At 44.6% G+C, this 64651-nt stretch overlaps 4 protein-coding genes and 1 non-coding gene across 9 annotated transcripts in view; 4 read left to right on the top strand and 1 right to left on the bottom strand.

Annotated features, from left to right (window-relative positions):
• Positions 1–11904: 11904 nt before the first annotated feature.
• On the top strand, positions 11905–12011 carry LOC120701618. Its single transcript, XR_005686183.1, has one exon. It is a non-coding gene; the product is annotated as a small nucleolar RNA R71 (small nucleolar RNA).
• A 9359-nt stretch (positions 12012–21370) lies between these two features.
• On the top strand, positions 21371–28880 carry LOC120699307 (ABC transporter G family member 1-like). Its single transcript, XM_039983265.1, has 8 exons — positions 21371–21953; positions 25492–25571; positions 25798–26262; positions 26904–26990; positions 27061–27189; positions 27328–27519; positions 27608–27694; positions 28046–28880. Exons 1-8 carry the CDS (start codon positions 21467–21469, stop codon positions 28673–28675), a joined length of 2157 nt encoding a protein of 718 aa, XP_039839199.1. The 5' UTR covers positions 21371–21466; the 3' UTR covers positions 28676–28880.
• A 14931-nt stretch (positions 28881–43811) lies between these two features.
• Positions 43812–45416, bottom strand: LOC120701492. The gene is made up of 2 exons (XM_039985514.1): positions 44936–45416; positions 43812–44385 (listed from the first exon to the last, which is right to left on the bottom strand). Exons 1-2 carry the CDS (start codon positions 45283–45285, stop codon positions 44037–44039), a joined length of 699 nt encoding a protein of 232 aa, XP_039841448.1. The 5' UTR covers positions 45286–45416; the 3' UTR covers positions 43812–44036.
• Positions 45417–50376: 4960 nt separating this feature from the next.
• Positions 50377–55405, top strand: LOC120699308. The gene is made up of 2 exons (XM_039983266.1): positions 50377–50712; positions 53533–55405. The coding sequence occupies exon 2, from the start codon at positions 53541–53543 to the stop codon at positions 55122–55124; it is 1584 nt and encodes a 527-aa protein (XP_039839200.1). The 5' UTR covers positions 50377–50712; positions 53533–53540; the 3' UTR covers positions 55125–55405.
• Positions 55406–57352: 1947 nt separating this feature from the next.
• The window catches only part of LOC120699309 (zinc finger CCCH domain-containing protein 55-like), an 11316-nt gene continuing 4017 nt past the window's right edge, over positions 57353–64651 (top strand). Inside the window, exons 1-4 of one of the 5 annotated variants that reach the window (XM_039983272.1) lie at positions 57353–57687; positions 60495–60594; positions 62853–63020; positions 63200–63380. In XM_039983272.1, the coding sequence (XP_039839206.1) occupies positions 63298–63380 (83 nt within the window). In that variant the 5' untranslated portion in view covers positions 57353–57687; positions 60495–60594; positions 62853–63020; positions 63200–63297. The remainder of the gene's footprint in view (positions 57688–60494; positions 60595–62852; positions 63021–63199; positions 63381–64651) is intronic. The other 4 variants (XM_039983269.1, XM_039983270.1, XM_039983267.1 and 1 more) reach the window with 4 other exon arrangements.

Below are 64651 nucleotides of genomic sequence, written 5' to 3' on the forward strand. Positions count from 1 at the left end.
ACCTCTCTAGTCACTCGCATTGCGAGATATATCGGTGTGATGGAAAATGCTGAAGTCACCTTCTTTCTCGAGATGGAGGCGTACAGATACGAGGTCAGTCTCAAGCATTTTGTGCAAGGGCACATGATGCAAGAGGGGCCCAGGAACTCTATCTTTATGTGTTACCCCGGGTATGATAGGGAGATCGAGCTGCCATGCCAGAGACTCTCTCTCCACATGGTGAAAAAGCCAAACCTTGCAGATGGAGAAAAGAGAACCCACACGGCAGAGTGTTGCAGGGCCACAGACAAGTAGCAAGACTTGGCGCGAACAGTAGCAAGCCGGAGAAGGACCATCACGACAGGCACCCCCGGGATACACCACAGCACAGACAGGGCCTTCCACATAGAACATGAGTTAGAAAGAGGCATATGATATGTTGGCGCTCCTTAAGTACCCATTTTATCCCTTGTTTATCCTTGATAATGCCATGAATTTAATATCAAAATCACTAACCGTCCTAACCCCGGCCTAATTATTGGTCATTTTCATATTTGCACATATATTTTGGAGGAACTTCGTTTTTGCAGGTTTTTGGCCTATTTTGGAGCATGAAATGACGAGGCCCGTGATCGAGCGCCAACACGAAGAAAGACGAAGGCCAAAGCCCAAAGGAAGGACCAAAGCCCATGTTAATTCTAAGCCCATTCATGCACATCCATCCTCCAAGAGAGCCCAAAGGACCAAGCCCACAAAGATGAGATCAAGATACTTCGGGATTAAGCAAAGCAAATGAAGATTTAAGGAAGGATTCCCTATCCTATCCTTTCCTCGAAGATATCTCCAAGATAACTACGTCCAAAGGGGTGCAATCGTGAAGGACATAAACTCTAGAAGATACGAGGAGTCTACACGCGAAAGATGAGACCGAGGCGGGCCCGAAAGAGGGTAGGCGGGCCGGCCTAGGCCCATGAGCCGGCCGGCCTATCCCATTTCCGAGGCGGTTCGGCCTCCCCTTCGACTGGTGGCTTCCTCGGCTTATAAATAGCTCGCACCTTATTCAACTCGTGGCATCCATCCACCCAGAACTCGACGAAAACCTAGGGCCAAGACCGGATGGAGACGACGGCCGCCGCAAGTCTTTGAAATTGTCTAGGAGATGGATTAGGCCACCCCTTGCCACCATGGCCTCCCTGCATGGTTGTGCCATGGTGGAGTTCATGAGCTAGTTGGAGTCGTCAATGGTATGTACTCGGTGGTGACGATCCAAACGAATCTATTATGTGAGTAATGATAATCATGTCTTCCGAATCTTTTAGCGACCATGTTCTCTCTTTCGATTTTGTTCTTTTCTATGGGTTTGCTTCATCCTAGATCCATTATCGAGATAGATCGCTTAGCATGATCTTGTAGTCATGGTGGCTAGAGGTTCATGGCGGAACTACCAAAGGGGGTTCGACTTGCTTCAGGGTGCTTTCGTCCAAAGGGGGGCGTCGTGACAGGGCGTTGCTTTAAGTAGATGGGGTATCGAAGGATCGGATTGGAGATTTTGGGTTTAAAGATGCCATTGATTGAGATGCATGATTTATTTGCTCGTTAGCTTGAACTACAACTGGATGACAATAGGCCTAGTCATGTCTTTGGTTTTGCTATGGTTATGCCTATGTTCATGGATGAGATCAACCTTTACACAACACTCATATCTATTAAAGGTTACTCTATATGTGCAATTCATGCTTCATGTTAGGATAGATCTGTTAGTTTAGATGGAAAACCTTGGGTAGTTCTTTGTCGATCCACGGATTGATAAACCTTGGGGGAATACTCTAAGGGAAAAGCTACACGATCACGTGTGCTTGCGGTATATAAATTGGGGCGCTAAGGAGCGTCAACAAGCTTTTCTGACGCCGTTGCCGGGGATCGGCAACTCGAACCCTAGTGCGATCTATCTAGTTTTTTTAGACTAACCCTAATTTTTATTATTGCATATACCCTTGTTTTCTTGTTTGTGTCCTTGAAAGCAGGTGGAAAAAGCTAGACACCAAACTTGGACTTTGAGAAGTCCATAATCCACTTCAACAAATTTCAACAATCGGCAACAAGATGATCGAGGAGCCTCGACATGGAACATCGACAACGTCCACATCGACATGACGGCAACAACATCAAGATTTGCTCTTTAGTGGTAGGTGCTAACTTTTGTTAGTGGCCCAGCATCCGCTATCGAGTCCCCACTCCCCAGAGCAAAAGATGATAAATAAGGTACGCCGTTGTGTCAATTAATTTTAAAGACTAATGTTTTGGGAAGAATTGTGTGTTCAAGCAATAGGTATGAAGCATGCCCGCGAAGAAAATTGTGCGATCATCATCATCTATGAAGTGTTACTGTTGTGATGAGTTTTTCATCCAAGATCAGAGAAGTACCATGAGAAAATAATAGATTGTTTTGAAGCTCCATCAAGTCTTCTTTCCAACAGATCAAGAACCATCAACTTTGGAGATCGGTGTAAAGAGTTATAGTAAAATCTTTCAACGTTGCGCGTTCTGAAATCCCACTGGACAGATTGCAGCGCCGTAATAAAACAAGCATAACTTCTTTATCCGGAGTCCGATTGGGGCGAATGACCACTTGTTGGAAAGATAATTTGATGCACCTTGCAATGGAGTAGAAGTTTGGTATATGTTCTGCACTGGATGAAGGGGAATTCAATGAGGACAGAGGCAGTAGCAACCGACAAAGAAGGTGATGACGATGTCAAAGGATGATTGGAAGGCTGGGTACGCAAAAGATGATAATTTGAAGTTGACCAAAGCTGGAGGCAACAAGATTAGAAGAACCACGACACCACCTATCTTCTCCAGTGGGATGCTCGATATACTTCTAATCGAGTGATGCTATCAAGGAAGGAAATCGTTCGGATCATCAACACGAAGCACAGGAGCATCTTCCAACCCCGACACCTTGGGTAGAGCAAGAACAATGGAGAAGACACATCATTGAAGCCATGATATTTGCTGGTAATCAATGGCGATGACCTTGAAGCCTAGGGACGCACGACACTACGTTCCAAAGACCACATGATCGAGATCATTGACATCTTCGGATGAATTCACAAGAAGGTATTGTTCTCATCAATGTACAGCTCGACCTCAGAAGCAAATAGCAGCATATTTTTGGATATTCAAAAGCTCCACGAAGTTCCCGTTCCAACGAATTAAGAACCAAGTCAATCGGAGATTCCTACAAGCGGTTATGGCCAAAACATTGAAGGGTGTGCACTCTGAAAATTTCTGGACAGCACGCAGCGCCAAAAGTGAAACGGGCATAACTCCCTCGTTTGGACTCGGTTTAAGATGAATGACCACTCGTTGTAAAGGTAATTTCATAAATATTTTAATAGATCTATATTTTAGTATATGTTCTGTTGAGTATACAGGAGATATTCCACGAAGAAGAGGCAGGAGCAACGGGATGAGAACAAGATAGAGAAGATGACGAAGACAACAATGAAGCGGAGCTTGGGCGATGCTTTCATCAAGCACACATGATAAAATTCAGAGGCTTGGAGCAGAGGAATAACCTCAATGACATTGGCAAATGAAGGCACAAGCGGTCGACCTTCGACAAAAGAAGATGTTGCAAATAAACCACGACAGATTACAAGAGCGCAACATTCAACACATGGAGACGTGAGAAGCAAACCACGACAGACCACGAAGAGTACATCAAGATGATATCTCGCACAAAGCACCATGACTCCAATGAGTATGAAAAAAGCTCCGAGGCCAAGGTATACATTGAATTCTCGAGCTTCTATTGGTTTTGTTGATAATCTTTAAAAATCTCATGCTCGAACTGATAGTCGGAATGAAAGTTTAAATTCTATGCCTTGTTCTTTTCATGATGATAGGCTAGAGTTTCTTGAGAATGTTTATTTCATGTTTAAAGAACCTCTGCCTAATAATGAGCTCTGCGCTATGCACGAAACACATGCTGCATTTAATTACACCATACTTTGTTGATGAAATTTAATTGAGGATGTGATTATGTTGCATATGTTTACAAATAATTGCAAATCTCGATTTTGCTTTGCGCTTGGTCAAGCTCATGACCCTAAAAGAGCACATGTCTGGAGAAGCCCCGAATTTCACTAACCTAGGGCCAAGACTGGAGGGAGACGACGGCCGTCGCAAGTCTTCGAAGTTGTCTAGGAGATGGCTTAGGCCGCCCCTAGCCGCCATGGCCTCCCTGCGTGGTTGTGCCATGGTGGAGTTCATGAGCTAGTTGGAGTCGTCAATGGTATGTACTCGGTGGTGACGATCCAAATGAATCTATTATATGAGTAATGATAATCATGTCTTCCGAATCTTTTAGCGACCATGTTCTCTCTTTCGATTTCATTTTTTTCTTTGGGTTTGCTTCATTCTAGATCTATTTTCGAGATAGATCGCTTAGCATGATCTTGTAGTCATGGTGGCTAGAGGTTCATGGTGGAACTACCAAAGGGGGTTCGACTTGCTTCAGGGTGCTTTCGTCCAAAGGGGGGCGTCGTGACAGGGCGTTGCTTTAAGTAGATGGGGTATCGAAGGATTGGATTGGAGATTTTGGGTTTAAAGATGCCATTGATTGAGATGCATGATTTATTTGCTCGTTAGCTTGAACTACAACTAGATGACAATAGGCCTAGTCATGTCTTTGGTTTTGCTATGGTTACGCCTATGTTCATGGATGAGATCAACCTTTACACAACACTCATATCTATTAAAGGTTACTCTATATGTGCAATTCATGCTTCATATTAGGATAGATCCGTTAGATTAGATGGAAAAACTTTGGGTAGTTCTTTGTCGATCCACGGATTGATAAACCTTGGGGGAATACTCTAAGGGAAAAGCTACATGATCCCGTGCGCTTACGGTATATAAATTTGGGCGCTAAGGAGCGTCAACATGATACTACACCCATACCATCCCGAACTCATATCAGGCCGGCAGTAGTGGGTACACCAGCAGACAAGGACCCTACTACCCTCCATGAATGCATCCTTCTTATGGTCCACAGGTGGGTCCTTTATCATCAGCACACTTTGACTATGAGGATCCGGTTCTGCGGAGCATCTCGGATCTCTCGACCCGCATCACCACCCTTGGCACACAGCAACAGCAGATGCAGGAGACAATGACACACAACACCCAGCTCACTCAGCAGAACTAGGGGTTGATAGCCGCCATGCAGTACGGCGTGTCCAACATCTTCATCCACCCTAGGGTTGGACTACCAGCAGTCCTAGCCATACCAGCAACCCGAACAAGACAATTCTGATGAGCAAGAAGAGGAGGAGAACCCATGTTGGCATTTCTTAGCGCGATCACTAGGAATGGTTAGTTCCTAGCAACGGCGCCAAGTAAACACCGGGATGGCCGCCCCATAGCAGTGACGCCATGGGACGACGTGCGGTATGTCTTAACGATTACAGAAGGGTCCGCAAGCGCACGGATATACCGTTGTAACATTTCACCCGGAAGTATTCATGGTATCGTTATTTATATTTTCCCAAGGGATGGCTATGGTGTCTAAAGATGTTTACTAGATACATAACCATAACAATTATGAGATAAGGTGTAAACTGCTGATCATACAGGGGTAAGTGATAATAAAGATAATCGAGGGTAATGTGACACACACAAGATCAGCCAACTCTCATGAATAAAGAATAAACAAATACACCTAAGGTTAGTGGGAGCATAGGCAAACAAGATCCTAGTATACTATTTATGTTAGCAGAGAAGTCACACCGTGGACCGACAGGGTTGTCACCACCTGCGGTCTACCCCAGTCACACCGTGGAGCACCATCATATCCGAGGGATCCCGCGTACCCGGGCACCATGCCCGCATACGAGGTCACTACCCTAGCGCCCCCGGGTCCCCCACCCTTCGAATGGACAGGTAAGACGCTAAGGCAAGCCCGAAAGCACAACGAACCGATATTCTTACTCAGATCATCTGGTCTAAGCAGGCAACTAATACAACTTGAATAAGAATAGAACTTGGCTAGGCAGACTAAGAACATAGCAAGATAACCAAGAACGAGCTCTTTATGAATAGCATAACGAGAGTCGGAATACAAAGCCATACCAGAGGCCGAGGATTGCTCGCCGACCTCGAGACGACTGGATTCGCTAAGGAATTGAAGTACTGGCCTAGCTCCACTACCCTAAGGTGTACAAGTCACAATGAGAGTGTGAGAGAGAGGCTTCTCCAAGTGGTGTGTGTTGAGTGTGTGGTGAGGGGCCCTTCTTATAGTGCTTGAGGTCGGCTCCCGCCATCTCCCCGTATGGAAACATATCAAACCGCCTTTAGGAGGATCAGATCAATCTTCCCACCAAAATGCACTTGGACAGGACTCGGGGGGGTTCTGCCAAACCAGGGGTTCGGCCAGCCCCACCTTGCCGCCTCTGGCCACCGTCCTTCTATGGGAGATTGCCTAGTGGGCCCTGATGTCAGATAGTCGGTGCCGGGGCTTGGTTGGTTGGTTTGGTCTGTCAGGTGGGTCTCTTTTGCTCTTGCTACGCAGGACGCGATATTCTATGACTTCGCCTGCATATTCTTCGTGTTTTATTTTTATTCTGGACTTGTGCTCTTGAAATCAATAATTCTCCAAAACAACTATGGAGATAGGTTAGTGATACAAATATGCGAGTAAGAGGCATGTTTTTTCTTCTCTTGTGAGTATAGTTGACGGTCATATTTTGCACTTGACGACCGTCAACAACACCCCTAAGCTAGCTTTTTGCTCGTCCCGAGAAAAACATGGCTGATGTTTGTTGATCAGGAGTTGCTGCAATGTTACATTTCTAACTTATACTTTAGGCACAATCGAATGCTTCTTACCTTAATTTTGAATAAGTTGGCTTTTTGTCCTTACCTCTTACCTTTACTCCTGTGGGGCTTTTAGCTTCATCTTATCTTTGGCGGTTGAGAGTCAGAATAGCATCATAGAGTGCTTGTATTTCTTCCCTTAGTTCAACTGTCAATCCGGAGTATTTGTTAAGTTTTTTTTTCAAAAGAATTTTATAAAGTTCCTCAGATGATCTCTCGGATCGCTCGATGTGTATAACTCCTTACCAAGGCTTTTTTTTATTGAGCCTTTCTTCCTCACCCTATCTCTAATGATTATTTTTGGTGGAGCTGTAGGTATGGAGGATTTGAAGGCATACTTGCTTATCATATTTTGCTATGTCAAAGACTGGATCCGAAGGAAAAACAAGTCATAAACCTTGATCAAGATGTGCAAGTGTGTGGATATTTTTGGTGGATGGTGTATAAACTCTTTAGTATGAAACATCTCTCTTTCTTTCTTTTGGATAGGGGCTATCTCTTCTTTTTTTTTGACATGCCGAAGCATGTGGCATACCTTCTTTGGGTATGCTTCTTTTATTTTCTTATCTTTTTTTTGACATGCCGAGGCATGTGCCATACCTTCTTTGGATATGCATCTTTTATTTCTTTTCTTTTTGCATAGCCCCATATCCTTGATGCAATTTTTTTAGAGATAGGTGTCATACATAAGCATGGAGTTTTTATTTTGTGGATGGATAAGTGGAGTCCTTGCTCCAAGTGTAGAAGCATAGCATATGGTGTGCACGTGTATGTGATCTTGATCATGGGAGTATAAAATGAATCTCACTAAGGGTCACAACAATTTGACAAAGCTCAATGAGATAGCAAGTTACATATGTGGATGGTTTGCAATGAGATCAACATATGGCTTTGGATAGAAATTTCAAATCATCGAGGAACTTTATTATATTTTTGTGTTTTCAAAATGAAATACTCCGGATATCAAGCATCACATAAGAAAAGATCATAGCAACTCTATTTAACCATATCATAGCACACAACAACTTAGATTTGGTTCATGCTTTTGCTACCCACAAGTTTCAAGTTTTAAGGTTTGAACTTATAGCCAACAAACCCAAAACTAGGTAGAGCACAAAGTTGTAACTAAGCATATGAAGGAAATTAACAGAGCAACTATTCATCATTTCAACAAAGAAAACTCACATCATGCTTACTACACATATTAAAGCAAGGAAAATATTTTTGATTTTTCTAACTTTTTGTAGATTTTTATTTGGTTTTAGTTATGCAAGTTTTTATGAATTTTTAGAATTTTGCAAATTTTAGTTTGGTTTTATGCAGGGTTTTGAAAGCGGTAAAGGATAGAGTTTGATACAAGTTACCTCTCGTGGGGTTCCTCCCCCCAAGCTAACTTCAGGCTCACTGCTGTTGGTTGGGGTTAAACCCAGCCTAACGGTAGTAGGCCCTCCACTCCTCCTGAGTCTGCTGCTGTTGTCGCTCCAAGTTGTGGATCCTCTCTCCAGTGTGTCGCTGCCAGTTCTGAGTTGACTCGATGTGCTGGCCCAGCAACTCGTCGATGTTGGTGGTGCGCACGTTCAGCTCGCCCATCTGTCGAGTCATAGTGGCAACTAGTGAACCACTGGAGCTGGAACTAGTGAACCGGCGCCCTGGGGCCTGCCGTGCCCACTCCTCTATACTTGTGTTGTGCCATGACGAACCACCCGCCTCATGGTGGTATGAGGTCTGAGTATGCTGAGGCGGTGATGTCGTTTCTTCCCTTCTGGTCCTGCTCCTTGTCATCCTGACAGGTAAACTAGAAACACTATGCCTATGGCCCCCTTCTTGTCGAATGAGAGGGATAGTTAGTGAACAGCAATTATACAAATGGAATTTTGCATTGGGCAGCGAAATCTCATTTGTATAGCCCATGAAGAAGACAATCAAAGAGTCATCCGGGCCTCTCTTGAGTGTGTGACCTTGAATCAAATAACACTCATCGATATACGCGCGGTCACCCTCAATGAAGGGAATGGAATTCCCTTCTAAGGCACCGACAAGTGTAGTGATATGAGTAATCAATGAAGTACACTCGATAGGACACATCATCTTGAAATTCGAAAGCCATTGCTTAACCAAAGCTTGCACGGGGGAGATTTTGATCTTGTTGACCATGACATACAAAATGAGCAACTCATCGTTGCGCACGGATCGGACATCATCTCTTGAAAAGAGAGTGATGGCTAACCACTTGTGAATCAAGCGAAGAGTTGGATTATGAATGTCATTGCACTGAGGTGCAAATCTGCCATGGACAACTTGACCCGAAATCTGCTTCCAAAATTCATGACGATTAAAACCGCGGCAAGCTTGCTCAAGAGAAATTGGCCAGCGTTTGTTGAAATCGAGGTGGCTAGCAAAAGTTTTCCAAGAAAGCAAATAATCCTTCCCGAAAAGTCGAAAATAAACCCCATTTTCCACCTCCCGAAGAGTGCAAAGAAATTGGATGGTGAGAAGCCGAGAACCATACTCCTCAATGGGAATGAAGTTGTCCTATCCGATTGCGTGCCAAACATTAGCGAAATCTTCGTACATACCCATTTTCATGAGGAGTTCTGGATCGAAGGCTCGGGTGTGGACAAAGCTTCAGTTCTTGCGCGTAGCCTTGTCGTTCATGAGCATCGCGCAAGTCGAGGTAGGGAGCGTCATCTTCATCAATTTCCATGGCCTCGGCTTGCGGTTCGGCTTGCACCTCTTCGTATTGTTCTTCTTGTTCGTCTTGTTCATAGTCCATTGTGGTCGGTGTTGGTGTAGGTTCGGGGGAATGACAAGAGCTCGACTCACCCCGTGAAGGGACAAGCCTAACCTCGTCATCTTCTTGATAGCTCCGGATATCTTCTGTCCTGCACCCTTCATGCTTGCAACAAGAGCGAACAAGAACGAATGAGAACAACTCAATTCGGGTTACGTTAGTGAAATGAAAATGAAACTCTTACCTGAATGTTGTTCCTCCAAGTGTGTAGACAATCTTGCAGCAAAGAAATGAGAGAGAGAGTTTTCTTGCAATCAAACTTGAGCCAAAATCCAATGAAAACCTGAGAGCAAAGTTTGAGAGAGTTCGAGAGGGTGTGAGTGAATGAGAGTTGAGTGTGAGAGCTCAACACCCACCCCTCGGCCTCTATTTAAAGGGAGAATGACCGGGTACCGTTGGGAGGAGCTGGGCACAACGGCTAAGGCTGACAGCGAGCCGTTGGAAGGTTGGGTCGGCCGACCCAAGGGTTCGGCCGGCCCCACCCTGGGTCCACTGGCTGACAGCCAGGGCCCAAGTGCTCCCCAATGGTAATAAGCTTTGAACATTTGGGTGCCGGGCCAAACTTTGCCTTGAAAGATTTTCAAAAGTATTTTTCAAAGGATTGGAATTCTCAGAAAATATTTTTGCATCCTTATAAAAATAGAAAAGGTGCTAGAAAAGATTCTAGCATGCAATGGTGTTTTGAAAATTCAAAAATGCAGTGGAAAAATTTCAAAAGTCAAGAAAAGCAAATTTGGCGGAAAATTAAATATGAGATAAGTAACGATTTACCTTCGGCAAGGGCTCGTCGTTTTGAGTCTGACGAGCGGGACCTTTCTCCTGCACTGACTTACCATTGGTCGGCTCCTCCTGGAGAGCTGGACGAGGCCGAACTCTCAACCTTACGCCACACCTTCTTTGATCGTCTTCTTTTGGTTCGGGTGGTCATAGGTACTTCAGGCTGGGGTTCGGGTGAACCCCAGAGTGCTTGCCCTTCACTATCTTGTTGTATCATGAAGCGCTGCTATTCCCTTTGCTTGAACCTGAAAAACGTATCCTCCTTTCCGACGCGGAAATGGATTTCTCCCCTTCCTACATCGATCCTTGCCTTGGCGGATCTTAGGAAAGGTCTCCCAAGTACGAGGTCGACTCCAAGGTCGCCCTCCATATCTATTACCACAAAATCGGCAAGGATGAAGGAGTCTTGTACTCATACGAAGACATGTTCGGCTATCCCTTCGGGATACCAAACTGTCGAATCTGCAAGTTGTACGAGCATAGTTGTGGGGGAAAGAGCAGGATAATCAAGTTCTTCATATATTACCTTGGGCATTATGTTCACGCTTGCCCCCAGATAGCATAGACATTGCTCAAAGTGTTTGACGTAGATCGAGCAGTTGATCATGGGGACCCCTGGATCCTTTTGCACTGCTGCCACCATGCCATCCCAAACGTCGTTCCTGGGGGGATTGTACCTTCCTGCATGGTTAGTGCGTGGGGCCTGCCGGGGAAGGTTGCCCCACCCAGTAGACACCATGTTTGCGGTTTCAACGGGAGATTCGGGTTGCCCCGGGATCTTCCCAGACTCAGCAGTAGGTACGACGGCGACAATTTGAGCCAGTTGTATTTCTATCATTTTGTTGAAACTTAATTGATTTTTCAAAGCAGAAGAAAGAGTTTTAACTTTTGTATTTATATTTTCTAAAACTTTATCATTGGTAGCAAGCTTTTTATTTAAAGATTCATTAATTTTAGCTTGGCCAAAGACAAGATCTCTCAAGGAGGGTTGGTTCGAATTGAAATTTGAGTTGAAATTATTACCTCTTCCTTGGAATGGTGGGCGTGCTTGACCCCACCCTTGGCCTCCTTGTGGACGGAACCCGTTGTTGTTGATGTAGGCCGCATCGTCACGGGTCTCGGGGCAGTCATTCCCCGAGTGTCCACCATTACCACAAACCTTGCATGTCAAGTACGAGTTCATGGCTTGGACAGGAACGGACATTTGTTGTTTGTTCCCTTCGTCGAGTTTCTTCAGTAGGAGGTCCATTTTGGCGACAAGCATATCCGTCTCCTTGACGGTATGCATTCCACCCTTGGTTCGGGGCTAGGAACGCGCCTCATTCCAGCCCTGGTTGGAGACCATCTTCTCGATCAATGCCTTGGCCTTGGCAATGGTGAGATCAAGATAGGCTCCTCCAGCAACAGCGTCCAAGTGGGATCTTGATGTAGTCGTTAGCCCGTTGTAGAAGCTTTGGAGTACGAGCCACTCGTCCATCCCATGATGAGGATAGGCGAGTATGTACTCTTGGAGTCTCTCCCAAGCTTCTGGGATGGATACCATCCCTGTCTGCTGGAAACTTGAAATTCTTCCCCGCAAGGTATTTGTTTTGCCCAGCGAGAAAAATTTGGCGAGGAACGCCGCGGAACATTTGTCCCACGTGCTGACAGTTTCCTTGTTCTGATAAAACCATTGTTTCGCCTTCCCCAAGAGGGAGAAAGGAAACAAGGAAAGCCTAATGATGTCAGTCGTAACACCCCGTATGGTTACGGTCTTGCAGAGCTCCAGAAAGTTCTAGAGCTGGGCGTTGGCGTCCTCATTTGGCTTGCCACAGAATGGGCTAGCCTGCACCATGTTTGTGAGGCCGGACTTCAGCTCGATGTTCATGTCCCTAACATCAGCGTTGGGTCCAGTCGCCACATTGGCGGCTGAAAGGACAGAAAAGTCACGGAGAGTCTTCTCAGCCATGGGTTCGGTTGTTGTTGCTGGTGCCTGGAAAGCTGGCTCGCTTGTCGACAACGAGAGCTGAGGAAGGACGACGTGAGGTCGGACCCTTCTCATGTGCTTCTCGGGATTTTGAACAAAGTTTGTCGGCAAAGAAAAACTAGTCATACACTACCCTATTTTTATCCAATTAGGAGAAAACAAAAGATAATATTAGCCTCTATAAGCAGTAGCTACCTCTTATTCACAATGCCATGTTTATGCATTAGCAAAATCTTTACACCTAGTGCCATCCCCGGCAACGGCACCAAAAATGCTTGTTGGCATTTCTTAGCGCAATCACTAGGAATGGTTAGTTCCCAGCAACGGTGCCAAGTAAACACCGGGACAGCCGCCCCATAGCGGTGATGCCATGGGATGGCGTGCGGTATGTCTTAACGATTACAGAAGGATCCGCAAGCGCACGGATATACCGTTATAGCATTTCACCCAGAAGTATTCAGGGTATCATTATTTACATTTTCCCAAGGGATGGCTATGGTGTGTAAAGATGTTTACTAGATACATAACCATAACAATTATGAGATAAGGTGTAAACTGCTAATCATACAAGGGTAAGTGATAATAAAGATAATCGAGGGTAATGTGACACACACAAGATCAGCCAACTCTCATGAATAAAGAATAAACAAATACACCTAAGGTTAGTGGGAGCATAGGCAAACATGATCCTAGTATACTATTTATGTTAGCAGAGAAGTTATGTTAGTCACATGCTTAGAGATGCAGGTGCCGGGAAATTAGGGACATCGGGGAGAATGACCCGTACTAGAGAACATCCAGTCCATTTCATCTTTGCATGAACTCCTACACGATACCCGAACGTCGAGGAGTACGCTAACCGAGAAGAAGCTTCCCGGTGAACCGACAGGGTTGTCACCACCTGCGGTCTACCCCAGTCACACCGTGGAGCACCATCATATCCGAGGGATCCTGCGTACCCGGGCACCATGCCCGCATACGAGGTCACTACCCTAGTGCCCCTGGGTCCCCCACTCTTCTGATGGATAGGTAAAACGCTAAGGCAAGCCCAAAAGCACAACGAACCGATATCCTTACCCAGATCATCTGGTCTAAGCAGGCAACTAATACAACTTGAATAAGAATAGAACTTAGCTAGGCAGACTAAGAACATAGCAAGATAACCAAGAATGAGCTCTTTATGAATAGCATAACGAGAGTCGGAATATAAAGCCATACCAGAGGCCGAGGATTGCTCGCCGACCCCAAGACGACCGGATTCCCTAAGGAATTGAAGTACTAGCCTAGCTCCACTATGCTAAGGAGTACAAGTCACAATGAGAGTGTGAGAGAGAGGCTTCTCCAAGTGGTGTGTGTTGAGTGTGTGGTGAGAGGCCCTTCTTATATTGCTTGAGGTCGGTTCCCGCCATCTCCCCATTTGGAAACATGTCAAACCGCCTTTAGGAGGATCAGATCCATCTTCCCGCCAAAATGCACCTGGACAGGACTCGAGGGGGGGGGGCTTCGGCCAACTAGGGGTTCGGCCGGCCCCACCTTGCCGCCTCTGGCCACCGTCCTTCTCTGGGAGACTACCTGGTGGGCCCTGATGTCAGATAGTCAGTGCCGGGGCTTGGTTGGTCGGTTTGGTCTGTCAGGTGGGCCTCTTTAGCTCTTGCTACACAGGACGTGATATTCTGTGACTTCGCCTGCGCATTCTTCGTGTTTTCTTCTTATTCCGGACTTGTGCTCCTGAAATCAATAATTCTCCAAAACAACTATGGAGCTAGGTTAGTGATACAAATATGTGAATAAGAGGCATGGTTTTCCTTCTCTTGTGAGTATAGTTGACGGTCATATTTTGCACTTAACGACCGTCAACAACCCCGAGGAGGGAGAGTAGGACTCCAATGAGGAGGACTGAGCTTCATTGAAGCTTTTTGTTTTTTGAGCAAGAGCTTCATTGAAGCTTGGGCGGGGATCACACCACCAGGTAAGTCGTCACACCCGTCCGTCCTTCCAGCAGCCATACCAGTTCCAAATAAAGATTGAATAATAATAATAATAATAATAATAATAATAATAATAATAATAATTTAGTAACAAAAATTCCAAAAACCTTAAAAACATTTTCATGATTTCAATAAAATTAGTATGAATGGAAATCCGTGTAAGCTCTTGCTTTGGAAATGATAAATAGCTGCTCTATTCATGCCTCTTATGTGCTTCATATATAACTTTTTACTCTTCTAGTACCTGAACTAGTTGGCACATAATAGTTCCACTGAAATGTGGATGTATGGGAGCATGAGTTTAATTTTCAAAGTCTAAGTTGTTGCGGGATTCGAGATAGCCCAAACCGGATTTAAAACTGCTTGCTCTAGTAGGGAACCTCTCAGAACTCTTTTGAAAAATTTATCATGATAAAGGTTCCCCCCTTGGTTTAGATGACCTACCTAGAGCTTTACATGTTTCATGAACCTCTATGAGCTATCTTGTGTTACATTGAGATTTGTCGAATGGTGTGTCCGCTCAGGGAATGGTACTTGCCATCTACCGATCTTTTTCCTTTGCGCACCCATTGTTTGCTAGCCTCAAAATGTCTGGTATGTCAGTTACCTACTCCGGGTATTGACATCCACCTTCGCTAGACATAATGCCCCCACAATCACAAACCCAAAATCTCCACAGTGTGCCCATTCATCCCAAAAAGGTCTTACCATCCCAAAACTCCAAAGAAATTCAATGTCCTACCTGCAGAAGAGTATGGAGTTATCTTCTCTAAAAAAATGTTGAGAAAGAGAAAAAGAAATTACATACCGCATTCCTAAAAGAGTTGCAAAATATGGAGTTCAAATAAAAAGATCAAATTCCATCCATGTGTGAGTTCATTTTCTTCCTCTCCCCTGGACATTTTATTCCATAAGATCAGAATTTGGCTAAGTACTGAATCTCTACGGATCACTCTTCGGCTCAGCAATACAGATAACTAAGGTACCAAAGTTCTTCCTACCCATAAACTCCACATATCAGCCTTAGAATAGGAAGAAGATGGTCAAAAACTCCGACCATGAGTGAGGATCATACACCTTGAGTGACTTGAGAGTACCATTGGGGAATATGAATCGCTCTTGAAAGAAAAACTTGCAAAATTCCGAGCTAGGAACCTGAACATGCAACAGAAAATATTCTGGTGAAGGTTGTTCAGTCCTTCAACAGCTCAAGACCGAGGGATGAAAAATGAATACGCCCCATCCTCCAGAACCTTAGGTATGAGACAACATATTCACAGTACATATGGGAAGAGTAATATGTTGTGCACAAGGTACCTACAGAGTGCGAACATTGACGCAACTCCTGATCCACCGAGCCTCAGTTTAAGCTTTGCTCGAGGACGAGAAAAAGTTTAAGCTTGGGGGGGTGTTGACTGTTGGCGCCTACCAGCGTCACCACCGGGAAACAGCGATGACGCCCGCAAACGCCAATTGGGGTGGTAGGTATTTCATGAACCACGAATAAATCCACAAGCGTACGGAATACCGCTGTAGCATTTTACCCGGGAGTATACTGGGGTGTCATTTATATTTCCGCAGGGAAGGCGGTGAGTGAAGAGATATAGACTAGTTGATAAACTTTATCTAGATTGGATATTCGAATGCATAAATAGGGGTAAGATATATAACATGGTAGAGGCAGTGTGACACACACACAACTATACCCTCAAGGTAAATAAAAGAAAAGAAGATGCTATAGGCCGGGAGCAAGGTAGAAGTTAGAGCTCGAGTCAACTGTGCTAGGCTAGCTATATATACTATCTTATGGTTAGATCGTCAGAGATTAAACTACACAACAGGGAGACCGCTATCGATGTAACGAGAGAATCTCGTACACCCCGGTGGCTTTATGCACCTCCTACCGCCCCATACCGAACGTGGAGGATTACTAGGCCTCGAACAGGGCTGTCACCACCTGCCGGCTACCTCTACAAATTGTGGGTATAGTTGACATCCAGCAACTCTTAGCTAATCTAGACACCATGTCTACACTAATAAGCGATACTCTAGCATCCCGCGCGGAGCTCCCACCCTCCGGATGGACAGACATCACAGTAGAGCAAACATACGAATACTGGAGCAGTTGATAGAGTTCTAAGGCTGATATGTTAACCATCGCAAGCACAGGACGATCATGCAATGTAAGCATCGAATGATAACGCAACCTGATCAAGAAGTATATATATGATAACTCAGAACATACTTCGAGCAGATATCGGTAACCATAGTCTAATTCTATTACAAACAACCGAATATCACAAAAGAGAGATAGAGATGAACCTATACCAGAACTCTCGAGCAACTCCGGCGACTCGATGACTACTAAACTTCTCATAAACTCCACGAAGCCTATAGACTACACGAGATGGGCAAGAGAAGAGAGGTGAGTGTGGTGTGTGTGTGTGTGTGTGTGTGTGTGTGTGTGTGTGTGTGTGTGTGTGTGTGTGTGTGTGTGTGTGTGTGTGTGTGTGTGTGTGTGTGTGTGTGTCATTCTCTAACACCCCCTCCCCCTTGTATTTATAGCAGGGAGCCACGGGGTTTCTGCAGCTGGTCCTCGGTGAACCGCCGTTGGGAGCCAATGCCAAGCCTCCACGTGGCTGGTTGAGGCGGTGGGGCCCATTGGCCTGGTAGGCCGACCAGTGCCAACCGCCCCCAACCGCCAGGGGCTGGGCTGTCCTGGGCCTCCTCTTGTCTGATCATCGGGGCTTGCCTTGTCTTTACTGGACCAACCGCCCCCAACCGCCAGTGGTTCTTGGGCTACACTTGTCCGTTTGAGCCTGAATCTGTGCTCTGATATTTTCTGTAATTTTATGTCGGGCCAAAGTGTGCTTGCAACCTGCATCTTAGCTCAAAAACATAACTTGCATTTTCTAGAAGGTGAAGTATGGTTTAGGGACTTTATTGGATAAAGATGCATGTAAGAAATGCAAACTCTCATGATTTTCTGATCAAGTTGACGCCTGTAAATGGTCGTTAGTGAGCGTCAACAAGATGGCCATTATTTCACATTTTGGCCGTTAACTTCTCAAAATAAATTGAGCTTTACACTATGTTACATTCATATTTTATTTATTTCTAATGACTTCCATAATTTTTGGATGAGTTTTGATTTCAGGAGAATATGTACCAAAAATGGACGACATTGGCACAAACCCAGGCCGACCGGCCTCACCTAGGCCAGCCAGCCGACCTGGCACCCCAAAGAACATCGCCACTTCTTCGATCCAGGGGCAATGTGACACAAGTACAAAGCCTCTAAGTCGAGGGTTGGACGTCGGTTTGATCAAATGGACTGAAAGGCTTGCACATGGATCAAAGGACCCACAACTCAGTGCAAACTCGTGTCCAAGTCAGCAATCCAACACCCAGGGATGATCACAAGCGTACAAGTGTAATGTCAGCGCAATGGAGGGCCGAGAGGAGCCAGAGTGAGGCCAGCAGACCTGGCTTTGTCTGCGTCGAGGCTAAGCAAGTGATCACCGACTCCAGGAGGAAATCCAAGACGTCTAGAAGAAGGTCGGTGCTAGATGGCATGACCCCTAGGCTGGCTGACCTAGGGAAGGCGGCCGGTCCCACCTGGCAGCCTCCTACATCCCGGCTTCGCGTGGAGGTTACGTGCACCGACTTCAACTGCTTACAATCGACGCCACGTGCTTCACCTGCCCAGAGCCGACCTTGGAAGGCTATAAATAGAGCACCCATCCTCACTTGTGAACACACACCATTGGAGCTCATTCTCTCTTCACTTTCTAGAGTAGGTTAGTAGTTAGGGAGTTAGATTCGAGTCGAGCTTGTTCAGGATTTCAGAATCGTCGGAAGTCTGGTATGGCTCTTGTATCTTTCTTTTGATTTTATCAATATAAGTTATCTTCTTTATTTATCTGAGTCAGCTTTACTTTCCGTATTATTTTACCTTCTCAAGTCTGAGTGTTCAGCTTAAGCGCGAAAGTAAGTTTTACCTTTAGTTTAGGCTAAGTTACCTTTCTAGTGTTCGGGATCTTATCTTACGGATTTTCTTGCCCGAACTAGGGAACTCAAGTTAGTTCTCTAGGTTGAGGGGGATTTCTCTCGAAGGCCTCGAGTGAAATCCTAACACAGAGTATGGACATGGTGTCTGAGCTCAATGTTATAGCTAGAAAGTGTGTTTCACCCCTACAGAACCGTTGTGGTAGGCGGCAGGTGGTGACAGCCATGTTCATCCCTCGTAGTCCACCACGTTTGGGTGTTTTCATAGCAGTAGTTGAAGGTTGCCATTGGACTCCCCTCCCATCCCTTTCTGAAGTCCTTCCCCTTTCAACCGCCGAAGTAAGCTCTAGGTTCCCGAAGATTAGCTAGGTGCTTAGTCTGATCTAGATAGGCTAGCTCGATAGTTCAGAAGTGTATCAGGTGTCTTATCTCGCTCGTTGTCCTCCCATCTGCTACCTCTCTAAGGAGTTGAGCCTCCGTGTGTCACTCGGTCATTGATTAGCTATTTATCTTACATACCTATCTGGCTTACCCCCATCAAGTTAGTCGGTTGATTAAGCTAGTACGTTTATCATTCGATTTACGATACTCTTTACCATGGTGCTTCTCTAAGAAAAATTACAATACCCTGGAATACTCCAAGGTGAAGTGCTACAATAGTGATGTAAGTGGTGATTCTATTGGGCATAAGAAACGCCAACAATTTACACAGCTCAGCTTCCGTCATCTCATTTTCTTCTGCCCACCTCCGAGAGCTTTTCAAAGCGCCTCGGTTAATCAGGTTTTGTAGTAGTGCACTTACATCGCAGATCATGTCTTCAACATTATCGACCAAGGCATCAAACCGGTCATCATTGCACTCCAAAATGCACTCGTCATTGATGTCATCATAAGCTTAAGCGTCATCATCGTTGCCTTCTTCCCCATCCTGATCACTATCCTGCATTTCTCTGTGCCCTTATTAATGATCGGCGACCCATTCCCCCCTTTGGCTAGGCCCTTCCTCTCCGTTCTTATTCCAACAAGTGCAATTTGGTACAAATCCACGAACGATCAAGTGCGCATATACTACATCAAAGTCAGATAATTTCTTTTTATTTCTACAATCGAGGCACATAAAGTAGATTGTTGTTTTAGACCTCGCTTACATATTAGCCCTGGCAATCTCCATGAAAGACTTCAACCATCTCAAGTGTTGCAGACAACAATGGCTAGGAAGGCCCATATAACTTTTATCCTCCATCTACATCCACAAGAACACAAGATATTTCAACAATTAATTGAAGAGGGGAGGGAGGAGGGGAAGGAGAGGGAATGGGGGAGAAAAGAGAAGGAAGAGGGGAACAATTTGGAGCTCTAACCTTGCACGACCTCAAAATCGCTCAACATGGCCGCCGCCGCCCCAAAGCCGCTGCCTACTGGCAACTACCTGCCCGAGCAGTGGCTGCCAGAGGGAAATATTAGGTCAGGCTCAAAGGTGACAGGCATCAATTAGACCTGTCACCTGTGTACCCAATAAAGGTGACGAGCTGCACGAAAAGCCGTCACCTATATAACTATGAGGGCAAGGCCCGTCACCTATAACATGAATACAGGTGACCACCTTCGTATACCACCCGTAACCTGTAAGGAGACGGACTTCATGAGACGTATCACCTTTGCTCCGCCAAAGGTGATGGGCCACTTTTTGCCGGGGCCCTTAGGAGAATAAAAGGTGACGCGCTTCATTTGCGCGTGTTACCATTCTGTACTGGTGACACGTGACAAAGATGTGTCACCTTTGTGCACGTCATTAGAAGGCGGTTCTCACATAGTGTTTCTTAAAAAAACATTTCTCCATTAGAAAAAAACTACATATATATACGGCAAGAATTTGTGTTTTTATTCATAAGCAGATACTCCCTCCATTCACTTTTGATAGCTATATTTCAAAAATTTAAATGTTCAAAAATAATAGTTATATTTACTATTGGCATGAGTTATGGTAATAAATAGCACTAATTACAAAGAGTTCCTAGTTAAAACATTAGAGGACCAATAACAAAATCTGTTGCATTTATAAGAGTGATAAGCACACTTGTGGTGCACTTGGTCATTGTGCCATATGGAAACATATCAATCAAAACTGAATGGAGAGAGTATGTCTCTGCTAGCTCAGGCCAGTCTCAGTGGGGATTTCATGGAGAGTTTCATGACATTAACTATCATCAATTTTGCTGACGTGCCAAGAAGAGAGAAGGTTGGAGTTTCATGAGATGTGAGGAGAGTTTCATTACTATGAAACTCATCTGGCACGATTATCTAGTTTCCAATCTAGATATTTGTGCTCATAAAACTCCCACTGAGACTGCCCTCACATATTCAAAATAGTCTGCCAATGCAAGTAATTATTAAGGTGAGTGGGACAGGACAAGCTAGCTCCCTGACCAAAGCTACACTAACCCAAGGTCAGCACGCTACTGGCCCATACTACTACTGTACGTGGACCTGGTTCTTCGGGCGCAGGAACAGAAAATATAAAGTTGCGTCCGGCCGGAATCATCCCACGAATCAGTTACGACGTTCCGGCGGTGTCCTCCCTTTGCGTCGCGTTCACCACCACCAAGATGTCACGGGAGACCGGCCGGGCCAGCCAGCCGGCGTACTAATCCCATGGTCCATGGATGATGATGGAGAGGTGCGCGCATCGTCACCAGCGATCCCCGTCCAGATTCTGACCGGTTTAATGCGCGCACGCTACGACCCCCTGCTAACAAGTAACAACCAACACCTCTTGTTGACCCCTCCATTGTCGCTCGAGGACCGTGTGAAGAACTGAAGACACATCCTCTTCGTACGGCGTCGTTATCGTATGATTTTTTTTCTTCTTTTTTGCTGCGGTTTTCCGTGATCGAGCTAGGAGCAGCTAAGCATCGTCGTCTCCTACGTGTCGCCTGTTCCACGCCCGCCTATTAAACCGCGCCAGGCCAAGGCCGGTAGCGGTAGCAGTCTCTCTTTCTTGGGCAGTGGGATCGGAGGGGAACAGCTCGACTCGTCGCCTAGCTCGTCGGCAAGCACCAAGAGGAAGAGCTTGCCATGGCGGCCACGTCGCCGCTGCCGCGGTGGGCGCCGACGCCGAGCCCGTCGCGGCCGCTCTGGCGCTGGGGCGGCGGCACGCCCGACGCCGAGGGCCAGGCGGCCGCTGTCCGCGGCGGCGGCTGGTCGCTCGGGAGCGCCTTCGCGTGGGCTACGGGCGGCGCCCGGCACCGTGGTGGCGGCGCGGCGTCGAACGGATCGGCGGCAGGAGCGCCAGCACCGCCCGGCGACGGCATCGTCTGCGTCCCCGGCTCGGGGTGCGAGCTGATGCCGCCGGCGTCGCCGGCGCCGGGCGCGCGCGAAGCCGACGACCCCACGGTGTTCCTGACGTGGGAGGACGTGCGCGTGACGGTGGCGGGCGGCGCCCACGGCGCGCCGCCGGTGGAGATCCTGGACGGGGTGAGCGGGCACTCGCGGCCCGGGGAGGTGCTGGCCATCATGGGCCCGTCCGGGTGCGGCAAGACCACGCTCCTCGACACCCTCGCAGGTCCGTTCGTAGGCAGGGTTAAACCGGATTCGGTACCGGTATACCGGTTCGGTTTGGTCGGAAATCAGTTTAAACTAGTTGAATTCAAAAGCCGCAGTGCAACCGGTTCGGAACGGCTTACCGATCGGTTTGACCGGTTTACCAGCCGGTTTGGCCGGTTTACCAGTCGGTTTGACTGGTAACCAGCCAAATTCAATTTTTTTTGTTTAAATTTAAATGCCTGCAAAGTATACTAAATAAATATTTGTATAACATATTTTAGCCTAAATGAACCCTTCAACCCTCTTTTGTACTATTTTTACATTATATTTGCATACTTTTGTATGCATGTTTTTTTTGTTTAACTTCAAATCCTCGCAAACTATACTAAATGAATGAATTTTAAAAAAAATGACACCATTAGATTTGTCGCACCTTGAAGTATTTTTAAAAAAATTTTGAGAATTTTTCATTTTTTAATTCAAGTTTAAATTTTGAATTTGGGCCGGTTTGGTACCGGCCCAAACCGAAACCGGGCTGGACCGGTTACCAGTCAAACCGGACCGGTTACCACCGGTTTGGTGAACCCTGTTGGTACGTCGATCTCTCCGCCTCACATCCATGCAATTAGCTAGCCCCCATGCGTTAACGGTGCTGGTAGAACAAATAAACAAGAAACAACCCTATTAACAAATATATGTGTTGCCTACGATGAGAGGGAATTAGTAGTGTGTCGATTATTGTCACGGGAATAAGTTGCATGACTGGGTCAGGTGCAGATCCATCAAGGGGCCAAACCCATCACATACATGTAAACAATTTGTGTACTTAATTCTATTATCTGTTCATTCTGATACTTAGGACAAATAAATTAGTTCATTTTCAAAATAATCATCTTGTCTTAATTAAGCGTCCAGTAATAATCAACGAAAGATGCCGCATATATCTGATGCCCTACGTGAAGTACAATTCGGTACAAGGAGTACCTTGTTAGTGTTTTGTGTGGTGTTACCAAAATGACCTTTTAGTATAGCGACTGGTGTTACTATCCGTCTCTCGGCAGTAAAAGATCCCCAGACCTACTTCAAAAAGAAAAAAAAAAGATCCCCAGACCTACCATCCACCTTAAATATACCGATATGAATTGGCATAGTACCAGGTCAAACTCAATCCGGTATTAATGTGGACGGACCGAAGACTTTTTTTCTAGTAGTGATATCTCATGCCCGAACCTAAAGTAGTAGTGATATCTCATGCCCGAACCTAAAGGAGTACGCTGTTAATGTTCTGCGCGTGGTGCTGCCCTAAGGCTAGGGATGCATGTTATATATCGGGTCATTGGGTGGATCAAAAAATGTTGATAAAATGAATTAGAGTAACACTCTATATAAATAATTTGAAAGAAAAAATGAACTAAAATTGCATGATATCGTAATTAATTAGCTGACCAAAAAAATACTAATGGTACCCACTTGCATTCTTTCTACGGTTGTAAGGCCTCGTTTGCTTTTTCCAATTTAAGTAATAAGTCTCATCACATCGCATGTATAGAACACAAATTAGAAGCACTAAACATAAATTTATAATAAAACTAATTTCATAAGTCGTGATTTAATCATGAGACAAATTTATTAAGCCTAATTAGTCCATAGTTGACCATTAATTGCTACAGTAACCATCAGCTAGTCGTGTATTAATTATATACTTAGTAAATTTGTTTAGAGCTCTAATTGTAATTTATACAATTAATTTTATATTAAAATTGTCATCCGAATATTTGACATAACAACTACTTAAAAAATCAAACCCGGCGTTGGCCGGACTCAGGAGTTGTCATCAATGGCTGTGTTTAGATCCGTAAAATGGTGGTAAAAAGAGTCACATCGGACATTGTAGCACACTGTAGCACTTTTCGTTTGTTTGTGGTAATTGTTGTCTTATCATGACCTAACTAGGCTCAAAAGATTCGTCTCGTTGTGTACATCAAAACTATATAATTAGTTTTTTATTTATCTATATTTAATACTCTATGTATGAGGTAAAATATTTAATGTGATAGATGAATAGTGAAATTTGGAGCGAGAAATTTTGAAACTAAACACAGCCAATATAACCTGCACCCTAGTCAGCTGATACCGACGTGCATGCTCCGCCAAGGATGAGTGCTCCTATCTATGTGTTCACATTTCCATACCGTCCTAGGTGTCGCGGGTTGGGTGCTACGAGTAAAGAGCCTTGTACTTTTGGACAGGGCGTGCGTCACTGGCTCCTCCGTTCAGTTGGCCTTGGAAACTCTTCGCCGTCCTCATTGCAGGATATCCATATATCCATGACGTGGTATAGATTGAGTGGATGGTACAACTTACAAGGCTCTTTACTCGTAGCACCCACCCACGTATGTGATAAACTTACGAAACAAACCCAGATCAAAGTTCGTTCAATTCATTAGATACTTATTTGGACATATGACTCATGCATAATATTCCCGCCAATTGATGGGAAAGTGCACTTGTTTTTTCATTGATAGTAAAAAAAAACTGTTGTTGGCACATAACGTTGCCGATAGCTGTTGTATCTCGAAATGGACCTAGATTAGACTTAGCTTGCCAAGCAAATACTAGTCGTCCCAACCATGCCCGAACCACAACCAGAGGATCAATACTGATGAATACCCAAAACTTAAAAAATACCTTGTAGTTTAGATTGGACAGGATTAATACTCTAGCAACACACATTGCATGCACAATACTAAAAACCTACTCCTTTAGTACGATGATGAGTTGCGTCGATAGTGTTTTCAAGAGACTTTGCAATGGGTAAATTAAAGAAAACAGGAGAGAGAGAGAGACCACGAGGTTGCCAATTTCAGAAATTGCATAAAAATTTCTTGAAACCATCATTTTAATATGATGCATTTTATGGAATCACTGCTGGAGTGCTGGTGACGTGTTAGCCTGCCTGCCTGCCGCCCGAATTAATGGTTCCGCACCAGCTCTCTGCATGGACACCATTAATTCCGGTCGATCCGATACGTCAATCAGTTATCGAGTGCGCCACAGCAGAAATATTCTGCTCCCATCATTTGCAGATTCCAGCTCCCTTCGTACAACTATACTACACACTAGCACGTCACACTGTTGTTCAAGGGCAGTACCATTTCCCCCCGCCCCCCCCCCCCCCCCCCCGGTCTATAATAATGCCGGGCTGGTGGCGGCTATGTGTGTGTCATGATTAGTGCAGGGTCGTTATCTGAACTCTTAAGATTCATTGCAGAACTAATCAAAAGATTGCATTTTTGTTGGACATAAAGAAAAACACAAATAAAACATACAGTAGGCATCCCTGAAAAATCGTGGATAATTTGGAAAAAAATGCAGTAGAAATGGAATTTCAAGAGGGACGCTGTCAGAATTAAAGCTTAATAGAGTTTTAACAATTTGATTTACTATCTCTCCTCTTCTACCATTGGTCAGCTAGCTTTTCAGCAGAAAAATTTAATTTTGACTAATTTTCCCTTTTACTGTATGTAACAATAATTGACATTACTATTTCCTTTCAGGAAGATTAGGGCCAGGCATGAATAAAACAGGGCTGATTTTAATCAATGGCCGTCATGAGAAGCTTGCCTATGGAACCTCAGTAAGAAGGAAAAGAACATCTATTTCGATACACCCGCTACAAATTTTTTTCATAACAATGGTGACTTTTTATGGTCACAAAAAAATAGTAAACCTGTATGAAATAACAACGGTGTTTAAGTTAGACTTCTTTTTACAAACTACAGTGCTTCTAAACTGAAGGTATTATACTCAGTAACCGGACTTACATGTTTAGTATACTAACAACGCAATGCAACTCCCTGAAGGCGTACGTGACCCAAGACAACGTGCTCATGTCGACGCTGTCAGTGCGCGAGGCCGTGTACTACTCGGCGCAGCTGCAGCTGCCGGACACAATGCCGCCGCCGGAGAAGCGGGCGCACGCGGACCGGGTGATCCGGGAGATGGGGCTCGGCGACGCCATGGACACGCGCATCGGCGGGCGGATCACCAAGGGCATCAGCGGCGGGCAGCGTAAGCGGGTGAGCATCTGCATCGAGATGCTCACGCGGCCGCGGCTGCTCTTCCTCGACGAGCCCACCAGCGGGCTCGACAGCGCCGCCTCCTACCACGTCATGAGCCACATCGCTCGGATTGCCGTCCGCGAGGGGATGACGGTTGTCGCCGCCGTGCACCAGCCCAGCGGCGACGTCTTCGAGCTCTTTCACGGGCTCTGCTTGCTCGCCGCCGGCAAGACGGTGTTCTTTGGGACAGTCGCCGATGCCACCGAGGTGCCATTTCTTCCCTCCTTTGATGCTCTAACCTGTTTCCTTCGTGAATTGATCAGTGGCTGATTGGTCTTCCGCATATGCAACATGACCGAGTGTTTTTTTTTTGTTCAAATAGCGGCCAAAAGCTTCTGTTAGAACAGAGCTGCATATTCCACGCTAGCGGCCAGTCAACACAATCTTGGATAAATTTGTACCACTAGGGGAAAAGGGGGTAAACATGTGTGATGAATAGTAAATTAGTAATGTTTTCCAGGTTTTCTTTATTAACGAGGAAAGCGAATTCAGGATCATGATGACGCATAGTCCAAGAGTTTATTAGGAATATATGATTCTCATATTTCAAGTATAAATTGGAATTCTTGCATTACTTCTTCACCTGACACTGAGTTTTCATTGAGGATAATTACGTGGCTTCAAATTTTGGATGTATTTAACAATAGTTTAGCTGTGATAAAAATATCTCATTAATTGTGTAAACTATAATATTTTTTGTCATCATCAATCTATGTTGCCAAAACCATCCATGCTACATCACCCGACTATAAATATGGGGTGGTGAGTTGCTTGGTTAGTGGTTGCTGGAAGCTTCAGAATTGAACTGCAAATTATAAGCAGCTGACTTGAATTGATGCCTTGCACAGTTCTTTACTCTAAACGGCTTTCCATGTCCACACCTGAGAAGCCCATCCGACCACTTCCTGAGAACAATCAATAAAGACTTTGATGAGGTATACCTTCCTATAAATTCTAACTGTACAACGTCACCTGCCATTTTATCTAATATCATGTCATATATAGGAATTTGCGGAGAGTTCTAAAACAAACAGAAAAACAGCAGCTGAAGCAATAGACATTCTGACGACCGCATACAAATCCTCCAGTTATGCAGAAAAAACTACGAACCAAATAGTTGAGATGAAACACATGGTAAGCTGAATTCCTTTTGAAGTCATCTATCCTGTATCATAATTATTCATAAGATGCTTACAGGAATATAAAATGTAATTCAATGCTTACATAAGAAATTAGTACTACTGCTTGTTTTTCTAATATGTTCCATTATAGGATGGAGCTTCATTTAGGAGAAGAGATCAAGCAAGCTTCTCCACAAAGCTCCTTGTGCTCACAAGGAGATCATTCTTGAATATGCATAGGGACATAGGTTACTACTGGATGCGTTTGGCCGTCTATATGGGCATTGGAGTATGTCTTGGCACTATCTTCTACCAAGTCGGCTATAGTTACAGTTCTATCCAGGTAAACAGATGAACACGACTAATGTAGGGCCAGATAGCTGAACAAATGTCTCATATGTATAGAACTGAGAATGGCACCGATTTTGCAGAGTCGATGTGAAGTAATAATGTATACCACTGCACTCTTGACTTTCATGTCCATTGGAGGATTCCCATCTTTTGTAGAGGACGTAAAGGTTGACTCTTCACCCTTCCAAAAGTGGTTTTCTTCCTGAAGATAGTGTTACAAAAAATACCATGAAATAACTTAATGACATTCAGAATATAACCAACACAGAATTAGTTGAGAGTTATCTTTACTCAGAACTAGAAGAAATTCTAGCAAGTTGAGGAACCATGTATATACTATTGGTTCTGTTTTGCAATACGAAATGCTACATTATTCACCCTTTATAGTCTGACTAATCTTTTAAAGTAAAAATGTAACCTCCATCTTTTACAAGTTACTGTGTTATTAGCACATAGTTGTCACTCTCACAATCTTAATTCCGAGCCCACTTTTACCAGATTTCACACGCTTGTTTCAGATATTCAGAAAGGAACGGCTGAGTGGGCATTACGGCGTGTCAGAATTTGTGATCTCAAACACCCTTTCAGCCACTCCATACTTATCTGTCATTGCTGTATTACCCGGCGCAATGCTATACTACCTCACTGGACTAACAAAAGGCGTGGATCACTTCACCTACTTCGTCATCGTCCTTTGCATGTGTTGCCTGCTGGTTGAGAGCTTGATGATGATTATCGCCGCAATTGTTCCGGATTTCCTGATGGGGATCGTCATCGGAGCCGGAGTGCAGGGGGTGATGATGCTCAACGGGGGCTTCTTCCGCCTTCCCAGCGAGCTCCCGAAGCCGATATGGAAGTACCCTTGCTACTACATCTCGTTCCACAAGTACGCCGTGCAAGGATTCTACAAGAACGAGTTCATGGGGCTGACATTCCCAAGTGATCAGCTGATCGAGTCTAATGTCACCATCAGCGGCATTCAGGTCCTGGAGAGCAAGCTGCAGGTGGAGATGGGGTACTCAAAATGGGTAAACCTTGCCATCCTATGCGGTATGATGGTGATATACAGGACCATCTTCTTCGCTATCGTCAAGATCACTGAAACAATCAGACCGAAATTGGGAGGCAAACGAGGATGTGTTAGATAGTTTCCTTCTGTTTAGGTTTCTTTTTCACACTATTGTCCAGTCAGTTTTCTGGCCCAATTATGTTACCCCCCACCGTGCCATCTTAAGATGAAGCGGTGCGTGGTATCTTTATTGTGGGAATAATCAGTAAAAACCACGGCGAAAGGAAATTTGTATAGTCTATCTACCAATAAAATATGGATATGGCACTGACATACAACAATCCGATTTCTTCTTGTGTTTGGCTATAAATACTCTGTTTCTGTGTCTTCAATTTGAACCATCTGGCTGCACCCGTGCCGTGGCTTGGCTCAGCTAGTCAGCTCCTGCGGCTGTCCCACTTGATTTGAACCAGAACCCAATCCCTTTAATTTGGACCCTGTTTAGTTGGTGAAAAGTTGTTGGTTTTGGTACTGTATCATATTTCGATGTTACTTGATAAATAATATTCAATCATGGACTACTTAGGCTTAAAAGATTCATCTCGTGCTAATCAGTTAGACTATGTAATTAGTTATTTTTTCAACTGTATTTAATGCTCCATATATATGTCCGAACATTCGATGTGACGGGTACCGTAAAAAAAATTTGGGAACTAAACAGGGGCTTGGTCTCTAAATTGCGTCGTCGTTTCCTTTTTCCATCGGCAGCAAACAGCACGATTCACCGTAGGCTATATATATATCTGATGTAGATCCTGACAGACAAATAATGATATGAACCAATTGTCGATATTGATACAGAATATATAGAATTTAGACTCAATAGTTAAAGCATACATCGGCTGCAGGTCCGATAAAACATTAGTGTGAGCACATCAACTTATCAAGACTTTGATTACCAAAATCAATCTAGAAGATTGGACATAACCAAGACAGTACGAGATTACTTTTAATAATCTAATCTCAATGAGTTGATAAATCTGTCTAATGTGATGGATATAATAGATCTAGCTAAAGCAGCATTGTGATTGTAGAGATATATCGATAAAATAAAAGATCAGACATAACCAATATATACTCACAACTGAACTGATGCGTCGCATTTCATTAAAGATAGATCTAAAATATCGAGTAGGCAAGAATGTCACATGGGAGTGGTTGCAGGTGGAGGTTGCTTCTCTCATGATGAATCAGGTGGTATTTGGATCCAGAGACTAAACTTTAGTCCCTGTCACATCAAAGAGAATCTTAATATTTAGTAATATTAAATAAAGTCTAATTATAAAAACAAATTGCGAAACTCTGGGGCTAAATTGCGAGACGGATCTAGCGAGGGTAATTAATCTATGATTAGCGGATGGTTACTATAGTATCACTGTAGCAAATCATAGATTAATTACCATCATTAGAATTGTCTCGCGAATTAGCACCTATCTGTGTAAAAAGTTTTATAAATAAATTTTATTTAATATTACTAAATATCAAGATTCTCTTTGATGTGACAGGGTCTAAAAATAAGTCTGTGCAAAACAAACAAGCCCTCAGGCAGATTGTGGTTCTCTCTTCTTCGTCTGATTCTCCTTTTATAGAGCGTGAGGAGCCTTCTAGAGTGGCCTCAATTATGTGCCTTGACTGTTGATGAAACGACCCGAGTTTCCGAAAGGAGAACCCGAATCCCTGTATCATTGTGATAGTCCCTGGATCATTAGCTATCACATACAGAACTCATTTTAATTAGATATCACCGACATACAATGCTGAAAATCATTATATGGTTTAATAATTACATAATCTAGAGGATTGTAATACGAAATTCAGAGTACAAACCTCTTGGGCTAAAGAAAAGCAAACAAAAATGGAAGCGGTAGCTAATCTTCTGGGTACCCTTCGTCTTGATGTCTCTTCTCTAGAGGCAAAACTCGAGTGTAGCAGGAACCATCCTTAGCTTCATTCATCTCCATAGGCTTGGTCTTCAGTCGGATCCTACATCTAGCAGACTATCCCCATGGACGGGATAGATTCACGTCATCATTCGTATGCCAGCTTTTAAGTGGATGCATAAAGATATAAAAGTAGCCAAAGGATAGGCCGGAGTTTCCTATGCAAGCAGCAAGCATATATATGTGTATCCATAACTCCCCGACACAGGCCATTCCGGCACCGATCGACTCACACCTTCGAAAGCCCATCCCAAGTCGGTGCGGGAACTCCCACTCCCTGCACCTCAACTGCTACCCGAGCAGGAAAGTGGTACTAGAGGGAGGTAGAAATCAAGTAACACTAAACTAGATGAAGTAACAAAAGAGTAGGAATGTACATGACCGAGTACGCGGCTATACATATAGTTTTCACCCTACAGGGGTTGTACATCTGTACCCACTCGCCACGACGCCATCCGATCTGTCGACCGACCGACCCCGAGGCACCGATTACTGAGAACGAGACTAACTGCTACGACACCACCCTATTGTCACAGAACCGCCCAAATTAAACCGGCTTAAGTGCGCTAACTATCATTTTAAGTATTAATCAAGCCATCACGCACTTAAAACGGTGTAATCCGGCAGCCTGCTGGGTTAAGGATCGAAAACACCGGAAGTCTCACCCGAAGGCGAGCACAGATGATTACAAGCAGACTAAAGTTCTCAAAATTAAGTTTACAAAGTAAAGTATTACAATTAAGTTTAAATAAAAGTTATCAGAGTTAAAAGTGCAATGGAAATTTAGAAAGGAAGTTCAGTTTGAAAACCACGAGATCTACGAAGTTGGGAGGATGTCACATCGAGCCCACCGACGTGAATCCTGGTCAGCTTCCACCAACAATAAATACCTAAAAACAGGATAATAACAAACTCTGAGTATACTAATAATCAGCAAGACTTACCCGACTATGGGTATACTTAGCCCACTATCTAGACATGTAAAGCTTTTTGGCTATGGAGTTTATTTTGCTGAAAAGGCTACTAACAATGGATCCTTACTTCCAAATTTTAGCTTAGGTTTAGTATACACTGTACCAACTAGGTTTGCCTGAATTTTTAAAGCACACATGGTAGAACAGAGAAATCCTTTGGTAATATCACAATCAAATCATTTTCGTTCCATTCTCATTACCATTTCTTTACTACGATGTGACGAAGCGACCAAGGTTCTCTTAACCGAGAGAGACGGTGAATCGATCCGATTTAACCTTGTAAGGTGGACCTAACTCACACGACACATGTAAGCCCCGTCGGGCCACGCGCGTCAACTGTTTCCATCATTACCACGACATCTGAACCACGCCTGCTAAAACCCAGGTGATGGGCCCCTCCCGGTGAACTCCCAGAGAACCCGAAGGCAGCATCCTATCCAACACCCGCCAACTCCCACGCCCAGCGTAGCAGGTCAGAATTCAAACTATCGTTGTAAAGCGGTACACAGCTTACCGATTTCGACTACCTCCTACTTCCGGCATGTGGTTAGTACTGTTCAAACTTGGTCAGCACAGCCAACAACGGTACGGTCCTCAATCAACACAGGCGGAGGCTTACTTTCCATACATTCCATATCCATAATTCAATTCCTCTCCGCCCGGTCTCCATTCTTATGTTCTCACAGATTCATTTTCAAACCACTTTGCCATAGGTAATTAGGACATATATCTCGCGAGTGACAGGAATCACTCGACTTCTACCGAATCCTGATTAAGCATGGCAGTCCTAATGACCTACACACTAGTAGAGTAACTGTGGAAATCTAGGAATTATGCATCTATGGTTTCATTCAACTCCTAGAAACTTAATGCACAAATACATAAATAAACCATTAAATAATTAAAGTATGGGTTATGCTCCGGGGCTTGCCTGGGGTTAACACTGAATTAGTTAGTGTTGGTTAGATGATATTCGCTTGGCGAACATCTTCCTTTGGTCATGCGCATCGGGTCCATCCATCCATCTTCTAGATGCGTCCACCGTTACACCATCTTCTGGCTCGGCTCCAACCTTGCCCTTCAGATCCACGCGTCGCCCATCTAGCGTACCTAGGTGAGATGCAACGATGCAAGTGCATGAACTTAAGAAAAACACCATATGATGCATGAGTGCTCATGATGCAAGGCAATGCTATGCGATTAACAGAAACAATATGGTTGGGCAGTCATTTACCGAGCAACCCAACAAACCAATAAGCTCAAAAGGATCAAGGGTTGGTGCTGTAATACGAGAGTTCGCTCAATTTATTTTAGCCTGAAGTGTTTCCTAAAAAAACATTACTACACTTGTTTTATAGGATAAGCACATGCACAAAGCAGGATTGATTAAACCAGAGGCTTTATTTAACTAACAGGCAGGCATAAGCAAGTTACATAAAAGCAACCCATAAACTAGTCCTCAAAAGGTTAACAAGACTTACATAGGACTAACACAAATTGTGGAATTTAACCATGCAAAAACCAGTTACTTAGCAACACAAACTACACAAGAAGCCATAATCAGCACAACTCTAAACCCATTCTTCACTTGTTGGGCTAATAATCAAGTGTACCCATATGTCATACATGCGGCTCTACACCACTCTTAACATATAGGGGCACATTTAGTTGATCAACCAGAAGAAAAGTAGCACAAGCATTTGACAAACTCACATATTATCAAACATCTATTGCTTTTAAAAGTTTAATTAAGGTTCCTACTAATGAAGGGCTATATCACATGAATAACACCCCAAGCTGGAAACCACGACTAACATACTGAGCATCAACCAAGCAACACCAGCCAGGATAGCATCACAACAATATACATATGCTTGTTTAGCACTAAACTTTTATTAATCTTTGCTATAAGAAAACTTATATATAAATTATATGTGATGTTGCAATTTGGAGCTGAGACTTTTGTGTGTGATAGATGTTAACCAACATGGCTACTGCACAAAGATTATATGCCCAAATTTTATAAATTAATTACTACAACCAAAACCAGTTTTTAATTGAAATTAAGCATGCGAGAGCAAGATAAATCTATAGATCACTATTTTATGTAGATACATAGCCAAATTAAGTATTTGGGAGACATCACAACATCATACAAGGGCAGTGGAAACACATTATCAATTTTTACACATTTCTATTATTTATAAACTATTTACTTAGCATTCAACAAGTTAAATCAATAACTCGGTCATACTACACTCAATGAACTTGCAATTTTCACCACAGAACACACATCACAAGAATAGCCTACCATAAAAATTTCATATCATTTAGAGCACTATAACTGCAGTTATTAAATAAACAATCTAAAACAAGCATTACTCATGATTAAATCAATACATCAAGAAAACATTAAACAAACAGCAGTTTAAATATTTTTCCTAAGTTCTACATGCCAAAACAAAGCTAACCCAACTAGGTTTACATTTTTCTCATGCTCCTAACTTTATTTAGGCAAATAACAATCTAAAAAAAGTATTTATCTAGCATAAATAAAACTGCACAGAAAAGTTGTCAAACAACACATTTCATGGTTCCATCTTATAGATCATAAAAAGATGAATCTAACAAAATTGGTTTTGCATTTTTAGCATTTTCCTACTATTTTCTACAGATTTTCAAAGTTTCAAGCGATTTGGTCCCTAAAATACTATTCCTATGAGTCTATGACATTGCAGAAAACCCCCTGGCTTACTCTAATTGCTGCACGAGGCCCCTGGTCGCCATTACAGTGAGCATGAGCTCACAGAGCTCCACGGAAATGGCGCTCCCGGCCTCCATTCTCGAAGCCGAGGGCATGGGGAGAGAGAGGAGAGTGAGGAGGTTCTATTTAGGTGACTCGGAGCACGAGGAAAGGGGTGGAAGATGGTCGGCCATGAGCGGCCATTGGTGCCTCCACGAGAGTTCGTGGGGAGGTCTGCTCCGGCAGAGAAATGGAAGGGCGCCTGTTGGGGGTGGGTAGAGGAGGGAGTGTGGGTGCTTACCAAGGCCTCGAATCAGGCGGGGAATGGCCGGAGGTGGGGGCGCAGCATGCAGGGCCAAAGGCGGCCATGGCGGGCGGCGGTGATGCGCAGGCGCAGGCAAGCGGGGTCGGCCGGCGGCGAGGCAAGTAACGTTGCGACCAGGCACCACTGCGGTGCCCCGTGGCGCGGCGCAGGGGAGTGCGGAGGTGGCTTGCGGCAGCGCTCGCGAGAGGAATCGAGGAACGACGCCCAGAGATGTTCGGAATCGAGGGCCGTGAGTGCTCAGCTCGGCTTGGTGCGATGAGGAAGAAAGGAGGGGAAAGCAACCAGGGCACTCGGGAGAGGATAGGGCGCGGATGAAGGATAAGGACGTGCTCGCTGTGGTGAGGATCGCCGACGCGTGGAGTCGACGCTGGCATGGATGTGCGGCATGGGCGCCGGGAGCCGTGAACAGAGAGAGAAAATGATTCAACGAAACTTAGCTCGATTTTGACCGTCCAAAACTCAAAATTTCACATTGAAACTTGATTTTTTGCCAAAATAAAAGTTGTAGAGGAAGGAAAAATCTACAACTTTAATGTTGGGCAACACTTGATTTGAGCTTTAGATTTGGGAGAAAACAGGGGTCAAGGCTAAGTCAATAATTGAAATTTAACTAAGCATACACGATTAACACTAATAACCATGCTTAAGTGATGATTAGCGACTAAGCACGGAATTAGCACCTAAATTAACAATGGGGTGTTACACCTATTCCCCCAGGTCTGGGGTGCATCCTCCCACAAGAGGTCGCCCTAGAGTTGTGAGGCCTCCCTTTGCCATTCGACGTATCACGAGGCCAATACCACCCCAGTACTGAACCTCTGAAAGGATCGACACTAGGCCTAAGGGGGTGAATAGGCCTGTTCAAAAAAATTCCTGAAAAACATGGCAGTAAAAATGTCAGGCCCGGATGATCCGGCCTTACGTCGGATCTTCCGGACTTCCTAGGTCCGGATGATCCTACGTAACTTCGGATGATCCGGCAGGCGAAAGGAATCTTGTACGAGATATGAAATCTACTTAGCTTTTGACGATTCTCTTTGAATATAAAGTTGACAAATGAAGTAAACAGGCCTGCAATCAAGTTCTACGCAAGAGATATGCTACTAAAAAGTAGATCGGGTCAAAACGAGCTCAAGAAAAAAATGAAGAACAAAAGTAAAGGAGACACAAGATTTATCCCGAAGTTCACTCCACGAAGGAGCTACGTCTCCGTTGAGGTGCTCACAAAGAGCAGGGTTGCCCTATAACCCTTTTTCCTCGCCCAATCAACCACGTAGGAGGATTGAGTCACTTACTATTGCTCTCACAAAGAGAGTGAGAAATACAAACTTCCGGATGCTCAACCACAAAGGAATGGGAGCTCACCGGCACCTCTAACCGTCTAGGAGCAAAGCTCCAAGAGTAAAGAACACGAATTGATGAATCAAGGTTGCTTCAAGTGCTTCTTGAGATGAACACGCGAAAGCTCGTGAGATGCTCACAAACCAACTCCCAAATCTCACTTCCTCTCAATCCCTAGGTGAATCCTTGCAAGAATCTAGCTTTTGGAAGGAGGAGAGTGAAGGAATGAGTGCTTTTGGAGCGGGGTTGTTTGGGAGAGAAGAGAGAGAAGCAAGTGAGGGGGTGAAGGGGTATTTATAGCCCCACCCCAAAAGTGACCGTTGTCTGTGTTTTCTGGGAGGTCCGGATCATCCGGTGTTAGTTCGGATGATCCGGGAGGGTAATAAAATAGGCTAAAACACACTCGAAAACTCCCAGGTCCGGATCATCCGGTCACACTCACAAAAGCCTCTTGCTTTACCTAGAAAAGATGTCCAGAAAGTTCCAGGTCCGGATCATCCGGGATAGGGGCGGACCATCTGGAGATGGACAGAGAGTTTCGGGCTCAGGGGCCGGATCATCCGGCAGTGGACAGAGAGGTTCGGCTGAACAGGCCGGATCATCCGGCCAGTGCTGAAAACAACTATGCAAAGTGTTTTGTGAGCGAAAAAGTGTCTCTCAAGTGTAAAGTTCATCTCAATAATGCACTTTTAACAACCTAGATCAATCGAGCGCATCCCCCTTGATAGTATGGTGGTCCTATACTCAATTTCAAACCGAAAATTAGAATTAAACTCCGATAGAATCCACCATGTGTAGAATTTGAATTGGGGGCCTTCCTTTTATCTTCTTCTTGATTATTTTCATTTATTCCTGCACACATCTTATTGAAAGCATCATATCCCAAATTGTGATTGTCAAGAATCACCAAAATCAATTTAGGGGCCTAGATGCACTATCAATCTCTCCCTTTTTGGTGATTGATGACAATACCAATTTGGGCTCAAAAGGGAGGAATAAAATGCGTGAAATGTAAATCAAGAGATAGGAGAGATCCCCCTAAATATGTGCATGAATATTTCAAAGTGACCTCAAATGCCAATGAACATATTTAAGCGAGCTCCCCCTAGAACATTGCATACATGTGCTTTGGTGTGAGAATATAACCGTGATGCATATGACAAGATCAACACACAAATAAAGTGAGAAATAACATTACATCATCCATCCATAAGCATCACACGATAAATAGATAATAAGTTCAATCACACACTAGCAATTAAGTCATACAAATTTAAAATGATTCCCGTGGCACACACCACACATCACACCAATACATAGTTTCTTACATGTCCATACATAAATTAAGAATGATAAGCGATAAAGATAGATGGGGGGTCTCCAATCACCAAATTCACTCCCCCTTTGGCATCTAGCGCCAAAAAAGAGAGCTACTCATCATCGCCACCATCGCCATCTCCATCGGACTCGGTCGCTTCATCATCACCACCTTCTTCTTCATCATCACCAGCTGGAATTTCTTGACTCGCGTAGTCAAGCTCAATGTCATCATCACCTTGAGGTGGCACGAAGTCATCACAAGGATTGTAGACCCTAGGAGGAGTGGGGTAATCTCAAGGCTCACGAACAGGGGAGTGAGGAAGATCAGCCTTGGTCATGAGTTCCTTTTGCCTCCTCTCTAGCTTGAGATGCTCCTCATCCAAGCGCTTCTTCAGATCACGAATCTCCTGCGCATTCTGGCGACACATGTTGAAGCAAGCAAACACTCCTTCAGCAATCATAGTCAGCTTGCTTTTCTTGCCCTTGGACGCCCTGTGTCCTCTAGAAGTGGAAGGTCCCGCAGTAGATGGTCCCGCAGGCGGAGGTGGAGGAGCAGCCCTAGAAGATGAAGCGCCAGGAGCACCGGGAGCTAAAGATGAAGGATAAGCACTTGGAAAGTCTCCCAAAGGGTCAATGCCAGTGTTGTGTGTCCCAATATGGAGTGTTTGCTCAATCTTGCCCTTGCTTGTTCGATATGGCATATGAAGGTTGCTGTGCAAGATGTTCAGCTGTGTCACTGTCTTGATCATGTTAAAGATGTAGGGGGCATAGTGACAAGAACTAGTGGCGTCATATGAGCATCCAAGAACCTCATTCCATATAAACTCTATGACTGCAAACTTTGATCTACGGGAGATATTGTCCGAATCACCCCTTTTTGGAGTGAGAGTGAATCGAAACAGGGTGTTGAATAGTCTATAGTAGGGAGTGAGTCCCTTGACCTGTCCATAGACTATGTCTCCATAGGCTCTATCGTACATGAAATGCATCTTGGAGGGTTCAAGCTCATTACCTGCATGTAAGTCCACCTTAGAGTCATCTCGGCTCACAACAAGGCTACCACCAAAGAAAGCAGAGTGTCCTCTGTTCCCAAACAAAGTACTGAAATCAGCCATATTGTAAGTGAACCTCTTTCCTCCTAGATGCCAATAAATTATCCTCTCATTTTCTTCAATGAAGAGTGTAGCATAGAATTGTTCCACAACTTCCTCATTCCAATCACATTGGAAGCTCATGATGTTATCAAGATCTATCTCTTTGCAACGATCATATACAGCATGTACTACCTCTTTGACTGGAGATGCCAACCTTTTCAGATAGCCCCAGTCAATCCACTTCATCTCTGTAGTGACATGCTTGTAGCTCATGATAACTGACTCATACCAGTCAGCCTGATGTGGAAACCAAAAGCGAATATCACCATGAAAGCCGCATTGTTTCTCCCTTGGGTCACCACTGTACCTCAGATTTTCAATAGAATTTCCACCCCTCTTATAATTCACCATGGCAGGATCACGACGGTCACGATTGGGGCGTCTGATAGATACCATGGAATCAACAAGATATGATAGACTGATGTCATCATCCTCAGGCTCATCAGTCGGACTACTAGGATGACCTAAGGCAGAAGCATTGGATTGTGCACGGGATTTCCTTGGAGGGTTACCTCTTCCTTGCCCTGGAGGATTTTCGGTACCACGGCCTCTCTTGTTGCTTTTACTCATGCCCTTCTTGGTGCAAGTTGGTCTCTTACTAGCTCGAGCTTGCTCTTCAGGACTAGGAGAATAATCCTCTGATTCAGAGTCGGTGGAGCGACCCTTCTTCTTGGTAACCTTGGTCCTTACCATCTGGTCAAAATAATATAGGAAGATGATTTAAAACACGACCAAGAAAAGATAAGGAATCATGAAAAAGTGTGCTTCTCCATGCCCAGCCGGATCTTCCGAGCATGGGTCGGATCATCCGGCCTATAACTGGATCATTCGGGTCTGCGCGAAGAACACCCCAAACTCACAAATCCGAAGAATATAGCCCACCAAATCGTATGAAACTTTAGGCATGACCTCTAGATAGGTAAAGAACATGATTCACCGGAGGAAAACACCTAAAACTTCTGACATTGAGAGATCGGGGCGAGTGGATTTTGAATGAAAAGGCTCGATGGTTGAAACCAAAGATTCGACCAACTAAAACTTGTGAAACTTTAGGCATGAGTTCTAGGGAATACTAGGATCGTATCCTCAAAAGGAATCGAACTAGAACTTCCTACATTGAGAGATTGGGCGACGGGGGTTTTGAATGGATTACCTTTGAGTTTCCCGCACAAATCAAGAAGTTCCGAAAGTTCCGGAGGGGTTCCGGGTCTTCCGGAGAGTAGGGGAATCAAAGGAGCAAGGGGGCTTGACGATTCTTTGGTCCAAGTGCGAGGTCGCCGCGCGCGTGGAGTGAGGAGAAAGGGGTGGCGGCGCTGGAAGGGAAAGAATGAGGAGAGAGATAGGGCGTGGGCACGGGCCTTTATATAGGCCGACCGCCCAGGGCCGGATGATCTGGTATAGTACCGGATCATCCGGCGGATTCCAGAGCCGATATAGCACAGGGTGCTGGATGATTCGAGTGAGAGCCAGATCATCCGGGGATCACAGAAAATTTTTGGCAGATTCGCTTGAAATGATGAGTTTTGATCCGATGTGAAAGATAAGAGTATGGACATATAAAAACCTTGACTCAAACATGATCAACCACAATCAATATTACATAACAATGATCATTTGAGGCAAGGAGCGATCCAACGATCACAACTTCAAATGTTTGAAAGACTCACACAAATAAGATTTTTCCTAGTCTAGGCATCAATACAAAGTGTATGCAATAAATCAAGCCAAGTTACGAGAATCCAAGATATTTAGTTCACTCCTAAGAAATCAAAACCTTTGCTCATTGAGAGGCTTAGTGAAGATATCAGCTAGTTGTTTATCGGTACTCACATGACTTAAAGCGATATCTCCTTTGGCTTCGTGGTCTCTTAGGAAGTGATGTCTTATATCAATGTGCTTGGTTCTTGAGTGTTGGACTAGGTTATTGGCTAGTTTAATGGCACTCTCATTGTCACACAAGAGAGGGATCTTTTTGTACTCACAGCCAAAGTCACTCAAGGTTTGCCTCATCCAAAGTAGTTGAGCACAACAAGCACCGGCTGCAACATACTCGGCCTCGGCGGTGGATAACACAACGGAATTTTGTTTCTTAGAGCTCCAAGACACCAAGGACCGACCAAGAAATTGGCAAGTCCCTGTTGTACTCTTTCAATCTACCTTGCAACCGGCATAATCCGAATCGGAATAGCCAAGCAAATCAAAAGTGGAGCCCTTCGGATACCATAAGCCAAGGTTTGGAGTATGCACTAAATATCTCAAGATTCTTTTAACAGCTACAAAATGGCATTCCTTAGGATTAGCTTGAAATCTTGCACACATGCACACACTAAGAATAATATCTGGCCTAGATGCACAAAGATATAGTAAGGAACCAATCATGGAGCGAACACCTTTTGATCCACGGATTTTCCATCTTCATTTAGATCAAGATGTCCATTCACGGTCATAGGAGTCTTGATTGGTTTAGCATCGGCCATGTCAAACTTCTTGAGCATATCACTTGTATACTTAGTTTGACATATGAAAGTCCCTTCCTTCAATTGCTTAATTTGAAAACCAAGGAAGAACTTCAATTCACCCATCATGGACATCTCAAATCTCTTGGTCATGATCCTACTAAACTCTTCACAAAATTTTTCGTTAGTAGAACCAAAGGTAATGTCATCAACATAAATTTGACGAATAAAGAGATCTTTTTCTACTTTTTGAGTAAAGAGAGTAGAATCGGCTTTGCCCATTACAAAGCCGTTCTTGAGAAGTAATTCCCTGAGGCATTCATACCATGCTCTAGGAGCTTGCTTAAGCCCATAGAGCGCCTTATGGAGCTTGTACACATGGTTGGGATGCTTGGGATCTTCAAAACCGGGGGGTTGCTCAACATAGACTAGCTCGGATAGTGGTCCATTCAAGAAGGCACTCTTGACATCCATTTGGTATAGTTTGAAATCATGATGAACGGCATAGGCTAACAAAATCCTTATTGTGGCAGAACCACCTGAATTATCCCGGCTCAAGTGTGCAGACCATCACCATAAAGGCAACACCGGCTCAAACGCACTTCAAACGGAACAATTCTTGATCTGTCGGGTAACGTCCCGATACAACCACCGGTTCTCGGATCGAACAAGCATACCCCGCACGAAGGCGAGTCCAGAGATATTACAACCACATGTTTTACAACACAAGCTCAGTAGTGATTACAAACCAGTTCAAACCATTAATACAAAACCAAACTTATTAAAATAGTTATACAAACCATAACTATAAGTTCAGAGTTGGAAAAGCAGCGGAAAGAGAAAACGACGGCTACAACACGTCGCAAAGGTATACCAAGCTAGCCCAAGCATGGTATCACTCGTCAGGGTCATTGCCGGCCGAAGACGGATCCCACTCAACGGACCAGCCAGGAGGCAAAGAGTAGGGCCAAGATAAACTAGCGACCTGGTCCTCAAAACTCATACCTGAAAAAGGGTTTCAACAGCAAGGCTGAGTATTCTAATACTCGGCAAGACTTAACCGTCAACGGGTATATATAGCCCACCTAACTAGACTATGCAGGGTTCTGTGAGGCTCTGGTTTTCCTTTTGCTGAAAAGCAATAAAGAGTAGGTCCTTACTTTCAAATTTTAGCTTCCAAGATTCTAGTTGATTAACCATTCTATGTAAGCAACTACTATTCAACCATGGTAGAACTTTAAGCAAACATCAAGATTGATCATAATACTGTTGCTCTTATTACTCTGTGTGGCAAAGAGATCAAGCAGTCCCAAACTGTGGGAAGCAGATGATTCAAATCGAATTTGTTAACCTGGCCAGACAGACCTAACACACATGTTTGGAACACCGTCGGGTCGTTCCCAAACAACCATTTGCCTTTCTTTCCGGCTTGTGGATAGGAACACTCTCCCCGACTACAGGGCTCCAAGGTCCAACCTTGTCCCTCCTAGTCACAGTGTTGATCAACAATAACATTTTCCAACCTTGTCCCTCCTAGTCACAGTGTTGATCAACAATAACATTTTAAAACCTATCTCTAAGAGAGAGTGTCAGTATATCCACTTCCCGGTCCAATCGGTTACTAGGCTTACCGCGTACCATATTTACGGCATGTGGCTAGTACGTTCAAAAACTTAACCAGCACTACCACACACCGCGGCCTTAACAAGTTCATCAACACAGACGGGGTCTCACACAAGGTCATGATATCGAACACAACCCCGTCCGTCGTCCTTATATTGATAACAGAAAGTAAACAAGCAATTCCTATAGAGCTCGCGAGTGACAGGCAATCACTCGACTTTTACCGGTCCTATAAGCTTAGCAATTAATCGAACTCAGGTCTAGTGTTCAGTACATAGGTTCCTAGGATCATGCATCTAGGGTTTCAATTCAAATCCTAAGAACTGTAAATGCACAAGTAATTAATAACAGTAAATGATAATAATTTGAAATATAGGTTATGTCCGGGGCTTGCCTTCTCGGTAGTCACTAACTATTTCAGCCCTGGGCTCTTCCGAACTTTGGTCCGAGGCTTCAATTAGTACAGCAGTGTTCACTTGAGCTTCGAGATCACCTCCTTCGGAATCCGGGATCAGCTCGTACGTCCCGTTAGATAACACTGAAGTATCTATATGTGATGCAAGAACAGTATTATAAACACACTCACGATGTGGTGAAGCTAAGCAAACACAATTAATACACACATGGGCAATCGTTTATAGAGTAGATAACTAACATATCTAACCACACAAGGCATCATGATCAACGGCACAAAAGAAGCTTACTAACTTCATAAACAAGTTGAAGTGGTTTCCTATAACAAGTAAATTATGGTTTGCTAATAAATCAATCACTCAGCACACATATAGTAGTAAACACATATAGTAGTAAATTCAGCAAAAATTACATCAAACAGAAGGTAAACAGAGTGATCTATCCTGTAAAAATCATGCCAACTCATGCACCCATTTAATCAGAATAAAACAATTATTCAGATAGCACCTAGATGAGGATTGAAATTTACATAACAAACCACAACACTTATGAAGTTCAAAAGTTTTCAAAACAGACTTCATATGATTATGAACACCTCATAAATTTTACAGAATTTATTCTGCATAGGATTAATTCTAAGAAAATAAACAAAACTGACAGCAAGTTAACAAGATTCATTTTTTAGCTTCTGTTCTAGTCATGAACTGGTGCTCAATTTTTACAGATAGCAACATATGACTAAAACAAGGCTCTAAAAAATTATCAGGATTTTATAAGCAAGTAAACTATTTATCAGGATTAAAGCCTCCTTACGCCTCCTCATTGACGCCTCCCAACGTCTTCCCTCATATTGGGCCCACAAATCATAGATATATGAAATGCTTCCAGAAGCCTCCCCAAGCATTGTAAAAACTCTCTATCTACAAAGCCAAAATTCTCAGAGAAAGTTAATATTGTCGATACAAACTATGTCGATACATTTATTGACAAGTGCGAGAAGGATGCATATGGCTAATAATGCCTGTGCTTCACCAAAAACATTTTAGTTGACCTGCATGCTCAATGTCAACAATTTACATCCACTTTATCAATCAACATCAAGGTTACAGATAGCTGAGCCCTTAATCATACGAGAACTAAAGACGAGGCTTCACTTCTTCAGGTAGTAGTGCCACAACAAATATATGAAGCCACAGTAACAACAGAACCTCACCTGACTCAACTCCCTGAACTGTAAGACTGGATTTATTGGCTCAAGGGAACGAGGAACAATGTCTATTATGGTTGCTGACACCACCTCCCTAATTTCTTGATCCTTCATAGCAGCCACGACCAGCTTCTTAATGAAGGCATACAAGTGAGCATACACAACATCACCATTCAAGTACTTGACCAGCAAATTCTTCACGGTGACATAGACAACGCTGTAGCCGAGGCAAAGTATAAGTCCCCAGGATGATATCTTGAACAAACGCAGCAAGAACACCCGTTTCAGCTCCCTGTGAATGAACCAGAGTAAGAAAATTATAATCTGCAGAAAATCAAAGCGTGCTTGCAGGTGTCGGTGCCTCGGCAGCGCGCATAGCGACTCGCCTCCGCGCTTCCATGGCTGGCACAGGAGCGGCAGTAAGCGGCCGGTATGGCAGCTACTGGGCTCGCCGTGCTGGGCGGCGCTGGCTTGCCGTGCCCGTGATCGTGGCGCCGCGAATCGCCACGGCGTAACAGCTCAAGGCCGGACCGTGCGTTTCGGCGGCGCTGCGGGTGGCCGTTCTACCGGCCGGCGCTAAGGCATGGCGTATCGCGCGCGCGCTCGGGACCTCGCCACCACGCGCCCACGGAAGGGACGGCGGCGGTGGGAAAGCACAAAGCAGCGTGGCACTTGGACCGTGCGTGTGCGTGTTCGTGTCCAAAGCGCCAAATAAGCGGCACGCTGCTCGCGCGCATGGCCGAGCACGGATGCAGCGGAAAGGCGTGCCCTGCAAAGGAAAAGGCACCGCCGGTGGCGAAGGCCGGAACAGACAGGCGCTAGGAGTTTAGGCAAATACGTACTGGAGGTAGGACGGCGCAAGATCATGGATTGCCGTTTGGTCGCCTCCTCCTCCGCCGCCGGCCGGCGCAGCTTCCGCGTCCTTGGCGTCGGTGAAGGCGCAAACTTTCTTGTTGTTGGGGTGGTCGTCCCCCACGCCGTCGGCTGGCCGGGCCAGGCAGAGCACGGCGGCGCCGCCGGAGGAAGGGAAAGGTGGGTTCTTGGAGGGCGAGCGATGGAGTGCGCCGGCGTAGATGCTGCTCCCTGCGAGCCTGGCGCCTCCTCCTCCTCCCAGATAGCCATCTCCGCGGCGGCGTCCTCCGGCGAACCGAGCGGGCACGACGACATAAGGGATGGACTTGACGGGGAGCATCCTCGCCGTGCGCGCCGGCGCGGCGCCAGCCAGAAGCACCACGAGGAAGAGAGATATCGATGTGGGAGAGGGGGAGGGAGGAGGTCAACGCGGATGCGATGAGCGCAGCGGGAGCTACCCTCGTTGACCGACATCCAAGATCGAGGGCTTGTCTTTGAGAATTCAGATTGTGCGGGAAAACTTGGAAAAAGAGGGAGTGCAGGTAGATGCCAAGATAGCTAGTATTATTGATGATGAGGTATCTAGAATTAGAGCTGAAGCTGCATGAAGGTAATTAAGTGGATGCTCTACAACTTATCTGATCTGTACTCAAACGAAACGATCCTAACATTAATGCATTGCGCACATCCTTTTGATAGGGAGAACACCAATGACCTGAAAAGGAATGGGATTATGGTACTGATGGCCATTGCATCTGTTGCATTGGTTTCTTCAAGGAATGGTCAGATGAGGCTCTATACGGAAGTTGCAAAGAGAATCATTCATGGGAGTGGAATGGTCAGATGAGGCTCTATATTGAAGTGTCCGAGTATGAATGCTAGAAGATAAAAACAGAGGTACTGTTTCAGAAAATTTAGATTGAGTAAATTTACAAGTACTAGAGCTTCCCTTGAAGTGTTTCTCACCACTTTGTTCATGCTAGAAACTTGTAAATGAGTAGATCGAGTTCAAACCCTAGAACATTAGTCCAACAAGCAAATAACCAATAGTTCAAGTAAAAGGAGGCACGGAGAGATAGAGATTTATTTCCCGAAGTTAACTCTCAAAGGAGTTATGTCTCGGATGAGGAAGAGTTCAAGAGACAGTGCTCAAGAACTCCTATGTTCCTCCCTTAGGGCGAGACCAATGCTCAAGTCCAAAGTCACTTACTATTGGTTCCTCCGAGAGGAATGGCGAGTGCAAACTTCTCGTGATGCTCACAAATCGGTTGAGCACTCACGAGCACACCTAGCATGTAGGAGCTCAAAGCTCCAATAGTAACAAACTTGAGTCCACCGACTTGATGAGAACTAAGTGCTCAAGAGATGGAATGGCAGCTCACTAGCACGAATCTTTTCTCTTGCAACACTCACTTGAATCCCTCAAGGAAATCTCTCGAGAATGGAAGAGTGGGAGTGAGAGAGCTCTTTCAAAGCTTGCAAAGTTGTTCAGTTTGAAACTAGCAAGAGAGAGGCTGGAAGTGGTATGAGGGTTATTTATACCCCCACTCACTGAAAACTAGCCATTGCTGACTGGGTACCTGGATACTTCGGGTATATGTTCCAATACTCCGAACATGGTGTCTGAACATTCCGAACTAAAACCCGGAGTCTCTGAGTTTTGCAGAGATACTCTCAAAAAGCTTATTTTGAAGGGTATTTGTGGCTCATAAGGATTTGTATAGGTTCTCTCGAGCACTAGATCCAAGTCAAAACCTGCATATCAAAGTCTCTCTTGATAGTATGGGGTTCCTATATTCAAATATAAAATAAAAATATATTCTCTGAGTAAATTTCAACCACTGCTTTTCATTTCCCTTTAGAGGACGTGCCCCATCATATGTTTTCCGTGTTTAACTTTAGCACCTGCACACATGCTGGATAATGAGATTAAACGTACGTGTGTTTTACTATCTAAACACCAAAACCCACTAAGGGTCCTAGATACCTATCACGACCCAAACATGGAGGATTACGAAGACCGGATAGAGTTGTCACCATCTGCTAACTACCTCTACAAATTGTGGGGGTAATGCTGCATCTAGCAACACCTTATTAGCCCAAATACTTTGTCTATATTAATAAGTGATACTCTAGTATCCCACGCAGAACCTCCACCCTCCGGATGGACATATATCATACAAGAACAAACATTTGAATACTGAACCGGTGTCCTGGCACTAGATTTACTCTTCTAATCATACAAGGTATAAAAGTATGAATACAAATTATCTTGACGTATATGCCTGATACAATAGAGTATAAGTCAATCGAGAAGATGGCTCTATAAGAATATTCGAGAATTATAAAGGAAAGTAAGAGCTAGACCCATACCAAAACTCCTAAGAAACCTGAGGATCCGAAGATGAGCTACTTTAGCATAAACTCCACTAGCCTATAGATTAAGCAAGAGAGGAACTTGAGAATGAGAAACTTGAGGTGTGTTTTCATTTGAAGCCCCCCTCTCATATTTATAGCCTTGTCAAGCAAAAGAAGTGATGCAATGCTGAACCGACTTAAGGGAGTGTTGAAAACCTACCACGTGGAGGAGAACGGAGGAGCCAAGGTCGGTTAGGCCGAACTAGGAGTTCCCACCGGCCTTCCCTTTGGCTAGGTGGCTCGTAGGCGGGCTCTTACGGCGGTTGTGCATGGCTTGGTGCTGCCTTGAGGCAGGTGCATGCTTTAGTGGGCCCTATGATCCATAGAAGTCTGAACGGTGCGCTTTGATTGGTTGACCTTTTACGCCTTGACTTTTGGGATGAGTTTTACCTGCATTTCTCTTCATTTTCCAACATTTCAATATTTTTTGAGGGAATTGTGGTTTTAGAATTATTTTGGATAAATATGCGTGCAAAAAATATGAACTCTCACGATTTTTTGATCAAAATGACTCGCAAAATAGGTATGTAGCGAGCACCAACAGGTAATATGGGCGAGCTGCATCATTTTATTATTTATTTTGAATGTATCCGTTTTGTTTGTACTAATTAGATCGTGATGCATGCAATAAAATATAAAATGATGCCATCACCTTAGATTTAGGAAAGTTTGAAGTACAAAATATAAGTCATGAACCGAGCATCCAAATTAATTATGGCAAAATCTTGAAAATAAGAGCACACTTGACTAGGGTTAGAAGAACCTTTTAAGTATATTTTTTCAAGTTGAAAATGTTCTAAGGATATGCACACTTGGAACATATAAGTCAGTGGAACAAAAAACTCTATACCAAGAACAAATTGTACGATCTCATGGAACAAATTATATCTAACAAATTATATACATCTTAAGAACAAATTATACCAAGTTGAATAAATGTACATATCGAACAAATACTACATACTCACAGAATAAAGATATATACATCTAAAATAAATATAAACCCCCAGAATATAGACACGTGTACTTTAAACAAATTATATAACCCTAAGAAGAAAAAAAAATATCTACCTAAAATTTAGAAAATAAAGATATTACACCTAACATAAATTATATTAACTTATGGAACCTAAATTGTACACCTAACATAAATAAATATGATAAGAAATACATCAATAAAGGGAGAAAATATTAGATAGGAACTAAAATGAGAACCAACTAAAATAAGAATATAGGGATAGACATGAAATCCGAATATATTATAAACATTATATACTCAAAGTAGAAAACTTATGAAAAGAAAGTATAAGAAACAAGATATCTATAAAATAATTAGAAACAAAATTTAAAATAAAGTAGGAAGGAAAGTAAATAAAATAGAAGAAACCAAAGTAAAAAAGAAGAAAAGAAAGAGAAGAGGAGTGACCGCAGGTGCCTGCACGCATGCGCTAAGAGGAAAAACGAGCACGTACGCATATAGAGAAAAAAAGAAAACAAGCTGCAAACATGCATAAAAGTGGCCATATGTGGTGGGGTCTCCCTAATTTACGGTCGACCGTTGAGGAGCCCTTAGTACGGTCGATCTTCCGACCGCTCTGTTTTTTTCCTTTTCTGGTAATTTTTTTGTTGTTTTGTGATAATTTTTTTTCAAATAAAAATCTGAAGAGGAATTTGAAAAAATTTTGATGACAAAAAAATTAAGAGAAAATTTTTTGAAATTTTTTTGAAAAAACAACTTTTGCATCCAAAACCAAGAAAAAAATCAAGTAAAAATTTTTTGTAAACTTTTTCATCAAAAATAAAAAAATTTGGCGAACAAAAGTTTTGTAAAAACTTTTTGCATCCAGGAAATAAAAAATATGTGCCATAAAAAAAGTTTTGCTGTACAATTTCTTTGAAGAAAGAGAAAAAAAAGACTCATCCACCCCCGGCAGCCACGCAGATCTGCGCGGCCCGGCTCGCCGTCGCGCTCTCCCCCACTCTGCGCCGCCGCGAGGGAGCGCAACTGCTCACCCACTCCGCCGCCTCGTCGCAACCGAACGCAGGTCGCCGCCCTACGCATCTGCCTCCCATCACCGCCCGCCGCCGGGAGCACCTCAAAGCTTGAGCAGCTACACCGTCGCGGCGCCGAGCCTCCCCGCTGCCGGCGCGCCGCTTCGCGCCTCCTTGCTGCCGGTCTTCCGCGCGCGCTCGCCCAGGTGGGGGGCGGAGCTCCCACAGCCGGAGCCGGAACCGAGAGAAAAAAGGAGGAGAGAGATGATAAAGGAGAAGGGAACGGGATCTGGGGAATGGAAAGGAGAACGCTGGATCGGGGGAGGTATTCACGTGGGAGTGGGGTCCACCACATGGGTCGGCGCGACGACCGCGAGTTCGCGTGCAGAGGTCGACCGGAAAACCAGTATTGTGGTGTCAGTCGACCGGAAAACCAGTATTGTGGTGTCAGAACATGTACAGAGAGAAAAGAAGAGGAGCACAGGTGTTAGAACCTGTACAGAAAGATAGGAGAGAAGTAGGGTATGCGTGCATGCGGATAGCACGTGGGGCAACATCCGGTGTGAAAAATATAAACGGTTCAATTAGAAAAGTTAACTGGACCAAATAACTTTTCCAATTTACTTCAGCTTCAGGGATGGGAATTACGATTTGTAATGTGGGCCATGTATAGTCCAGCTAAATCAAATAAGTATCTAAATTTTTTGCTAATACTGCCGCATACCCTAATTTTAATAAACCAATATCTTAACTTAGCAAAAATTAACATCAAACCAATCAGACTCGAATAGGCGAGAGAAAACAAAAAAGAAACCGGAAGGCCCACTGGGCGCGACCAAACGATTTCTGGTCGCACGTCGGCCCGCTCCGAGCAAAAAAAATATCCGTGCCAAACTGCCAATCTGCATCCCAACTTAATCTCAAAAAAAAAAATCTGCATCCCAACTGACGCGTGTACCCGTGGTCGGACCCACCGCCAGCGAGACCCACCGCCCAAGCTTGCTGCGCGCACCCGGCACCGATCCTCATCCGGCGTCCACGCGCTGGTGCGCACGCGCCGTCCTTCCCCTCCGCCCCATTCCCTCACCAAACCGACCTTCTCCCGCCGGCGACCGCCGTTGATCCACCGATCGGGCGGCCGAAGACCCGCCGCCCGCCTCCCCAAATAGCAAGGCAGCTGAGGCGTAAGCTCCTGCCCCCACTGCCGCTGTAGCAAACCCTCGTCGCCTGCCCCCCGACCTCGGTAATCCCCGGGAGCCAGACCCCGCCGGCCGGAGCGCCCCCGGCGTCTCCTATTGGCCCTGCAGACCGCTACCGGAGATCCGTCCTTCTTCGCGGAGTAGCTTCCCTTGTCTTGGTTAGCATCGATTGGAGCGCTTCCCCCCTTAATCTGAGTACCCGACCTAATTTCTCGTTGCGATTGCGAGGAAGGGGATCTTCCCGCCCCCTCCTGTATACGGCGCGAGGCGGCCTTGGCTATTTTGTTTAGGTTTAGGTTCGTGGCTCCGCTCCGGATGATGATTTCTTGTGCGCCGTTAGTTCTGGGCGTGATTTGCTATAGACGTGGCCGCAGTTGAGTCTTTGATGTCTATTAGAGCGTGGATACTGATGCCTTAGAGAAATTGGTCGTGTCTGGCCTTTCAAAGGTTCAACAATATGATCGGCTGTGTAGATCATACAGTTTCCATGTTAGCGTTCTTGCCATGCGATGTGTTTGATTAGATTTTGCCTTTTGGGGGCTGTTATGCACTCTTGGGCGCTACCGCGAGCCAGAGCCACTGCTGTGAAAGTGAATTTGAAGTATGTTATCTGTGGTTGTATAAAGCTTTGGAGCTTCATACTCGGTGAATTAATGCTAGTGCTTATTTCTTGAAGGAAGCAAAATTAGTATGTCACTTAGTGTGGAGATATTGATTTTTTAGAACACTAGGTTACTGCCATCACTTACAAGCTGAGTTACTTTTTGTGTACATTTTTTTTTTTCGTGAGTATGTACAGCTTGTTGCAATTAAGCCTCTCTGGAATTGATCCCAAAATATGATGGATTTTTTCCTAGCAAGTAGTGCAATTGTCTGTCTACTTCCTGTGGTTGCAAATTCACTTCCTGTCACTAGCTGAATTCAGATGAGTAAATATATCCTATTATAATATATTGCAGGTAGACTTTCTCAGGAACTACATGAACCTTCGAGTTGTATTTGTACTTCCTGTTTTGTCCTTTCTGATTGGCAGATAACATGAATTTGTCATTTTTCTCCTTTATTTTTGTTGTTTTGCCCCTTCTCTTGGTACCAGCAAATTTAACGCAAATGATTTGGAGTAATATATTTTAGTAGACAACTCAAATGAAGAATGTTTTCCTGTAAATGTCACGAACCATGTTAAGCATGGTTATTGTATCTGGGACATCTGGAATGTATGAGATTGATGCTATCATGGATGGGGATGTTTATTATTCCTTTCTAGATGCGAAGATGTGTTGATTTATTCATAGCATCACTATTTGTTCAACTTTTGATAATCTCTGAATCTCTTTGACTTGGATTTGATAGAGAAGGATTTTGCATACATTGCACTGCCCATATTTGGAAAGTACACTGAAATTTGAAACTGAAGTATCTAGAAAATTGCGGTAATACTTTTCAATCTTTCTTCAATGGAGAAAATTATTGTCAAGATTGGAGTTTGGAATATACTCTGATGGTAAAGAAAATAACTTGTGTACCATGTTATCCATATAGCTGCATTATTATCCTATATCAGTGGGACAGGACATACCCAACTTAAATTAAATTGGTGCATGCAATTTAGTAGCTCATTGTCATTATCACGGTTCAAAAAGGCGGAATTAGGCGGGCGCCTAGGCGCGACTAGGCTCTAGGCGAGGGGTTCCCGCCTGGCCTATGGGGGTAGGCGGACCCCTAGGCGGCACCAGCTCGTCGGCGCCGGCGAGGGAGGAGGCAGAGGGAGGAGAAGGAGGCAGGGACGAGCGCCGGCGGTGGAGGAGAAAGCAAGGGACGGGCGGCGGCCGAGGTATGGACGGGCGGCGGCGGCGGAGGAGGAGGAGGAGGTAGGGGCAGGCGCGGAGGAGGAGGAGGAAGGCCGGCAGCAGAGGCGCGGAGGAGGCAGCGGCGGCGGCGGCGGGAATGAGCGGAGGCAGGGGTGTCGGGAAGACCGGAAGGGGAACGAGAGGAGGAGAGGGGAGGGGATAAGGTGGGCTGTTGGGCTGCTGGGTTGTTGGGCTGCTTTGATTGGCTTATTTTTTAACTCAAGGCTTAATTGTCCTCTGTTTTTCTTTTTTTTAGAGGTATATGATGTATATGACAAGGTATACGTATGTATATGGCACTGCCTAGCAAACCGCCTTGAAACGCCTAGGCTCGCTTAGGCTCGCCTAGGCTCTAGGCGGTGGGTCACCGCCTAGAAACCGCCTAGCGCCTTTTTGAACATTGGTCATTATTCGTGGCATAGTTTCAGTAGTGGCGGATTTTTCTGCTGTTAACTGATATTGCTAACTTATTATGATACTTCCATTAAACCTATCAAGTATCAACACATCAGCCCATCTTGTCTCTCATGTACCATTTATGCCTTTCTGCAGTTAGTGCATCGACATTTTTTTTCTACTCATGTCATACCCCAATCGAGCTCTATGCAACCATAACAGAACAGAGGCATTCTCTTGTCCATGTAAATCTTCTCCACTATGTTCTGTTTCGTTTTAGTTGAAAGAGGCTAAAAGGGGAAGTCCATACTGTACCTAGTGATGAGGTGATATCTTTTGTGAAAAAACTGGATGCATTATCCCTTCTACTAGAAATGTTGATGCTGTGCTTGGTCAGATGCCATCATAGCAGAGACCCAAAGAATGTTTTCTGAATTTTGGCGGATGAGATTTGACTATCTCATCTTAGAGAAGAACCCCAAGCTGACATGACATGATAGTAGTCGTATTTAGTTTGTTGGATGGATTTAGCAATGTATTGGGCTGTTCTATTTGAAAGATAACAGCTGAGACATTATAGTGTTTACTTCTGTGTATGATGTTACCAGGTGTTGCATTCCTGTTGCATAACGTACCAATGTCACTGCATGCTTCATGCTTGCATTGCTTTGATGTAATAAAATGTACAAGCTTTGAATTCTCATAACCTTTTATTTTCATTTTCTTATGCAGGTAGCACAATGTCTTTTGAAGATAAAGCAATTGCTAATCGTGTCACTTCACCCTCACCAAAATCAATGGTGTCAGACTCAGATCCCAGCAGGATGATGATGGTTAGTTCAAATGGGGAGCATTCTCAAACAAATGGCCATGTAAATGCTGTTATTGGTCCAGTGGCCATCTTTTGGGACATTGAGAACTGCCCTGTTCCAAGTGATGTACGGCCAGAAGACGTTGCTGGTAATGTCCGAATGGCTTTACGCATGCATCCTGTTGTTAAGGGTGCTGTGACAATGCTCTCTGCTTATGGAGATTTCAATGCCTTCCCAAGGAGACTCAGGGAGGGATGTCAGAGAACTGGAGTCAAACTTGTTGATGTTCCCAATGGACGGAAAGATGCTGCTGATAAGGCTATACTGGTTGATATGTTCCTCTTTGCACTTGACAATCACCCACCATCATCCATTATGCTCATATCTGGTGATGTAGACTTTGCTCCTGCGTTGCATATACTTGGCCAGCGAGGATACACTATTGCCCTTGCCATTCCATCTTCAGTTACCGTCTCATCAGCTTTGAGCAGTGCTGGGAGTTTCGTGTGGGACTGGCCTAGTCTTGCCCGTGGTGAAGGTATTGTGGCCCCTAGGTCCTTGGGGCGCCGTTTGGCAGATCCTCCATGCTATGCCAACAATGGGAATGTGGGGCAGTTCCCTGACAATCAGAATGAAGAGGAGGCCATTGTGTATACAGGAACTTCGAGGAATGAATATGGTGGCAGACCTACTGTCAACCAGATGTTTTGCTATAACACTTTCCAGACAAATAGGGAACCAAGCAAAGCTTTTTATACTGTTGCAGATGGGAACTGTGGTATGTCATCAAGGACTCATAATTTATCATGTGGTCTGAGTGAAAGTCCTGAGACAGACCAAGGTTTGACAGATGAAAGGTCATGGTGGGTTCGTCCTGGTGATCTTCAAGGCTTGAAGGGTCAATTAATACGTTTGTTTGAATTATCTGGTGGATGTGTCCCACTTGTTCGTATTCCTTCAGAGTATCTAAAACTCTTTGGAAGACACCTCTATGTATCAGAATATGGAGCTGTTAAACTTGTTCATCTTTTCGAGAAGCTGGCTGACTCTTTTGTTGTCATAGGGAAGGGTCAGAGAAAGATGATTTGCCTCCGTAATTCTGGTGATAGGAACCTGAAGAGTTATCCGAGTACGCCAATCATTTTGAAGAAGGAAAATAGAGGAAGCTCTGGTCTTGAAGAAAGCACTATAGGAGCATGTCAGCAGTTGGGCAGCTCATCAGATGATTTGTCAGAGGATGAACAGAATATCAACACAGATATAGATGGAGCATATGTGTTCGATGACCATCTAGACAGTTTCAGAAGGGAGATTCAGGAGCTTCTTGTTTGCTACTCCTGCCCTGTTCCTCTTGGTAATTTCGAGAATCTATATGAGCAACGGTACAAGAAGACCATTGACTACGAGAGCTTTGGAGTTGCTGGTCTGGAGGAGCTAGTTGAGAAGGTGAAAGATGTTGTGGATTTGCACGAGGACCATGCCAGCAAAAGCAAGTTCCTTATAGCAAACTAAGCCACTGGTTAGGTTCTCTGTTGTTTTAATGTTGTAGTTCAGCTCCTTCAGTACTTTAGGTTCAGTTTCCTTGGCGTGCGTGAATCACAGGGCCGGCACCTACTTTTTTAACATGTCGGTGCGATAAGTGTGGGTGGCATAGCAGGTATATGTAACAGCTTCCTATTCAGATAATCTGTACAAATGGAGAGTTGTTTCTTCTACGGAAAAGGAGGCTTATGAAACAACAGTAACCATTTGTTTGTTACTTGGCAAATACATCAAATTCAATTTCATCTCCATATTGCCTCAAATATTAGACTGATGCTATGAATGCTGCCTTTTGTAAAGTGTCCCTGCATTCATAGGATCATCACCATCATTTTGGTGTCATTGTTGCCTACTAAGAGCTTCTTCACCACCCTCGGGCTCCATTTCATCTTGCGATTTGATATTCTAGAGCATTGGCTTGAAATTCTATGTAGACTTCATTCTATGGCAGTCCAATTTCAGCAGAGGTTGTTCAATTACTCTGCGAGAAGTTCCAAATGCGTTTGGAGGTATCCTTAGATGTGATGAATGGGTGTGTCTTTAATTGTGATCAGTATAGGTGAGGTGAATGTCACTGTCACAATAGTACTGGTAGTGTGACCGTGCTTCCCAGCGCCTCGTCGCTTCTCCTTTGATTGCTGCTGTCGGTATCGAGTCGCCAGCGGCCCAGCGAGACTACTTTGCATCCGAACATGGTCTTAACAGTAAACTACTACCTGTTTTTGTTGTTGTGCAGGACACCCAAGATCTTAATGCTTTGATTTGGAGAACATTTTTCTTCAGAGCATCAGGCTTTAATTAACTCTATGTCCCTTCATTTGTTTTTTTAAAGCACCCAACAGCACTTGGGAGTCATGTAAAATTTCAAGCGCCTATACTGACCGGACTCAACACGAACGAGGTTGTTCGAGTAGTCTCGGAGCACACCCCGCTGACTGGACTCAACGCAGACTGAGGTTGAGGCATTCACACCATACGCGCGCGCGCACACGCAATGCTGAGTTTACGGATGATCGCACGCAAGGAAAAGTTACGATCGACATGGCCCACCACGTGATCCCCTCCCCCACCTGCTCCCTTCCTCCTCTATCTATTTTTTCTCTTTCTCATTCTGGATCTGGATCCAGGCGAGCCGCCCGGCGTTGTCCGTCCGTCCTCCCCATCCCTTCCTCTCCTCCATGGCCGGCCGTCCTCCTCCCCATCCCTTCCCTCTGCCTCCCCCTTCCTCTCTCTCTCCCTCCCTTCCTCTGCTCCATGGCCAGCCGTCCTCCTCCCCCTCTTTTTTTTCTCTGCTCCATGGCCGGCGGCGGGGGAGGAGAGGCGGGCGGGGCCCTCTGCTCCGTGGCCGGCGGCGGGGGAGGGGAGGCGCGGCGGGCCCCCTCTGCTCCATGGCCGGCGGCGGGGAGGGGGGGAAGCATAGCAGGCCTCTCTCTACTCCATGGCCGGCGGCGGGGAGGAGAGGCGTGGCGGTCCGGCGGCAAGGAGGTGAGGGGTGGCGTGGCGTGGCGTGGAGGAGAGGCGGCGGGGTGGGGAGGAGGCGCCGTCGCCCGCCGCCGCGCCAGATCCAGTTTTTTTTTGCAAAAAAATTTCAACAATTTTTTTTGAATTCCTTTGATTTTTTCGGATGAATATTTTTTTAATGATACAAAAAAATTTCTTGAATTTTTTTCTGCTCTCCAAATTTTTTTCTGCTCTCTTTTTTTTGCTTGAAATTTTTTTTGGTCTCCAAAATTTTTCGTCAAAAAATTTTCTCTCTACAAAATTTCTCTTAATTTTTTTTTCCCAAAATCGGAAAACGACAAAAAAATTACTAAAAATGGAAAAAAAACAAACGGTCGGGATATCGACCGTAGGCAGCCCCTCCCTACGGTCAACCGTAAATTAGCGATACCCGCGCACACACCCTGGGGGAAAATCTCAGCGACGGTCGAACGCGGGATGGGTGCCTCCACACCCGGAACAGAAAAACTTACAAGCCCATGCATGTTATCGTCAAATCACATACGCCGGTCGCCAGGCATATGATGCAATGTCAGTCATACAGCGCCTTCAAGAAATTGCATCCACTTTTATTGTAAAAAAAACAGTGGCGTGGTAATTTCAAATAAAAAACTATAAAAATAGGGGGGGGGAAATTGTGGCCCATCACGAACATATCGGACGCCGCGTCCGTCCGGTGCGGCCCATAACGAGCATAATGCCGTCCGGCTCGCCGTCCCCTCGCCTGCCAAAGCCCCTTGATTTCCGCGGCCGCCGGGCCCGTTCTGCTCCCCCGCCGGCCTCCGCGATCGCTCGCCGCCGCCGGGGCCGAGCACCGCACCATCACATCTCCATCGCAGCAGTGCATCTCCCGCCGCCGGCACTCCCGTTTCGGTCGGCGCCATGGCCGTCGATACATCGAGGATGAGCCGGGGTTCGCCGCCGCGGTGCTCCCGGAGGCTGGGGCCCGCGGGCGGGCTTCCGGAGGCAAATGAGATGTCTCCCTTCTCGTTCCCGCGGCGGCGACGGGGTGCCAAACAGGATTTTGCTAACGGTGAGGAGATCTCGTTTTTTTGTTTTGTTTCTATGATGAATTTGTTAGGAACCTTTATAACTACTGATACTGATACCGCGTTGCGCGGGACTGGATACCTATATAATGTTGTGAGATGAAATGATTCGAGTTGAATGCAGTAACGTAATTTGTTGACACTAATTTGCAGCTCCTCACATGCTTGTGCACCTTGTGTGCAAAAACCGGTTAGAAATCCCAACTGATTAGAACGCTCGTCTCGAAGGGATCCCGTTAGGATGTGTGCACTAGCGGTTCGGCCTAGGCTCAACAGGCCAACTAGGGTGTCCTCTAATGTCATCCAGACACTAGAGTTTGAAAAAAATAAGGTAAAGAGAAAAGGTAAAAGGATAAAAAGTGATTTGATCAATTGTGGATGATTCAATCGGCCTTTACCCCTTAGATATATATGGGACGGTATGTGCTTGTCCAATAGAAAATGCGTGCATCAAATAGTACCTAGCCAACAAAACATGGCCAAGGGAAACCCCCAGAATGAATAGATCTTGAGAACACATCAAATCTGCAAATTCGGTTAAAGACCGATTTATTCGGTGATGTACTTGGGCTAGCACCTAATCAACGGTCCTACTGTAGTGGAGGACCTGAAACTATGGAATGACCGATTTATTCTATCAGAAAAATATTGAATCAATCGGTCATACTGTAGCGGGAGTCCCTCAAACCATCTGGACTGAGCGACCCGTTTTAAATGTTAGGCACAAATCAGTCGGTCAACTATACACGTCACCTTCTATCAGCCATAACTCCTTTGTTCAGAGTTCAATTAGGGTCATCCACGTGTCCATTTCAATCAACTCAACAAGGGATATCCAATGGTGATGTCCAATATGCAATTTGGCCCTCAGAACTGATGAAACTATGACCGACTTATTCAGTGCAACCCAAGTTCAGCTAGGCGCTAGGCGGATTCTAGGCGGTGACCCACTGCCTAGCGCCTAGGCGGGATTAATCCCGCCTAGGCGGTCCTAGGCGTTTTTCTAGGCGTTTTGTATATATACTAATATTGCATATATTATCTTCTAAAGATAAAAATAAACAGCTAAATAGTGAGCCTAAATAGATAGAAATGCTGGCCTAGATAGATAGAAAGGCCCAAGAAGCAAGGGCCCAGCCCATCTCCCCACTCCAACCTTATCCATCCATCTCTGGTTCCAGCCGCAAGACTCACGCCTGTCCTCATCCCGTCCTCATCGTGCCTCACCCGCACTCACCCCGGAGCAGCAGCGCAAGGTAGAGAGAGCTGGAGTAGCCGGCGGACAGCACTCACCTCCATCCCGGAGACGGGGGATCTCGCGGCGGCGGCGGCGGCGTGGTATCCGAGGCGAGCGGGCGAGCAGCTGCACGAGCAGGGGAGGCTCCCTCTCCGGCGCAGGGGAGCAGCCGCACGAGCAGGGGAGCAACCGCAGGTTCCGCTCCCTCTCAAGCGCTGCCTTCTCCCTTCTCCTCTGCGCGCCCTCCGTCGCCCGCGCTCGCTGCGGTCCGCGCGCGTCCGTAGCTCCTCCGCTGGACGCCGCTCCACCACTACTGCGCCCTTCAACACCACCTAGTCCGCCTAGATGCCCGTCTAGCCCCAAATCGACGCGGTGCCCCTCCGATTAGCGCCTAATCGCGCCTAATCGGCGCCTAATCGCCGCCTAGCGGAACTTGGAGTGCAACAATACGTGTCGCTCTCGGATCGCCATATCTCTCACGTCTAATTTCTGTTTTAGGTGATCCAAATGTCCATTTTGATTATTTTGATAAGAGCTATCCACTGGTAGTGGTGAAAATGGTGCAAATACTTTCCGACCAACCATGTGAAAAGGGTTTTGATACTAAATGGATAATATGTATCTGGATCCGGGTATTCAAGATCCTATCCTTATTTGAATTCGGATAGTCAATGATGGATATCTTATTTTAGTATTAGATTAGATGTATATCAATATCCGACCCATATCCGACATATTTTAGACTATTCGTACCCGAAATTGATTCAGAAAAAAAATTATATTCGTGTCTATAGATATCCGTTCGTATACGAACCGTTCTCATCGCTACCCATTGTTGAGATCCATCCTTCAACTTGACTTGTGCCAATTTTGGGTGTCAACAGAATTCACTTCATGCCAATTTTGGGTATCTCCCTCCATGCAATTCTGAGTATCTCCCTCCAATTCACCTCGTGCCAATTTTCAATGTCAACAAAATCCATATATGATTGTCATTCTTTATATTGTCCTGTATATTATAAAGATTACCCGAAACTTTATTGTTCATATATAGGTATGTCATATAGTTAGGAAATGATTGCTTCTTTTTTCCAGCGAAATTTGGAGCAATGGAATGTTCAATGGTACTAAAACAATTGAGTGCTTGTGTTGGCTTTGTTATTTGGTGACTAGACTATCAAACAGTTGCTCTTGCCTCCAGCGAAACTAGCTCATTATTCATGGATACATCATTATTAATATTAAATTAATATCATTGTCATTTGTCATATATATAATTTTTAAATAGCTTAAATGGTGTGCATTATTAGTAGTATTAAACTTAATATCATCTGTCATAGTAACTTTCATGGATATGGATGGTATAGGATATTCCACATTTCTACGAATTCAATTCTGGATTCGGATAGAGAAAAATAGGATAAACTCTGTTACATCTATTTTAGTATCCTTTTTTAATTGGATATAAATACTGATATCCATATTGATGTTATAGCGGATACTAATATGAATAATTCTATTTTTCTGACATCCATATCTATCCTTGGTGACAAGGTAGTTGGTAGCAAAGAGCGTGAGAGAAGGCCTAGATCCGATACCAAATGGAATGGCCTATGATGGAAGAGAGAAGGAAGGCACAGTAATCCATGGGAAGGTAAGGTCCTTCACCTTGCCACCCCATAGCTAAAATAGAGAAACACAAAGAGGTAGGGTAGATTGATTCTCACTTGCTCTTATTTATATTTCCCTACCTCCGTAATATGGGTTCAGGGATTAACCAATCCAATAGATCCTTAATAAAATCCTTGTTCGTACAAACTAACCAAGCTAATTGGTGACAAAGCAAATGGCAAGGGTTAAGGCGTATTTGACTAAGGAGTAGCCACAATGGATTTCTTGTGGTGCTATTTATTTCAACGTCCCCACATGACACTACTTCACATTTTGTATTCGTTATTTCAACACTGTGGTTTTACTTTTTCAACATTTTTATTTTACTACAATAAAATTTAGAATTTAGTAGTTTTTGACATTTTGTGTGCATTTTTCTTTCAACATTTTTATGCACTACAACATTTGGAGCTTACTATTTCAAAATTTTGAATTTACTACTTTAAATGTTTCATATTTCATTGAAAATTAATGTCAGAATACTTTTGGAAAATTGTTGAATTAAGTATATGTTATAAAGTGTTGAGTAAAATAGGCATGCATTAATCACAAGGACTGTAAATGAAGCCACTGCAATATGTAACTAAAATTAAACAAAAATGGATAAGCAAATCTGGACCTTGTGCCCCGCGGCTGGGCTGCGTTTGAGTACAAACACTGCTGTTGTTGGGCTGTTCGACTCCAAGGCTAATATTTGAGTGACTCCCCCTCCCTTTCCCTTCTCTCTTTCCCTTCCTCAATCGTTCGCCCTCCTTCGCTCCTTCCCTCTTCCCAATCTCACGCTCGCCCGACACCCCCTCCATCCCTCACTCCCTAATCATCGCCTCGAAAGAATTTTCCGAGTCAAGGTAAATCCTCACTATCAATTTTGTTATGCATGCCTAGGTTCCAATAAAAAAGGTTCGTTCGATAATTTCCAGATCTGCTTGTTCGAGCGTTTGATTCCATAAAAAGATCCATTTTATTACTTTCTCTTTCCAGATCTAAGGGCATGGAACCATGGGAAGGGATTCGGATAGTGGGGAGAGAGTAGGCGGCGGCTGAACTAGGGTCGATGCCCTAGGAAGGACGAAGTGGGAGGGGAACGGGCGGAGGTGGGGGGAGAGAATGTTTTGCCCCTGGTAGGTATCTGATACAAGTAATTGAAAGACAACTCAAGAGGAATTTGAGGGAAAAGCAATGGATTAGGGAGGCTAGAAAGACGAGCAGGAGTCTAGGAACTAGGAGTGGTCCGGAGGGCCGAAGAACGGAAGAAGACCTATTCTGATCTTTGATGCTGTTGCTGTTGCTGTTACCGCTTGTTCCCGTTTTGTATGCCTGTACTCCTTCCCTAGTGCTGGCCCCAAATGTCATCCATGGTAGCAAGGCGGATGGAGATAGGGGTGCATGTGAGGGATGGGGGGAGAGGGATAGGAAGGTTGGAATCAATTCAATGGGCAAGTAATCCTATGGGCCGACTGCTGTAGTTGGGCCATGGGCTCGGTTTGGGCTCATAAAATTTCTTCCCACCTTTGCAAGCAGCTTTTCCTCGAAGATGGCTGTTGAAAAACTCCGTTCACTCTGTATCTTGTCGTTCATCATGGCTCCTAGTCTAAGTAGTGTTTGAAACATTGTGTTGCCTTTGTTAATGATATTCCTGTTGATGTGCTTGACAAGGATGTGGTTATGGGCATGAACTGTAGCACGCATACGATGAATGGACTGAGCTCATGGGTCTGATAAGATCACCATCAATTTGATGAACTGTCATGTAATTGAAGTTTTGGACTGTTTTCCTAATGATGTTTTGCACATGTGCCTCATGGAAATAGTTTCTTGTCCCGAATCTATTACGGGGATGTCCTGCACTCCTTCTTCATATATCAGTGGAAATGGTTGGCATTGAATAGCAGCAGTGGACACTTTGAAAGAATGAACTACTGGGTAGCCACAGTATTTTTCCTCTAGGATAATACCCTCCATGACTAATGTCTGCTAGAACCATGTTGGTAGAGAACAAAATTTTGTGGTTAATGTGGCTTGAGGAGACCATCTCTAGAATTCCAATATACAGGGCGATTAGATTAGGGAAACATCATCTTGAGTAAAAATCCACGCCGCAGGTATCTTATTCCTTTTTTTTAGCATCTGTTCAAGCTCATGTTCCTTGATAAAAAAAAAGTGATTTAGTTGTGCCTTGCTGTCGACGAACTTTTCTGAACGGAGGTTTGTCATGATCCTTAATCAACAACACCTCTACAGGTAGTCAACGGACCCAACCCTGATATTGATCATGATCAAAGAACTGTGTTGGAACTCCTGTATTGCGTGATATTGACCATCATCAAGTTTTCCTGGAGGATCATGCACTTTGCGAGCACTCTTCTTTCAATAGAGCAGTGACTTCCACAAGAGTTGTCACTGCTAATCGTGAGTTTTTGGACTGTGGAATAAAAAAATTCTGTGTAACGCATCCTGTACAATTTGCCATAACTCTCAGACTTGCTTCCATTCCAAACATTCCCAGTTTTTATTTCCTTTCAGTGATATTATCCTTTATTAAGCCTGTGATCATGACAGTCTACATTCATATTTCATAATCATTGCAGAGAACTTCAGAAGAATATTTTGGATGAGGCGGGGAGGCCCTGTAGCTGAAACTAGTTAGCATCTTGTATTTCATCAGATTATCTGAAGAAAGCTTCAAATGAATAGATCTGTTTGCAAAGAGTGCCCCAGGTCTGATACAATCGAAGGATCTCCGGAGAGTCCTTGGAACCAGTCCCACAGGTATAGTAGAACAAAATAATTGTCCTCTTCAACTGTGCAAGCCTTACCATTAGGATTTGTGTGAACTCTTCATGAATTTACTTGTTTTTTTTTATAAAAACATGAATTTACTTGTTGATTATCTTATATAAGTGAACCAACGAGCATTCATGTTTCTATTACTCTCTTAGCAGCTTGAGCTAATAACAAAAACCTGACCCATACTTACGAGTCAGTATTCCATCAAAACACCCAAGCTCAACTAATTTCTGCATCTACCTTCCCGAGATCATTTAGTAACCAAGCCTGACTTTGAGCTTCCTGGTTTTCAAATCCTTGTTGCACTCATATACCTGAAATGATCATTGTCCGCTTTCACCACTTCCAAATCTACCTTTCTGTTCCCCTCTCCATCTAGAAACAACAACAACAACAACAACATAGCCTTTTTTCCCAAGCAAGTTGGGGTAGGTTAGAGATGAAACCCGAAAGAAATAAGTTCAAAGTTCAGGCACATTGATAGCTAGTCTCCAAGCGCTCCTATCCAAAGCTATATCTTTAGAGATATTCCAATCCTTAAGGTCTCTCTTAACCGACTCATCCCACGTCAGTTTAGGTCTACCTCTACCCCTCTTTACATTGTCGACCCGCTCAAGAACCCCATTACACACCGGCGAGGCCTTCGTTGGACATGTCCAAACCATCTCAGCCGATGCTGGGTAAGTTTCTCCTCAATTGGTGCCACTCCGACCCTATCCCGAATACCTTCGTTCCGGACTCTATCCCTCCTTGTGTGCCCGCAAAACCACCGCAACATCCGCATCTCTGCTACACTCAGTTGCTGGACATGTCGTCTTTTTGTAGGCCAACATTCAGCACCGTATAGTATCGCCGGACGAATTGATGTCCTATAGAATTTGCCTTTTAGCTTTTGTGGCACCCTCTTGTCACAAAGGATGCCAGAAGCTTGCCGCCATTTCAACCAGCCAGCTGAAATTCTATGCCTAACATCTTCATCAATGTCGCCATCCTTTTGTAGCACCGATCCTAAATACCGAAAAATATCCTTCTGGACCACCACTTGTCCATCTAGACTAACGTCTCCCCCCTCATGTCTAGTCGCGCTGAAATCGCACATCATGTACTCGGTCTTGGTCCTACTAAGTCTGAAACCTTTCGACTCTAACGTGCGTCTCCACAGCTCTAACTTCATATTAACCCCTGCCCTACTCTCGTCAACTAGCACCACATCATCAGCAAAGAGCATACACCAAGGGATCTCACCTTGTATA

This window comes from Panicum virgatum, chromosome 3K, assembly GCF_016808335.1.
Source record: "Panicum virgatum strain AP13 chromosome 3K, P.virgatum_v5, whole genome shotgun sequence".
In the NCBI taxonomy this organism is placed as follows: domain Eukaryota; kingdom Viridiplantae; phylum Streptophyta; class Magnoliopsida; order Poales; family Poaceae; genus Panicum; species Panicum virgatum.

Excerpts from the sequence above, each read along its gene's own strand:
- LOC120699307 (XM_039983265.1), top strand. The coding sequence starts at position 21,467 with ATGGCGGCCACGTCGCCGCTGCCGCGGTGGGCGCCGACGCCGAGCCCG. Across the intron at positions 25,572-25,797 it reads AGCTTGCCTATGGAACCTCA|GCGTACGTGACCCAAGACAA; the intron begins GTAAGAAGGAAA and ends AACTCCCTGAAG. Across the intron at positions 26,263-26,903 it reads CAGTCGCCGATGCCACCGAG|TTCTTTACTCTAAACGGCTT; the intron begins GTGCCATTTCTT and ends TGCCTTGCACAG.
- LOC120701492 (XM_039985514.1), bottom strand. The coding sequence starts at position 45,285 with ATGCTCCCCGTCAAGTCCATCCCTTATGTCGTCGTGCCCGCTCGGTTC. Across the intron at positions 44,386-44,935 it reads CTTGCGCCGTCCTACCTCCA|GGAGCTGAAACGGGTGTTCT; the intron begins GTACGTATTTGC and ends GTTCATTCACAG.
- LOC120699308 (XM_039983266.1), top strand. The coding sequence starts at position 53,541 with ATGTCTTTTGAAGATAAAGCAATTGCTAATCGTGTCACTTCACCCTCA.